Source organism: Mercenaria mercenaria, chromosome 15 (assembly GCF_021730395.1).
Source record: "Mercenaria mercenaria strain notata chromosome 15, MADL_Memer_1, whole genome shotgun sequence".
In the NCBI taxonomy this organism is placed as follows: domain Eukaryota; kingdom Metazoa; phylum Mollusca; class Bivalvia; order Venerida; family Veneridae; genus Mercenaria; species Mercenaria mercenaria.
In genome coordinates, this window is record NC_069375.1 from 22,827,957 (window position 1) to 22,888,904 (window position 60,948).

At 33.8% G+C, this 60,948-nt stretch overlaps 1 protein-coding gene across 4 annotated transcripts; it reads right to left on the reverse strand.

The window, feature by feature from the left end:
* Positions 1–21,286: 21,286 nt before the first annotated feature.
* Positions 21,287–60,295, reverse strand: LOC123548345 (neurogenic locus notch homolog protein 1-like). Of its 4 annotated transcripts, none has more exons than XM_045335541.2 (10): positions 59,804–60,202; positions 50,774–50,890; positions 50,351–50,430; positions 28,087–28,185; positions 27,283–27,405; positions 26,759–26,932; positions 26,447–26,560; positions 24,626–24,871; positions 24,244–24,441; positions 21,287–23,849 (listed from the first exon to the last, which is right to left on the reverse strand). In XM_045335541.2, the coding sequence occupies exons 1-10, from the start codon at positions 59,845–59,847 to the stop codon at positions 23,644–23,646; spliced, it is 1,401 nt and encodes a 466-aa protein (XP_045191476.2). In that variant the 5' UTR covers positions 59,848–60,202; the 3' UTR covers positions 21,287–23,643. The 4 variants fall into 4 exon arrangements, with proteins under 4 accessions (XP_045191476.2, XP_053380747.1, XP_045191485.2 ...); XM_053524772.1 differs by lacking the exon at positions 28,087–28,185 and adding an exon at positions 49,409–49,507 and having other exon boundaries at positions 59,804–60,201; XM_045335550.2 differs by lacking the exons at positions 50,351–50,430; positions 50,774–50,890; positions 59,804–60,202 and adding exons at positions 29,027–29,106; positions 29,406–29,522; positions 39,219–39,374.
* Positions 60,296–60,948: the final 653 nt, after the last annotated feature.

The following is a 60,948-nucleotide window of genomic DNA, read 5'->3' on the forward strand; positions in this document are numbered from 1 at the left end:
TAATAATGTAGCTTCAATAATTGATCAGTTAGTGGTTAAACAAAATGGAAAAATTGTATATGATTGTAATAATTTATACAAGGTAGTAAATGTAAAGCATTTGGTTGAATTATCTAAGGATTATGCAGAAACAACTGGAACAAATGAATTTATCTTTTTAGATACTACTGGTGTTGCTAAAGATAGGAAAGATAATGCCGATTATAATCTGGGGTTCACTATTAGAAAGAAATTAATCGAAGATGGTAATGAGATAAATGCGTTAAAAAAAGATAAGATTCCGTTAAATAATTATTCATTTTTTCAAGGTTTAGAAACTAATATTTTACCTCCAAGTCAAATTCAAATAACACTACAGCTGACGGATGATGATGAATTAATTTTTAGAACTGCTGGTGTTGATCCAGGTAGAGTAATTGTAACAAAATTAATTCTATGGGTTCCACGTTTAATTTTCAATGAATTTGGGTTTAATCTAGTTGTTGAAAGATTTACAAAAGCAAGATGGTCATACCTTCGGGAAATGGTGACACAATCAACCGATACACGACAAAATAATATAACCTTTAGAATAACAGCTGGTATAACAAAACCACAACATGTATTTGTTTATTAACAACGACCTAACAAAAGTAATTCACAACAACATAACCCGCATTTATTAGATACATTTAAGGTAAATGCTAATAATGATGATTGCACTTTAAGCTCCTGTCGTCTTGAAGTTGGTAATGGTGTTTTTTATCCAGAAACAGAATACACAAGTATATCAAGAATATATGATGATGTAATTAATTATTATTATAAACAAAATAATAAGACTACTGGAAGTCTGTTAAATAGATCAAACTTTTATAGTTTATTTGGATTTGTTCATTTTAATTTGGAATATAAAAAGGAAGTAATAACAGAAGATCCTAAGCATATTACATTAACAGCTAAGTTAAATGTTGCACCAGCAGCTAATATTCGTGTTTACGCAATTGTATTGTATGAGGAAACAGTTGAAATAAATACTATTGGAAATGAACTTGTTATTGTTTAAATAAAATAAAATTGAAATAAAATTAAATTAAAATAAATATAAAGTATATAATGTCATCAAATTATATTGAATATAAAGTAAATTTAACAGACGGTCAAAAGAAAAACTTAGCAAAAGCTTATAATAATAAAACTCCATATAATTTTAGATTAAAACATGAACAATTACGTGGAAACTTCCCTTTACTTTTAACAAAAACACAAATTAATCAAATTAAAAAAGCTGTTGCAAATAAGAAGGGGTTAGAAATTACAATTTCAAAAAAACAAATGTCCAGTCAAGGTCAAAATGGTGGATTTTTAGGAGCTTTAGCTGGTTTGTTAGGAAAAACAATTCTTCCAATGGCAGCAAAAATAGCTCCAAAAATATTAGCCCCTCTAGGCATCGGAGCCCTCTCTGGGTTGGCCAGTACCGGTGTTAGTAAGTTACTTGGGAATGGTATGATTTCGGTAGCTAATGATAAGAGAAATATGATATCACCATATCTTACACCTAATCAAAGAAAGCAACTAGTAGGGTCTGGAGTGATTAAATTAACACAAAAACAGAGACAAAATGGCGGTTTTTTGGGTATGCTGGCTGCTAGTCTAGGGATACCTTTGATCACATCTTTGTTAAGTGGGAAAGGATTACAAATTGATTCCCAACGGAGGTCGTACAGATGAATTCCTATAGTAAAAAACAATAAAATTTATAAACAAACCAATTTCTAACTTTGAAATTGAACAATGGGTTAAAAAATTAAAAATTAAAAATTTTAGGGGTGTATTTAGTAGAAATAATTTACCAAAATCAAAGTTGAATAATGAATGTGGAATTATAAATTTGGACGACTCTGTTGGGCCTGGAACACATTGGGTTTGTTACTTAAATAATTTGTACTTTGATCCATTTGGACTTCCTCCGCCGAAGGAAGTAACTGAATATATACCCGGAGTCAAGTATAACAACATACAATATCAAGACAAAACAAGTACACTCTGTGGTTATTATTGTTTATTTTTCATAAAGATGCTACAGAACGGAATAACAATGTATAATTTATTGTACAAAATACTAAAAGTTAACAATATAAAACAAAATGAACAAACAATGATAAATTATTTCAATAAAAAAGGATAAAATCTAATTTTTAATTAAATTAATGTCAAATTGTGTTAAAAACGTTGTATTCTATACTACTGCCAAAATGTGGCAAACACATTATATTCTATACTACTCCAAAGGCTGTCTTATAAATTTGTTTCTTTTACCTTTTTGTGGGGGGAATGTGTGTTGATTTTTACACCTGTATCACTTGTGTTGTTTCCATGTAGAAGTGTATCAGTTTCGTTTGCGTCTAGAGTAAAATTATTCGTCCATTTTTCACAAAAGTTAAGTTCTGCATCAATATTTCTTTTAATTGTTTCTTCTTTGATTGTTTCTATTTCTTCAGTATTGACTTCTGAGTTGTTGATTAAGCCGTCGGTTATCGAATAGTTAATTGTTGTCGGTAGATTTGCTGTTGGTATAGTTTTGTATTTCAAAACATTTTCCATCAGCTTGTATGCATATAGGTGTTGATAGACGATCTCCTAAATCAATATTTTCTTTCAATAAATACTCTGCTAACATGTTTTTATATTTGTATATCTGTGAAAAATTTAGTCCACAAACAATGAGGCAAGGAAATCTCAAGACGGTTGTTGTAAAACTTATGTAGCGCATGGCTGTTGAATATGGTATTTTCATTTGTTTCAAAATGCGATTAAAGTTTTCTCCACTGCCATGTTTTGAGTGTATTTTTAAATATATATCTCCGCGTATAAAACACAGTATTAAGTTATATATTTCTACATTGCTTTCAAGGTTGATAATAATATCATGAGCTTTTTTCAACTTTTCGAGATCCGAGCCAACTTTATCTATATCAACTATCAATCCATTTAGTTCTATTTTTTTTTCCTTGTGTCCATCTCTTTCGTATTTGTCAATATTTTGTTTTATTCTATTAATAATATGATTGTCAAATATTTCTTTATCCGTAGGTAATAAATTTTTCTTTTTTGTAGTTCATCACTTGAGTATTTCTTTAAATCATTTAAATCCATCTAAAAAGAGACTCGGTCGGTTGTTCATTTATATGTGTGTCGATGTTCCACGTTGGCAAAAATGAATGTCAAGTTCCACGTTGGCAGAAATGAATGTTAAGTTCCACGTTGGCAAAAATGACGCGGGCGGTTATTGATTTCTCACTAGAGAGAAACCAATATCATTATTACCAACGTAAGTCCATTGGTCAAAGGGACAAAACTCTACATGGTTTAGCCTATATAGTCAATACAGGCTTATTTGTTTATTTACGTCCAGACATTTGTAAAGAATAATCTAGCATATCGATTGTCACTTCGCGCGGTAAACTATCTCTTTGTCTGGGCCAATATTTACTACGCTTTATAAATGAATAAGTGTAGTAAAAATCTAATGCGTTGTGTTTACCAATAAGGGCACTTCTATTGAAAATTGTTTCTTAGTGTTTTAAATGAAATATATTTTATATAACATATATGTTTTTTCAATGGGTACAAATACGCCGAGTTAGTATTTTAAGATTGAAACTCTGTTTCTCTTAAAGACTGGCTGGTTTTGGAATTTTTAAATTTGAATTGGCTGGCTTTGAATTTTTTAAAAGAGCGGCAAGGGGTCAGGTGGGGCCAAATTGGCCTAGAAGCCTTATTTTATTGACGACTCCTAGGAATACCAATTCCTTACTAATTTTACTAAAACTGATTATGACTTCTTAAAAGATAAATTCACGAAAAAAAAAACTGAAGGAATTACTTAGTTAAGTCTGTTATTTTAAAATCGTACTATTGCTTAAGTTATTGTTATGTAATGTCTTTTTTCTATAACAATGCATTTGTAGCTAAAGATACTACGTAGCCATATAATATGGTTAGTAACCTTTGTCTGCAGTACTTATTTCAGTCACGCAAATATGATATATCTATTTAAGCACGACATAACGAACTTAAGTATTTGCTTAGGTATATTTATTATTTCTTTAATTCGTTTTCTGTAAAATTCAGAACTGATGTGCTTTGATTTACGTACTAGTCATATACGGTTCTGATATGGATAAAAAAAGTCAACATTGAAGATGCAAAAAGGGCAAAAACAAGCATTTGAAATGACAAACTTAGCTAAGCAATTACTTACGTTTCTTCGTGAACTGGTGTCTTAATAAAATGTTTACAATAGAAGGTAATAATTTATACGTTCTTAGGTTTGAAGGACAGGGAGAAACACTTATAACTGGCTTTCTGGATTGGAATGGAAACTTTCTTTCTTACAATAACTTCGTAAAAATGCCTTATATCCAAACCAACTTTCCACATATCAAAGTATTATTCAGGCTTTAAGACACAATTATGCAATAAAGGAAAAACATCCTGTGCATCCACTAAAAATAAAAGTTCAAAATAGTTAAAAGAAATGCTGAAGGTGTAGTTATGTTTTATGTTAAAAAAAATCGTTCAATTGTTCTTATAGGAAATGACGGGGCATATTAAGAAATGATACTTGGTGTTTCTGTCACACCTATTCGGAAACTATGAAAATTCAAAAGAAAAATTGTTCGAATGCTGATACAAATTGGCCAAGGACTGGTATTTTGCAAGGTAATAAATATTGAACGCAGCCGAAATGAATGTAATCTTGGCTGCTAAATATATTATACAGTTATGAAAAACATGGTGAATATTTCTCTTAAATTGTACACTTTTTCAATTTTGTCACTTTTTTTGGGAAATAAATTATGATAACGTAGTGCTGTATATTATTATAGATATTCAAGAGTTTTGTTTAATGTATTTATTAAAACATATTCCATGTCCGTAAATTGTTCCTTACCGTTCTATCATTATTTTTCCACTCCTATGACAAGATTCTTTTATGTTTTTATTTAGAATGTAAATACTTTACTGCGGTCCTACTTAATCTTAATCCTTGGAAGTAAATACACTTTTGTAAAGCGAAATGTTTCTTTCATATAACAGTTTTCTAAATACACTGCAAAGAATATAGTATAGCAGCTTTTCCTTAAAGGGCGCTCATGATAACAATTTATTTACTTCAACATCTCATGAATCCAGTGATAAACGTACTAGTTTTATATGTGCATGCACAGATCTATTTTTAGAATGAACTTCCGACGTTGGGTCAACTGTTTTAGGTTCATGTACTTATGTTCAGCTCCCGGTCATATGGTGGCTGATTTCTGCCATTTCGTGTTGGCGTTTTGGTGGGGCGAAAGCTCGACAACACGAACACTCGACAAAAACCTAATTTGTCGAATTTTCGTGTTGCCGTGTGGGCGGGTTGAAAACACGACACATTTTACGCGAAAACTCGACGTTTAGAAGGCGCCGACACGACAAATTTATCTTTCGAGTTTTCGTGTTGGCCGGTATAAATATGTCATGTTCATATTGGCTGTGCTATTTAAGAAATACTGATAATGAAACGTATGTAATGCAAATTCATGAAATATTGTGTTTCATTATTCAACTAAATAATATTGAACACAATTTTAGATAAATTGTGTATATCACACGAAACATACCAAACTCAAAATGTCAAAACGAGAAAGCAGGACATATTCAAGATTCGAGAATTTTGATTTGTTAAATTGAGGGGAGCAATACGGAGTTGCATAATAAAATGATCATTAATCATGTGATTTCACATTGGGCTTACAGTCTGTCTTTTGATCGTTCAGCATTAACTAACACGACCACCCTTGGACAAATAACAAGGCCAACATGAAATCATTGATAAATTACATTAAGATATAAAATAAGATACTTCACATTCGTTCAAAGTTGATTTATACAGATTTTATTACTCAAATTTATACACACTCGAAATTTAAATAGGCTATTTATAGAGACTGCCTCATTATTCCCGTCTTTCGGTCTAAGTCAATGAAAATTCAAGTATGTTTTACATGAAATCAACGTATATTAATCTTACTTTAATTCATAGAAAAAGACAACAAATACCCAACAAACAATCCGAGGCGCACTTTCCATGGAGAGTCATATTTAAATCTCCGCATTTGATATTTCAACAATCTCGGTTACATTCGGGATTTCAGCAGCAAAAAAGAACAACAACAACACATTACCTATTTTTATGCCCCCTACCCTAAAATGGAGATGCATATAGCAGTCGGAACGTTCGTCTGTCCGTCCGTCCGTCTGTCCGTTTCCGGACATACTTCATAGGATGATTACCCGTGGTAATGAAAGGAAACCTATTGCTTCCGGGGTCAGTATTCAGACGGCAATTACTTTATTTCACCACAACCCCCTCTCCCGCCCCCGATCCGACCCTGATAAACTTAAGTAAATTTCATGAAAATTATTCTGAGAATACAGATATGATACAGCTATACTTCAAGATGACAGCTGGACAATGTAGACCCTTCCAAATTTAATGTGTTTTCACACCTTCATATTCAAATCTCTTTTCAGCATAGATAAATAACTTTCTCACACTGTAGAAGCAAAGTGTGGTCTAAACTTAATCAAATACACAATTTGATTTACCATATTTTATTTCTGAGATCCTATTCGTCTCAGGCCACTATCCACTGTCCCGTGCCTCGACCTCTTATCAATACTTAGGCCTCATAAATGATCAAGATTCTAAACAAAAGGGAATACAGTATCCTCATGATACCACAGCACCATGATGAGGAGAAAAACGTTATCGAATAATTTACATTAATTCTATTTATCATGGCTGTTTAAAACATAGTGTTTGGACAATTATACGTAAACCATTATCACAGAAACCAATCACTAATACTAAATGTTTCATATTTATAAGTTTGTCGTGTGAAATAGTTAAAGCTCCACCACAACCTAGTGACCTACTTTTCCTCCCACATTAACTTCATGAAAATCATTCTGACAAAATACTGCCATAATACAGCTGTACTGGAAGGTGACATGCGGACAATTTAGGCCCTGTCTGAATTAATGTAAACTTATTCATACAATCTCTTTTCAAAACAGTTTTAAAAACATAGGTAAAAATACACCTTACGCTGTGGTCTAAACTTAGTTCAAAACATTCAGTGATGTGCATACTGTTACACTGATTTAATTAAATGTTTAGACGTTCAGCCCATTGTCTTGGTCTTATATATAACACTGTCAATTTGTTAGTAGATATTTGTTTTTATCAAACGTTTCAGGTAAAGCATGTAAAATTACCATCATGGAAATACAAAAGAATACAGTTGTTCTGTGGCGCAACAGAATCTCAGAAGGCCTGTAATAATCTTTTTGGTTAAATATTTGGAAATGATGACTTAATGTAAATATATGATGACAGCGCGCTCAACTATTCAAAGAATTGTTGTAAGTATGGGGTCAAAAAATTACCAGAGATTATCAGACAAAAGAAGGAAAATAGATAAGACAAACAATGTACCATTATTTGTGGAAGTTGATAAATCTTGCACTATATTGCAATGTGTAATGATATTATGTAAATGTAAAGCATATATCAAACAGTTTAGACAACATACCGGTATGGAATGGTACGCGAAACTTAACTAATTTCTATGTCAAAAAGGGCTATCTGAGACAAAATTCTTGTTCTAGTTATGTAGTCTTGCCTACTTATGGACACTATGATGGTAAACAAGTGGCTAAAGTTTCAAAACCATATGTCAAACGGTTTAGGCAAAATATGGACTGGTACGAACAACTTCACCGATTTCCAAGTCCAAGAAAGGTCAACATACTCTTGCATACAGATAGAGACTGTTATAATAAACAAGTGATAAAAATTTCAAAGCCATATGTCAAACAGTTTACACAAAATATGAACTAGAACGAAAAACGTAACTAAGATTTTGAATCCCCAGCTGGCAAATAAAAGCCAAAAAATGGCGTCAGGGGAGGTTTTTATATAAATTATGCATGCTTCACATCAGAGAGCCCTTTTTCAAACTTTTAATAAACTACTGAATAAAATGTGCATAAATACACATTGAAACATTCTTTATCAATAAGTGCAATTATTTTTTAAAATAAAAAATTATTAAGTAGAGTTAAAAAAAATAATTCAAACTAACTGCCAAAAATTTGAATTTTACGGGAGGAGCTAACGAGGTCATGAACCCTGCAGAAATAGAGAATGTAAACAATTCCCACGTTAATTTTATCAACAACCTGATACACAGAAGGCTTCATGTATCAATGGAATTAACACATAGGGCGTATTGTAAAGCTTTGCCAGAAAAGTAATTTTGAATTTTTAAACTGAACAGAATATCCTAGTCATTGCTGCAGTTATATTTTTATGTAATTTGAAAAATCAAGTTTTAAATCAAGTTGTAGAGAGCTAAATTACAGATGTGTGTAGTGATAAATTATTTCAAATAGCTTATCATTTTCAAGACCTTACCACAGCAACACTTGCGAATTTGTGTGTATTGTTCTACATCCCAGACTTGAATAGTGTATTATTTCTACATTTAATGCTTGATTATCTAAATTAATGGGCCAGTGTCAGCAATGAAGAAAAGCTAAATGAATATTAAAAGTTTGATTTTGAAGTTTCACTGGTCAATTTACATTAAGAAGTTTAAATATCAGGAATGATAGTCTCAACCTTGAATTTTTCATTAGATTGATTCTAATATGGATGCACAAAAAATGGGTAATATTAATCTTTAACCATCAAAACATGTTAGTTCATAATTTTTATTTTTCCTTCAACTGCCCATTGTTTACATTTGCTTGTGAATCATTGAAAGGGAGCTATTTTTAGCTGACAGACAGCCTAGGGTAGCGTTATTGTTTGATAGGCTCCTCCTACAACATTTACTGCCAGGGCAGTAAAAGTTGAGGCTTTAACTAAAAAGAGTTAAAAATTCAGACACAATCCTTGATGGAGTTATGTACTCTTGCCTAAAACTGGACATGGTAATGTTTCAAATAATGATGGCATTGTGTGCTTATAAGTTTGTGGAAAATATTTAAAATGAAAGTACCAAAGTAAATATTAAGCGCGTGTAGAATAAAAAGGTCAATAAAAGACTGGTTGTGCCTTCTAGCCATAATGGAATACTAGTTTCATAATAGCACTCAGGCTAAAGCTTTCGGGGCAATTATAACACTGTGTGTGCCATGATGGCACGAAGGAACAACCAAGCAGTATACGTACCTCTTCATTCAGGAAGTCTTCCTTGTTTGAGTCATTTCATGTTAGGCGATTAAAAATCTTGATCAGATTAAAACATCCTGATCATAGAAAAAAACTAACTGTCATAATTTCACACGAAGCTACCCTTTGTCGCGTTTATTATAAACTGACATGATAAAGGATTTAATTTACATTACATACCAAAGAAAATTACTGTACAACTATAGAAATTGGCTAAACTTATACTAGTTTGTTTAAATATCTATATGACAAAAAAATAAATTATAGGTATCGCACATACTAACAAAAATGTAAACAATCGAAAAAAAAATAACGTAAGATCGAGTGCGTCAATCCTCTCTGGCCTAGTGGATGTGCGATCCTTTTCAGACGTGATATAATTTTTCGTCGAGTTCGATTCCCACAGGCCTGCAGATTTTAACCCTTAGCTTGTTGGCGGCAAGTGATTCTGCCTTTGCGACCAGTGCAGACCAAGATCAGCCTGCACATCCGTGCAGTCTGATCATGGTCTGCACTGTTCACTATTCAGTCAGTAAATTTTTAGTAAACACCCCTTCAAATGATAAATGGTACTGCCCAAATTGGAAGATGGACCAGTCCATTTTAGAAATATAGCAGGCTAAGGGTTAAATATGAAAATATTCCAAGCGGACACTAAAGTAAGCTATTTGACATTTAACCTCCGAGTGCGGCCTTGGCATTCAACCCAGTTAATTCTGTTGTTCACTATGCACCTCAATAATTGATGTTAGCTTTATGAAAATCTCCCCATCGGTTAAAAAGATATGCAGTGGACAGAAGTTACAGACAAGCGGACGAATAGACATACGTGACTCTAATTTAGCTCCCACATGCTTTGAATTCAGGGGTATAATAGCGGAAAATCAAAGTCGTGCAAAATATGCATGTCCATTTTATGCCGATAATGTATACCAAGTTTCATATGAATTTGATGAAAACCGTTAAGAGGAGGTGAGAATACAAGGTACTGGATGTAGCTGTAATAGGATCAATATGCAAGATATGATCATATTTGCATAATCAATGTAGAGTGAAAATATTATAATACAATAATGATGAAAATCACGAACAAATGTTTTACAACTGGTAACTAGAGGGGAAGCGAGTAACAAGTAACACCCTATACAGTTAATAAAACACGGCCAGTGATTCATGGGAAGAAGTTGTTCAAATGTCTTTATTTTTAGTCTGGCCTCTACAGGGGCAGTGTCCCCATTTGAATATATGTAAGTATATAGAGATAACCTTACAATGATGTTACAGACCAAGTTTAATGAAGCAGCTAATGAGAAAAAGGCGTGTTAATTCATTTCTATTTTTAGCTCTTGCGGCCCCTTAAAGCGGCCAACATAAAGCTTCTTAAACATTTGATAGAGGTACATGCCAGAATGCTTCTGGCCAAATTTGGTGTAATTTATTATTTATTCTGAACAGTAGTTTCAGAAGAGAAAATATTTATGTAGGAATTGTTGACGTTGGACGACAGACGACGGACCATCTACTGATAGCTTATCCTGAACAAAGTTCAGGTGAGCTAAAAAGACACATAATTTACACTAATTCTACAAAGAATTTAATCTAACTTGATTATTCAAGTAGGTTTGACGTCTGGCAAGGTTTGTGAGGTTTGTGCGTGCGTACGTGCGTACGTGCGTGCGCGCTGTAGGGGTTTGGGTAAGAATATGTGGAAATGAGGGATACTATAAAATCATAACAGATATATGATGATATGTATGTTATATATGTCATTTGGTTTTCAAAACATCTAGCACCAGGTTTTTAGGATTTGGCACTAATTTTGGCTATCAGTATGGTCCACCGGGTTTCAAAAGATATCTGTATATGAAAATTATCACCACTTTGGTAGAATCATCCTTAAATTCATACAACAGAGGTCTTTAATCTCATTATGGTACTGCTTAACCTTGAAGAATTTGAAAGTAGAATTATCAATTCTAAAACACTCGATTTCGCAAACGAGTAGCATTAAATCTTAAATAATAAAGAAAAAAATCTAACATTGTACTTTTTATTTAATATGCACTAAATATTCAAAGTTGAGAGTTAACTTCATTTTCCATGTGTATTGAAAAATAAAAACGAATTAAGAACCTATATCGCATGTAGTCCGTTGCACTAATATATCAATTGTTGTTAAACTGATGTATCAAACATTTTAGATTGCTGTAAAACATTATTGTTCAATCAAAAATCAGCCATAAATGTATTTCAATTGTCTAAAAAATATTTTCTGCTTAAAAGTAGGCACCGTTGTCCTCCGTTATTTATTTATCTGTGTAGGGGGGTTGTTGCTGATTTATCATTGACCTGACATTGCGTCATAAGTACCCAAAATGAAGCAGTGTTACACATGACACCGAAGTCAAGCAGTAAGGTGAGTATTGGATTTCTTCGAAAGTCGTCTTTTAAAAGTTGAAAGTTTACCTAGACGAAATTTTCTAAACATTTTCAAAAAGGGAAAATGACGTCTTTCTCTTGCATAATTGACAATAATGCAGAATTATTAGAAACATTACATGGTTAAACGATAAATCAGTTGAAAGTGCTCTTAAATGTACCAGGAACGTACATACCATTAATATTTATGACAACCTTGTGGTTGGAGGGTATCATAGTGGCCTTGTGACTGCAGTTGTGAGGCATAATTTATATTAATCCAATTTTATTGCTTGTGGTGCATTGCGTTATTTTTTTCGTTTTAGATGAAGCCAAGATGTAAGTACCAGTTTCTGACCATTTTACAACTACCAACATTATATTTAAGTCATGATAGTTGACATAGTAAAACATCTCTTTCGTTACCAAACGACATCTAATTTCACATCATATCTCGAGCGCATGGCATTTTATCTCCAGTTCTAGAAATCAGATCCCGATGGCACGATTGTAGACACCTCGACCGCTCGAGATCCTATCTCGAAGGCATGACATGTTATCTCGAGCGCACGACATTTCATCTCGAGTGCACGACATTTTTATTTCGAACGTGTCCTAAACATACCACCGAAGAAAAGATATTGATTTCAGTTGATAAATTCATAAGCTTTTTAAATAACGCTATTTTCTAAGATTTTAGGCTACTCAGCTGTTACATATACACTTATTAATCAACGGAGATTAGAATGTAACTAGTACGGTATCTTTGTTATTTTCCCCTTAATTATAATAACATGTAGCCGATGTATGTTCTGTTCCATCGTCCTTAGATACATAGGATCACTTTTCCCTTCGCTTACTCATTCCGGACTCCCAAAATTTTCAACATATTAAAAAGACATAAATATAGAATATTTTCATCAAATTAAATACTGAAGTTCTTATGTGTGAAAATTTAGTAATAAATGGAGAAAGAAAGAAAAAGAATAATATGAATATGCAAATAAATAAAAAAATAATAACTAAAATATGAATAGATAAAAGTATTAATTAATTTATACCGTGTAAGTAGTCCAAAAAGAGCTATCCACATAACACTCATATTTGAAACTCCCCAGACAATGATTAAAATTTCTTAAACATTTTGACTACATCATACATCCGTAATTCTAAGCCGCCATATGACCTTTCATGTGTCGGTGCGACGTTAAATAAAAAAAACAACAAAATAAACAAAAAACATCCGTAATTCTAACTGTAAAAGGAGTTCTGGATCGCTGGAAATGTCTTTGTTCGCAAATTTTGCATTTTAAGTGTTTGTAATAGTATCCTAAGTAAAATATTTATTTCTTTGTTAAGAATAGTTGATGAATATCATTTTTTTATATAGTATTATGTGCAATGACAACACGATTACAATTAATGTTTTATTGTAATTGTTCAGTTTCATAAAGATGTTAATACAGTGGAAACTCTGAATACTGGACCTTCCAAAAACCGGAAAATTCTGAAAATCGGACGATTTTCTCGGTCCCGATTTTCCCCTTTCTATTTTCTACATAAATCGTAAATATCGGAACAAAAATGACTTTTTTAAATACAATTTTACTTCCAAAACCCATCCGACACGAACAGGTAAACATTTGTTCGAAAGCAAATCTGTGCCTTCGAGAAAATTTCACCTGTGATTCCATTTTTTCTTCTTCAATTAGCGGCGGCAGATTATTTTGACACGCATTAGAATCACAACCTGTCTATCAAAGGATCAAACATCACCGAAGATCTTGATAATTAGATATTGGTTTTTCGTTAAAGAAATGTTTAGCGGCTTAAATTTAATTATATACATGCTGAAGTTTTAAAACATGATTGTGCAATATTATTTCTGCAAACTCTTTTTAACATTTGTTTTGAAAATGATACTGTCCGCTCTATATGGGGCAAGTGTGCAATTAATCCAATATCAAAGTTGTCTGGGTTAGACCCAAGGGATCCTCTTTCGTACAGGGGTATATCATTAGCTTCAGTTGTTTACAAACGCTATTGCAGTATTTTAAATGATAGGTTAAGTTCTTTGGTAGAAAGTAATGGTAATTTGAAGATGAACAGGGTGGATTCCGTATGAATCGCAGTACCATTGACCAATATGTCATCACTTACAAGCATAATAGATACTAGAAAGAAAACCAAACTGTCAACCTTCACAGCTTTTATTGATTTTAGTAAAGCGTATGATTTTATTAACAGATACAAATTATGGAATAGATTGTATGATTCTGCTATATGTGGTAAAATTGTAAAAGCTGTTAAATATCTTTATTCATCTGTTACTTCTTGTGTAAGAGTAAATACTTTTTGTGCTGATTGGTTTGAAGTAAATATGGGCCTTATACAGGGCTGTATCTCCTCAACTTTGCCTATACATCAATGACCTCATTTTATACCTTAAAAGTTTTGATATAGGAATTGCTTTTGGTTACAGAAAGTCTGCATTCTTTTATATGCAGATGATATTGTTTTGCTAGCAGAGAATGCCGATGACTTACAGACATTACTAAATATATTGTCTGATTAATGTGTAATACAAATCATATGAGCATTTACTCATGCAAATGCAATATCATGCACTTTCGTCCTCCGTCGGTACAATGTACTGATAAGTTATTTTTATGTGGGAATAATCAGTTGAATATCGTTAAAAAGTATAAGTTATCTTGGAATAGTTCTTTGATGAGCATCTTGATTATAATGTATCTGCAAAAGCAGTAGCCCAGAGTACTAGTCGTGCACTAGGATTGATAGCCAAATCCAAATTGATAGGTAGCGTGCCCTACGATGTATTTACAAAGTTGTATGATACTCTTGTATGGCCTGTGATAAGTTATGGGGCCTCTTTTGGGGTTGTAGTTCATTTTCCTGTATCAATGCGGTACAAAACCGTGCGATGAGATTTTTTCTAGGGTGTTGGAAAATACATACCAAATGCCGTATTGATGGAGGAAATGGCCTGGAAACCACTTCCAGTTGTGCAGTGGAAAAGTATCTGTAATTTCTGGGCTCGTCTATGTAATACTTCTTCTTCTCGATTAAACAAAACAATAGCAGTGTGGGCTTATGAAAAGTCAAATAGATCTTGTAAAAATTGGTATTACATTGTTAATAAACAATTACGTAATTTAAATTTAGAAAATTTTGCTGATATAAAAGATCCTGTATCAAAACATACAATTATAAACAGTGTTGTTAGTAAATTGATGGAAAATTGTGTAACAGAATGGAAAACGGCAATAAACAGACGAGATAGTCCTAACGGTAAAGGTCTAAATAAGTTAAGAAAAATACTGTACATTTAAAACAGATTTTGTTGTAGAACAATATTGTAAGCTAATTTATCACCCCCACCCATTCACAGGTCAGCTTTAAGTAAGTTCCTTAGCGGCGTAGCCCCATCACGGATAGAGACTGGGAGGTATGAGTACCTTGCAGTTGAACAGCGTAAATGTCCGTTTTGTAATAACATAGAAACAGAATGCCATGTACTATTAAAATGTAGTTTGTATGATGATATACGTTTGCAGTAAACGCAAAAAGTAACAGAAGTCGAACCAGATTTTTTAACATTTTCAGATAAGGATAAGTTGAAACTATTTCTCAGTGATTCCAGGTTAATTAGATTAAGTGTCAAAACCTTTTATAACATTTTAAATAGAAGAATGTTTTATCTAGGTAAATTATGTCCATACAGCTTTGTATTTTAACATGTATGATACTTTGTATATTACAAGAGGTTGCTGCTAATCCGGTTTCTTATGATCTTACTAAGGTGACATTTGGTCTTAGATCTTTCTATATTGTGATTTTATTTTGTAACTGAGCTTTAAGCTTCTTATTTTTCGGCGCATTTTAGATTAGGGATCCGCATCTCATTTTTCTTTTTAGCTCGACCTTTCGAAGAAAAAGTATAGCTATTGCACTCGCCGTGGCGTCACCGTCGCCGTTGGTTCAAGTTCTTGATAAAGTCAAATGTCTCTGTTACTATCTAAGCTATTGATTTGAAACTTAAAATAGTTATTTACTATCAAAGTTTACACCAGGAGAAACAATCCCCATTACTCTGATTTGAACTTTGACAGAGTTATGTCTCTTTTAATTTTTTTTTTGTAAATGTCTATCTTTTGTAAATGAATATTAAAGTAGTTATTTACTATCAAAGTCTACACAAGGTAAAACAATCCCCATAACTCTGATTTGAATTATGGCAGGGTTATGCTCGTTTATAACTTAGATTGTTTGGTTAATGTTTTTGATAAAGGCAAATATCTCTGTTACTGTCAAAGCTTTTGAATTGGAACTTACTATCATAGTCTACGTCAGGAGAAACATTTACTATCATAGTCTACATCAGGAGAAACAATCATCTCCATAACTCTGATTGAATTTTGAGTTATGCCCCTTTTTAACTTTTAATGTTTTGGTTATTTTTTTTGATAAAGTCTAATATCTCTGTTACTATCCATAGCTGTTGGCTTGAGACTTAAAATAGTTATTTACTATCAAAGTCTACACCAAGAGAGACAATCCCATAGCTCTGATCATATGTTTGAGTGAGTTAAGCCCCTTTTAATGGCAATGCTTTATTTCAGAGCCAAGCACGGAGAAAAGTCGAGTGTGCTGTCATATGGACAGTTACTTTTATTGAGCTTCAATGTAATTTTAGGTCGTAGTTTTATTAGATTTTTAATTAACGATTAACAACAACATCTTGGTTTTATCACTGTAATTATATGTATATGTGAGTGATAGACATAGTGTAGTATACACTATCAAAGGTTTCTTATAATTCTAATGTATTGAATGACTGTGTACTGATGTTTTATATAGGTTAATTATTTTATGTACCTGTATTGTATGTACACTATAATAAAGACTAAATATAAGATATAATATAAATTTTGACGTTTACATGGACTTTTGATCCTAATTGTGGTATAATTTAAAGCCAGCATTTAGTTAAGATATTAATTTGCCAGCATGAAGATTTAACTTCGGACAATGTATTGATCAGTTGATTAATTGGTCAAACAGTTTCTTAAACTGTCGCATTTTTCAAAGCTGGACGAAGGTATGTAAAACAAGAGCTCGTAGAACACGAAATGGTCCCCTTGATGCATTCAGTAACTGCACAAGAAACAGAAATTATTTGGTCACTGTGTACTGGACATTTGACGTACTGACCTCAAATCAATAATTATGGGTCATTTACCAGTCATAAGTGACCTCCGTATCAAATGTGATCGTAAACCAACTCATTCTCTAGTTATCTGGCAAAAGAAAAGAAAAATTCTACTCTTCTGGGTCAATATGACCGTGACATTTAGCCTACTGACCTCAAAATGAATAGGGGTCATCTGCTGGTCATGATCAACCTGCCTTTTAAGATTTATGATCATAGGCCCAAGCGTTCTCAAGTTATCGTCCGGAAACGGTTTTACTTTTTCGGGTCACTACGACCTTGACCTTTGACCTATTAATCTCAATAGGGGTCATTTGCTGTTCATGAACAACCTCCCTATTAAGTTTCGTGATCCTAGGCCTAAGCGTTCTCAAGTTATCGTCCGGAAACCGTTTAACTGTTCCTGATCACTGTGACCTTGACCTTTGACAACTGTCCTCAGATTCAATAGAAGTCATCTGCTGGGAATGATTAACCATCTTATCAACTTTTATGATCCTAGGCCCAAGCGTTCCTGAGTTATAATCCGAAAACTGTTTAACTGTTCCGGGTCACTGTGACCCTGACCTTTGACCTACTAATCTCAAAATCAATAGGGTTCATCTGCTGGTCATGACCAACCTCTCTATTAACTTTCACGATCCTAGGTACAATCGTTCTTGAGTTATCATCCGGAAACCGATTGGTATACGGACGGACTGATCGAACGACAGACATCTGCAAAACAATATACCCCTTCTTCGTCGAAGGGGACATAAAATGAGTGAACCTTTTAAAATCACGGCATTTTTACGAAATCTTCATCAATTCCATGACTAAAATGACTAAAGTAGAAACATCGTACAACTGAACTGTTCCTACAGGACAAAATTAAAATAATTTGTGAGTCTGAACTTGCTGTAAATCGCAGAGAACGACTTATGGTTTGCAGTTGTATTTGTCCAAAACACTCCGTAATTCAAATACCGGAAACTTCAAAACAACAGATTTTTTTCTTCTTGTCCCGAGGGTGTTCGGTTTTCTGAAGTTACACTATATATAATATCAAATATTGTATATAAATATGCGTTGACATGTCTTTTAAATAAAGAAAAATATATGACATTTGATCATATCAGTGGGGTTCCAGTTGGGTTTTTGTCGTGAGAGTGATAGACAAATGCGTCCTATATTTCGGTTCGAATAATACTGTTGCCATAGTAAAGAACTTTTCCTGTCACCATCGTTATATCTTCTTTGTAGCTTTTTCATTTAAACACATCTCGAACTACATTTAGTTTGATTTTCCTTTGAAAAATTCATGCGGCCAATATCTTCTCTCACTCTGACTGAATCACAGCCTCCTCACTAGTACGTTCATTAACTGGCCATACCTCCCAACAATGGCCGTTCTAAGACGTTGCCCAGCTACGTTTGTTCTGTCTTTGTTGTTTAGATGTTGTTTTTTCTTTGTCTTGATTCTCATGATGTATGCATTCACGAATACAGCACTACAGGATTACAGTATGAGAAGTTGGCGCTTTCTTTGAACGTGACAATTCCATTATTGTTTTGACGACAATGTAATTGCTTGTTTCGTAACATTTTACTTGCTGTCCATCTACATATGTTAGAGTAAACAAACTGCACAAATATTTTGTCTTGTTTTGAGTACGACAGTGGAACCACATATTTGTACCAAATGTCGAATATAAGTGCCTTTGAATGTCAGGTATATAATGGTTCGTTAAGTTTTAAGATCGCCTGGATATACCAATATGCAGGGCACAAGGCTATAAATTGAGAAATTGCCAGTTCGAATCCCGTGTGAGGCGTATGCGCTCATTTAATGATTTGACAGAAGACATTGCGCCTGAAATCCTTATAATCTGATTCTGGTACATACTCAAAAGATACTTAATGCCACTACAAAACTGAAATACAGTTAAATAAACGGCATAAGACCAAAAATTAAACTAACTATCTAACTATCTGTATAGTCTGTGTAACGCTCTACGTTAGCTGTTTCATGGTAAAGAAAAAGCAGAAAATCATGGACTACAGACAGTAGTACTCTGAATATGATCAGTTGTCACGTGTTTTCCATCATGAAATAATGTTGTATCCTTATGGCTCTTTTTTGTCTTGTCTTTTTCTTCTTTTTATATCTCTTGGCAATGAGCCAGGACATCTGTTTTTCAAGATTCGAGTGTTCCTTATTTTATCTCGTTCTCATGAGATAAAGGTTAAAATATCCACACAATGTCCCCTCTGTACCTCAGTACAATTTTAAAATAATTAAGCTTCTTGAAAATTTCTCAATAGACCAAAAGAAAGCTATACCGGAAAGCTAATGGGTGTTGTTTATGAGAAGAAGAAAAATGTCAACTTTACATTTAATGTTTTCCTATAGCTACACACAAAAACATAAACGGACAAATAGTTGCCGCTTTGTCCCTCCGTTAGTCCCGAAATCTTTGTCGGAAAAACTCCTTCTTCAGTTTTCAAGGGATCAGATCATAATTTACAGAAGATGAACTTGCGCATATTATCAGGATATGAAGGTAACATGCCCTGTTTATGTTTGACACTGAAATTTTATAGAGAGAGTGTGCGTGTGTATGCGTGTGTGTGTGTATTTTCGGGTTTAACGTCTTTTTCAACCATTTTTCAGGCATATAAACGACGGTGTCTACTTGTAGCAGTGAGCACAATGCCCAACTTTATAGTGTTGCCTCACTGGAATATCACGCCGTATACACGTGACATGATACTCCACCGAGTCATATTATACTGACATCGGGCTGACCAGTCCTCTTAATGTTGAGTGCCAAGCGAGGAAGCTACTAGTACCATTTTTACGTCTTTGGTATGACGCGGCCAGGGATCGAACCCACGACCTCCCGCACTCGAAGCGGGCGCTCTTCCCCTGGGCTACCTAGGCGGTTGAAATTTCTTGATGGCCATATCGTCACTTGCGCATATCGTCAGGACGTGAACGTAATGTGACCGGTTTAGGTGTTATGCCCCTTTGAAATTTTACAGAATGCTGTATATTGCCCAGTACTGATCAACGGATCAGGCTCAAACTTACGTGAGAGAATAGGCGTCGTGTTTGTTACCATTTGGTACAATTTGTTTATGTCGTTTGAGTGAAACGTTTCAGTGAATTGAATAATTTGATTTTAAGAAACCAGCGAACAAAGAAATTATATTTTATGATTTTGCTTTGTGAGGCTCTGATTGTTTATGATAACTGTTTTCCCACAAAAAAAATAGAAAAAAAAACAATAGTGTTTTCGTCCGCACTGCCCACATGTCTAGGACATTCACTCAGAAGAACCTATACGTTCAATTACAGCATTAATATTGGCTTTATGTGATATGAACTAGACAATAAAATGTTACAACGAGTAGATCTAGTAACGAACGGCATTAAACAGTAAATTGAAAATCTCATAAACAGAAGCACGTAGTAAATCAACCATTTGAATTTCATGCGATAAAAAGCATATTGAACACGGATTTGCATTGCCTGTAATTATGTATATATATTAGGTATAGTTCAATGACTTTACCTAATTTTCCAAGAAAAATAAATAAAAATTCTATTCAATAATGATGAAAATATTATTCAGCGCTGAAAAGAACAACGTCTCAGTAATATAGCTTATAAAAGCATACATCCGTTTAACCGCCATCACTCTCCTCCCACCCTCTCCAAAACAGATTCCGCCACCACCAAAAAATTCATTTTCTGTATTTCCAGGGTAAAGATTCAGCTTAACAAAAATTAAAAGTGAGCAGCATATTAAAACTTACAAAAAAAAAAAATGACTTTATGTATTAAAATTAAAATTAGCGTTATTAAAAGAATAAAAATAGTAAGCAGACCATTTGGTGGTAAGATGCGTCTCAAATTTATTTCATCCAAGTTTTTACTCTGTTATGATGTATTGTGTCATGGAGTTCACTTAATGGGTCTGTATAACAGAGTTCGGCCTGCTTCATATTTCATTGCCTCTTATGAAAGAACCTAAAAGACCGAGTCTGTTGTAATTTTACTTGGTTGTGTTATGGTCGTCATATGGATATGGTGTAACGACCGGAAAAGATAAGCTGATTTTTGTCAGTTAGAACTAAATCTAAATGTAGCTTAATATAGATACAGTGGTGAGATAATATTAAAGTTCCTAATGAAAGATATTTGAATAATTCCTGAATTTAAATAGAGTATATATTAAAGTCCTGTCATCAAACATTATTGAATCACCCAGTCCGACTCAGCAAAACTTAGGTAAGAGTAATTCAAGGCTGCTGACAGGTGTTATATATCAAGGGTGATGAGGAGAGGGTGGAATTTTCAGTAAATACAGATAAGGGGGTCGTATTTTGTTATTATATTACATAAAACTTTCAAATTCAATATATATGTATTACTGTTATATTGAAAACTGAGAATATTTTTTTTTATATCTGACTATATATTTACAAAAACTACAAACAAGCAAGAACAAATAAGCAAGAAAAAAAAAACAGCACAGTGGGGCACCGCCCAGGTACAGCTGGAGGTCAAAAATATGATAAGATACATAACTTTTCTTTACATCTTATTATGTTGCTTTCATTAGCTGTGTACATCTTCCTTTTCTATACAGTTAGAGTAACACTAAGTTTTGGATATCTTTTTGCGCTACTCATTTTATTAACGTGTTATATTTGTTTGTTTTGGGTTTAACACCATTTTTAACAGTACTTCAGTTGTGCAACGACAGGCAATTACTCTAACCAGTGTTCCTGAATTCTGTACCAGTACAAACCTGTTCTCCGCAAGTAACTGCCACCTTCTCCAAATGAATCATAGGTGAGGACGAATTATTTAAAACTCTATGTCTTTTATCAAATCGTCACGGAAAACATATGCCCGGGGATCGAACTCACGACCCCGTGATTTGTAGTTATACGCTCTCCCTAATGAGCTAAGCGGCTGGGCTAGCCTTAAATATGCCCTCCAATATCATAAATTAAAGTACATTAGAAATGAAATAGACACAGTCCTCGAATCATGGCAAACAGGTAACTCTGGTAATTTCGGAGCGAGGTCAGCTTAACCAGATTTATATTAGTGTATGTATGTATTTATAGCGGATTAGTAATGAAATAAAACAATGTTGCTACATCAAGGACACGTCCTTTGTGAAATAAGGATCTGTTTACCGTTGTAAACGCCTGTTAAAGACATGCATTTTAAATTACAAGTGCAAAAGTCGAGACCATTCAGATTTCAAAAATAAGTTTTTAAAATACAGGCAAAAGTTACAGCTATAAAACTTCAATATCTGACATCTACAGCGGTAGATATTTTTAGGAAGGTTTGAGTATTGTCACCATCTTTAGCGTATTTTAGCGGAATTTGTTTCAGAGAGACACCACAACTAAATATTGAAATTTTTACGAAGGAGGCATCACGTAATTACAAAAACATTTTAAGCTGGTAATAATTACATGATCGTAATGTGTTTCCATGACAAAGGGATTTTTATGATCTCTTGCAATAATTACAATTGCTAAACTGTAAACATATTCCTACCTATGTCATTAATCTAGTCTGTTTTGTAGTAACTGTGGTCTATTTAAGAGAATAAAGATTTAGTAAGTCTGCTTTCGTTCACTAAAATAATGCACCATTTTTCAAAACCTTTAACATTTCAACAGCTGTACCTTGTAGACATATTTTCTGCTGTAAATATTTTGATTTTTATAGCTGTAACTTGCTTTGCACAGCTGTTATTTTTTTCGAACTGTTTTTGAAGTCGTTTTATAACTGTAAAGTTAAATGTACAACTGTAAAGTCAATGCTTTTATATAACTTCTACAGATGTAATTTTGAAATATATCAAGACTATAATGTTGAATATATATAAAGATTTTTTAAAGCTGGGGATTATCTTACAATAACTGTATCAATTATGGAAATTCACATTCTGTGTGAATTAAACTATGATTGATGAAGAAATGATAGCGTTATAGCGTTAATTTTAGAGAAATACAAAACTTTTCAATGGCATAGGATCAAACTTGCTTGAGATATTTCGGGTACAAATTTTCAAAGTTCATTTAGGTTGATTACGAACTGGTGTTATAGTGTAAACATAACAAAATGTGGCATGATAAGTCAAGGGCTTATGATTCTAACATGACACATAATCAAACTATAACTTGATATTTTTACAATGTAGTATACACATATGAAAATATGATTACAATTTGATACACAATGAAGGTGCTAGCGTGTACATTTAAACCGACTGATTCGATTACCTATAACCATACTTGACCATACTTTAAAATCACATACACAGTCTGTCAAAATATGATTGGTGAAGAAATAAAAGCATTAGCAGAACAGTCGTTTTAGGAAAAGTCCAATTCTAAGTTCCAACATACCTTTACATACATAGTCCCCATTTTCATGTATAGATGCATGTAATAATGATAAATCAGCAGCATTAGCTGAGGCATTTTAATTATTATTAAATCCAGATTGTTTTAAACTTTAACTTCAAACTGTGTAATTAATCAACCCACTGGTGTCCCATCCTAAAACGTTAAGCTTTCCATAAATGTATGAGAAAAATAACATATAAATTAAATTACGTTTAATGTGCAGTCTGAAAATGAATTCTGCTGGATGCAAACCATTTCTTTTCTTAACATATTCGTAGATGGATTGCGTATCGATTCAACACTTGACATCAACATTTTCTTTCATACATTCACTTTCATAGGTTGAGCAAAAGGACGAAAATCCGTCTGTTCCTTTCAGATAATCTATGTACAGTGTCTGTAATGTGTTTCTGGTGGCATCGTCCTCACATGAAGACGAATATACATAGCCAGCATATTCCGGGTGATAATATTCATCTTCGTACTCATACGTCACCGGAACTATAAATAGATAAACAGCAATAAATAGTTATGATTTAAGAGATTGTTTATACAATTCTCCCTTTTCCCGAAGTTATAACTGCATAACAAATATTAGAGACAATTGTTCATTTCAATTTTATAACCATATTGTATAGGTTTTAACGGGAGATAATATCCTTTCTCTCAATTGATATGAAGACATATATTTAAATTCTGTGACAAGTTTCCCCCAAGCAATGAATACTTTTTAAGTAAGAACATTTCTTTCTGCTTGATTACAATATTTGTACCACGGTTTCCATTCATAAAAATGTTTTATCTGAGTTTTTCAAATAACTGAATGAAAATGTACAAGTTGAGCACTTATACAGCCTCTTTGGCCTCCTTGTTATATTCATGAAGATTCAGTTACCTTCACAGTCAGGGACTGGACTTGCGGCGATCCAATTACCAGAGGCGCCACACACGTGCCATGTGTAATAACTCTGGGAGGGACCAATTGTGTAGTTTTGCTGACACATAATCATACAGAATCTGCCATAATCCGTCTTCCAGCCGTTACATAACCGTGCTCCATTAACAGGGACATTGAGTTCCTCACATGGTGTTGCTATTGACAAAACAAAAATATATGCACATGAGGATTGTTTGTTATAAACATAGTACATCGGAATATACAGTAATCCGTGCGTATACTGTAAAACACATATTAAGAAAGAATCATTCAGATGTACACGTATTTTAGTTGTTACAAATTTTCGTTTTAAGCTTTTTCTACCAATAACCAAACTTACGCCTCACTTTGATCTGGAATGAACATTCAGTTTGTAATCCATTAGACGTCTTTGTTGCTACATATTGTACAGTGTAATCTCCCCAAGGAAAGGTAAATTCTGAACTTGGGTAGTTAGAGACAATATTTAAGTCAGAGCCCCTAGGGTCTGTAAATGTTGGTTCGGTCCAACTGTATTGTACAGTATGGTCTGTAGCATTTATATGGACATCTTCACTGCATCCAGTCAGCACTGGTGGCTGAATATCTGCAAAAGAAAATTTTGATTTGACCAACTAGCAACATGCAAAGTTATATAATGAAATCTTTAATCAATAACGCATAGCGTTTATCTTGAATGGATAAGCTAGCTCTTGATTCTGTTATACTTAAACTCCACTCATGGTGTCTCTGAAAGTGAACATCAAAGAATACGTCTTTCAGTACATCAGAATATTTCAAATAAAATTATTGGTGGGCATATTTCATGCAATACTTGTAAACAATTACTGACCTTTTGTAAATTGATGTGGGTGAAGATGTACAACTAGTTTAGTATAAGTTAAATGCTTTTAGTAACATCTGAAAAAAGGGTGAAAGTGCATCAAAAGTTAACATCATCCATGAATTATTCGTGCCCGAGTTATAGACAATGTGTCATATAATGTGATGATGATATGATGCATCAACAGTTATCCTGAAAACTACTGGTACAAGAGTTATGGACCTTGTCTTCTGTGTCCTATGATGTGGGTGATGATTAAATCAATCTATTTAAAGTTTGGGTGTGTGGAATAGATATTCATATTCTTCGTATAATCGAGCTTAATATGGCGTATATTTGGTTATTTTTGGAATTTCGAAGTAATGCAAAATTTATTCATGTGATTTTATACTTCTGATATAACGCATTTTGGAGAGGAAAACTCATTTGGCGATGTGGCCTACTTTTGTACTTTGGTCGTTTTCTCCGAAAAGCTCATGTTTTAGGTAGATCTGCAGTGACTTAGGGATTTTAAAATGACAACGAAGTTAAGAGGGTCACAATCAAAGGGGGTTAGACGAAACTAGTGATAGCTGTTATATGATTGTTGTTACTGCTGATATCTGAATTATGTATTTTGTTACTGTTGTTATATGATAATTGGTTGTCGTTACATTTGATATCTGATATATGGATGTTGTTGCTGTTGATATCTGATATATGTTTGCTGTTACTGTTGATATATGACATATGGTCGTTGCCACTGTTGATATGTAATACATTGTTATTGTGTTACAGTTGATATATAACACATGATTGTTGTTACTGTTGATATCTGTTATATCATAGTGTTACTGTTGATATGTGACATATGGTTGTTGTTACTTTTGACATCTAATATATGGTTGTTGTTACTGTTGATATCTGTTATACTATAGTATTACTGTTGATATATGATATATGTTGTTGTTACTCTTGATGTATGACATATGGTTGTTGTTACTGTTGATATCTGATATATGTTTGCTGTTACTGTTGATATATGACATATGGCCGTTGCCACTGTTGATATGTAATACATTGTTATTGTGTTACAGTTGATATATAACACATGATTGTTGTTACTGTTGATATCTGTTATATCATAGTGTTACTGTTGATATGTGACATATGGTTGTTGTTACTGTTGATATCTGTTATACTATAGTTTTACTGTTGTTATATGACACATGTTGTTGTTACTCTTGATGTATGACATATGGTTGTTGTTACTGTTGGTATATGACTTATTGCTGTTGTCGCTATTTATATCTGGTATATGACTAATGTTACTGATACATCTCTTATAAAATAAATTACCAGTCTCACAAATCTGTCCGCTCCACCACTGACTACAGGTACACCGGAAGCCACCGACGAAATTAACACATGTTGCTCCGTTTCTACATGGTGAACTGTTGCAGTGGTTGGAAACTGAATGAAAAAATAAAGGTGAATAACCATCTTAAAAAGGTATTAAATGGAAGTACGCTTCTTTCTATTTGGCCATAAAAAAATGGATGAAAGTCAGCAGCCTATTTAATTTAGTTATACATTTAATATGCCAGAAGTTGGTACAGTTCAACACGTCTAAATTTAATTTCAAAAGGATTTCTCTTGAATTAAACTTACAGATGCAGGTTGGTTCTGTGCCGCTCCACGTGAAGTCGTTCTGGCAATATCTCACCCTGTCTCCACTCGTCATGCTGTAGTCAGTGTTACATGTATAAGTAGCCGGACCACCGGATAATGTTGACGAAACGGACACTCTACCGTTATTGATATCGCCAGGATGACCACAGTCCACTGGTTAGAAACATTTTTCTTTATTTTGATATTAAAACCTACTAATAAATTAATGATATGAATTCCAAAGATTATTATTTAGTAATAGTAATCTCCTATTATTTTATAAACTACTGTTTCATGTACATAGACACTTTTTAGTATCATTTTAAGTTGAAAGGTTATTTAATGTCAAACAGTTTTAATTGTTGAAAGTGATTCCTTCCCTTTTCTCTTAAAGAATAAAATACAGCTGAGAAAATGATGTTTAACTATTGAAAGTTCACTTTTCACGTTGTTACAGCTAACATCAGAAGCAATGTTTCCAATATGATACATGTATTTCTAGAAAAAGTATGCAGTGTACGTACCAATACATGTCTTGAGGTCATAGCTTCGTACATATCCAGCCCGACATGTACAATCGTAAGATCCAGCTGTGTTTCTACAGTCATGCTGACATCCGTGTGAAGTGCCTGAACACTCGTCTATGTCTAGAAAGTATGTAAGCAAGACTATTTCTTTTGACCTTTATTTGCTATTTTGTAGGTACATGCTGTGGTAAACGCAATATAATTTGAAATTATCGGTCCAAAACTAAATCGAACCATAATAAATTGCAATTGGACCAATTACTTTTTTAGTAAAAGTGTGTTGTATAACGAGGGGTAAAATAAAAGAAAAATCTTCTTTAAGTATTTGCAATAAAATCTCAGTCGCGAGAATTGTTCGAAGAGAATGATCACAAATGATTCTGAAATATAATAGGAACACATTTTTACTCATTGTCTTAAATCTAGGTTAGTACAAACGTAGCTTATTCTATCTTCAGTTAAAAATTATTCTAATATTCTAAGATGTACCCTTGAGACAGACTAATATTGTGACAGCGGTCAGAAAGAGCAATTTATTAACCTTTAGCCTGCTGAATTTCTAAAATGGACTGGTCCATCGTTCAATCTGGGCAATACCATTTATCATTTGAAGAGGTGTTTACTGAAAATTAACTGACTGAATGATCTGAATCTGCACTGGTCGCAAAGACAGGATCACTTCCGCCGGCAGGCTAATGGTTAAGGAAACAACAATACAATAAAGCAAAGCGAGATGATCGCTTTGTAATTTAAATGGGATGTATAACCCTCTTTAATGTTTTGACATGCATGTATGCTTACCACTGCAAAGGGGGGCGGAAAATCCAGTTGGACATACACAGTAATCAGGAGATCGGCATGTACCGCCGTTTGGACAGGACATCGAGCCATCACAGAGAGCTATATTAAGAGAAAACATCTCAAAAATTCTAAACATTTTGGAACACTACAGGGAAGATACATGATATTCTATATAACATTTGTCATGTTGCTGAGCATAAGAATAGAAATACACTACACACAATGCATATAATTCATTTATATTCAACTTTCCAAGAAATTTACTTTTGCCGTTGAAAGGTAAGTTTTCTTTTGTATATCTGGTGGAAAGGCTTTCGTGATACGGATGCTTCACTTACACGCAATGTGAGTGATGGGTTGTCTGTATGTATACATGAATTAACAACCAACAAGATCGTGTATTCAGACTTTCGGTATGGGGAGGGGGTCTTTCAAGCAGAGCAGTGCACAAACTTTATTATTTTATTCTTTTCTCTTTTTATCATGAAATTAAAAGTTAATAAAGGTTTTATTCTACACGTGAAAATAATTGATCATATGGACCTTAACATCCAAAAAAAAAAAAAGCACCACGGGCCGCCACATGGCCTGATAAAAAGCCCACATATTCATGCATTCAGGCTTTCGGAAAGAACTTGGAGTATTTCTATATTCTGTTATATCGCATGACGTGTCGGTGTTTCAAAACAAAATATAAAATAAATCGTACGATTAACCATACGGTGTGTTGCATGAAAATATGGAACACACATTCCCCACTTAAGATTAATCGCCGACCTTAAATCGCTACAATCTAGGTCGTTGGACGATACGATTTCTCTCATGGAAATTCTAAAGTGTACGGCTAGACTGTTTGGAGATTGGACTGTCCTAAATTATTACACCTTAGACATTAAAATACAGAACAAACCATATATTCTATAAACCATGAAATACCTACGTGTGTTACAACTACTTCCAGTATAGCCTGTACAACACGCTTGCTGGTAACATGTCTCATAGCAGCTATAAGATCGATACCTGTAACATATTGCTACCAGTGAAATACAATTAGGAATTAACTATTCCTTGAAGGTCCCGAGCATTTATTACTGTGATTATCGACATTTAATATTTATACAACAGGACTAAGCAATTATTATATTATTGGTATAGAGACATTCAATGACCCTAATAAATTCCAATTTGGTAACTATGCATACAGTATTGCATGATTATGGAAAGCACAACTTAAAATATTTAAAATTGTATTAATACAGTGAATTGTAAGCTTCAAGCAAATATTCCGTACTTTATTTACTGGAATAAGAGTATGGTACCTATATTTTGTGCATCTTGACAACCAAAGAAATCCACAAGATGTATAGTATCTGCTAGATGTGTAACATGTCGTCGAACATGTGGTTCTCTGTGGGCAGTAGCCTGAATACACATCTCTAAAATAATGGAAAGCATATATTCTTTTCAAACAGTAAAAAAGATAAAACCACCAGCATTACAAATGATTAGTATCTGAACATCTCTGCAGAGACAACATATGTACTTTACAAAACTTTTAACGCCCACTCGATATTTTGAAAATATCTTTCATATGAATTATAACACAATTATGACAATGTTTAGACATTTAGTAAACATGTGTTGTTATAATTTAAACGGAATCGAGTGATGCATTGCTACTTTTTCGCAGCCCAGTTTTTAAAAGTTGTAAAATTTTCAAAAAATGTCTTCCAATGTACAATGACAACAACAAGAACAACAACGGCAACAACAACAGCATAAATTCAGCAGTTGAACATATATAATGCTTCCAGCCTAAACAGAGTATACAATTATTGACTAGTGTGTTATAGAATATGAACTAACAATTATTTTATTATATTTCTCTTTTATCTTCTTTATATTCAAATTCAGCAATAATATAATAATCTGTCACTGGTTGTAGATACAGATGGGAATATTCGGTTCGAGGGCAACTGTTTTGGCCGTAACGAGGCTCTGCCGAGTTACCGCTAAAAGAGTTACCCGAGAGCCGGATATTCCAATCTGCATATAAAACCAGTGTCAGATTATTTTTCTTACATACTGTATTTTACAAATTATAGACTAAAACAGTGAAATGAAATACTCTCTTTGTAGCACTCTTTCATATTGTAGCGTACTTAAACAAAGCACGAGAACTTAACGTCCGTAAACAGAAGTGACGTCATGTCATTTGAATGACGCAAACAACTAAGTTCCGGTTTAGTTTTGTCATTTGTAGCGTTCGGTTACTTATTCATTTCGAATCGAGAAAGATACTATATATAATGAAGAGCAAGTATTAAGGTATTTGATTTTAATCGCATTTTACATACAAATTTAAGCAATGCGTGAATCTTTAGTAGACATTAAGAGCACGAGGGTCAATTGGCATGGTGGATGCCAGCTGGAGTTTTCCGGCTTGGGTAAAATCACCGGAAAGGTCAGTACAGTGTGCAAGAATTAGAGTTTAATATCCACATTGAGGATAATAACATAATTCCACAGGACAATCAAGGATTCGCGTCTTTAATACCATCAGCAGGCAATCCAAACTAATTGCAACATGGTTTGTAAACAGGTGACGTCATATAACTACGTCATCAACATAGTAGACATCTTGAGCGAGTTCGTCTCACGGACAAGGGTTAACTGTAAAAACATTTAATAATGCATTCGTCGTAGAAGAACTTACTGTATTAAGTGACTGTAACCACAGTTTTGCAATGCACTCCATTTTGCATAACAAACTTAGTTAAATACAATAAAACAGTTTCCTAAAAGTATAATTCATTTGATTCTGAATATTAAGGATGTCCGTGTATTCGTGTTCAAATCGCAAGCTGCCACGCAGTTTAGTCCTCCATGTCAATTCTTCCTTTCAAAGGATATTTTTAATCTTCTTGCCAGAACGTCTGTATAACGTCTAAATGGTTTTTAAAATACATGAAGAAAACTAAACAGAACAACATGTTGCTCTATCCACAGTGGCACCACAACCCTTGAGTGCAGCTGAAAAAAAACTTTTGGAAGAATACCAACGACGACGAAAAATAACAAAGACAACCAACGACGAAGAATGTCAACGAAAAATGAAAAGGATGAAAAGGCAGTGTACCGGTAAATATAGGCTCTATATTTAATCCCCTCCTTCCCCTACCCCCACCCCCAGCCCCCCTCCCTCCTCAAAAAAATAATAATAAGGCAGGAATGAAATACACTCAAGCTAATTCGACCCCGCCGAATTGGTTTGTGGTGAGGAATGGCAAAGAAATATATCCGGCAAAACGTTAAGAATGTTACTAAGAAGCAAATAATTTCATTAGTCAGGATCAATTAAACAGAAAACAAATGTTTTAAGTGTACATAATAAATGTATGTTACGTTTTGATACTGACTAATGAAATTATTTGGAATGGAATATGTTTACTGTAATACGGTTAGCTTTTAGAATTATATGGAGTTATTTGAAATGAGAGCTTGAAGTGTAACTAGAACGAAATATTGTATTCGAGTAGTTTGACACAAAGTGTCGCTGTTTAACATGTACATTTGAACTTAATAAAGAACAGAATGTCATTTAAAGAGAGCACAATCAAGTAAAAAATCTGGAATGTGGGTAGTGGCGGGGCTGAGGAGTGGGTGACTTGGTGTCACCAGGTTACAACTTGACATGCTGATAAATATTCTTGTAATATTTAAAACAGGAATGAAAAAAAAAGTTTTTTTGAGGGGTGGGGGGGGGGGGGGTGAGGGGGATGGGGTGACAGGGTGAGGGTACAAAACTTCTACATATGTTGGTAATAAATATTGATGGAAAATAAAAAATGAAGGAAAAAACTGTTTGTGTGTGTGTGGGGGGGGGGGGGGGGGATGCATGATCGGGGTGGTGGGAGTGACTGGGTAGAGGAGCCAGATAGGGGCAGGGTACAACATTTCAAGTTGATAAATATTCATGGAACGTTTGAAAAAAAAATAAAGGAAAAAAATATTTCGGAGGGGAGGGGAGTGACCAAGACGTTGGGAGTGACCAGGTGTGGGTACACAACTTCATATGTTCACAATAAATGTTAAGGGAAAAATATGAAAGAAGTTTAATGAAATTCTACCAATTGGTTAGTTTGTTATAATTGTTACATTGTACAAATATGTGGAATTTTAAACAAGTAAAGGGCAATAACTGTTAAGTTACTAAAGAGATCCAGACGCAATTGTGTGTGCACTACCACATTATGGTGATCTAAATTCGGTTTAAGTTGCATAGTTCTAGGTCAAATTTTTCACAAGTTATGAAGCAGAGATTGCCATATTTATAGTACCCTATATAGGTAACACTAGAAACTTCTATGGGCCATAACTCTAATCTTACTTGGGCAATCTGACTGAAACTTGACGGGCCGCATAACCCCATAGTGGTGAACATGTATATAAAGTTTTTTTTATTTAAATATTCCCAACCATTTCCTAGATATGGCTCCGGACAGACGGACGGATGGAAAGACGGAGGGAAGGACGGACGGACGGACAACGCCATAACCATTTCGGCGGGGGATAAAAGGTATTTAGGCCGTCAAATTAATGAAATGACATCATTGCATTATTTGATTTCCTTGAAATTTTAATATACCTTTAAAATATATTTTTTCTACACTTGTAAGAAAATTCATAAATATACTATTTATCATACCAAAGATATTGCCAAAACATTAAAAAGGACGTTAGAATTCGCTATGTGTATATTTCAACTAACAACAATTTTACTGTAGCGTGTAATTGTTTTGAAAATTACAGATCAAAGACTGTTGAAAGAGAAATACCTAATTAACTCTTGGTGCATAATGATTTCTAATTTCAATGGACAAATTGATTATAAAATTTATATGCTTGAAATTGTTAATCTCATAACTTGGTCACAGCTTAACAGAAGTCTCATTTTACTTACTTTACAAACTACATAAAAAAATATTGTGTAAAATGATATTGTGCACCGAGTGTTTAAGATATCATATCATGGCTGGCCTTGAACTAAATGAACACGTCTGAGAGCTTTGAAGATATAAACCAGTATTGTGTTGCAACTGTTATCATCAATCATTAAAATGCATATCAAATTTAACGCACAATGTTATTTATTCATTTTTTATCTGTTACACGGATTGTATTTATGTCAATTTATGGTGACACAGTATTTTGAATATTGTTATTGAAATAACTGAATTTATTAGTCATTTAAATACTTTTGCATAATTTGTAATTAAAATACCACGTCAAATCCATTCATTTTCAGTAGTGTACTTTATCAAAATCGATGAAATGGATTCATCTATACTTTTACTTAGATACTAACAGTGATCTTTTTACTAAGTTCAGACACTAAACACCACAACAACACAATAAATTATACAAATGAGTTTAATTAAATGTCGTGACCCGGAAACGAAACCGATTCCGAAAATATGTGCCGACATTTGATCAGAACAGAATTTTGGGTAAAATTGTGTAACATGATAACGTATCATAAAGAAATATGTGTGAAGTGATAATAATGATTGCTACTGTTTGAATATTTTAATCATTGATACAAAGGCGTAAAACGGTATACATGTACGGAGAGACGTATTTTGAAGGACACTATAAACTTGTTTAGGAATTTCATGATCCTTGACTATTTTTCTTTACCTAATATCGCAGTCGATAAGCTAGTGCCAAAACATGTGACCTTTTTTCATACTTGACCGAATACGTGTATGTTTTCATTTAACTTTGTTTCGGTTTCGGGGTACTTGTAAAATAGTGCATTCTTTTGTGCCAAAACATGTGACATATTTTTCATACGTTACCGAATACGAGTATTATATGTTTTGTTTCTAGTTTGGTCTCGGTTTGGGTGTACTTGTAAAATAGTGCAATTCTTTTTTTTTCGATTCAGTTTCCTTCCGGTTTCATTGTATGAAGAAAGTTAAACTTGCATTCGGTATTGTACAATGGTATTATGTAACGTCCAGTTAATTATCATATTTGTACACCTGAAATTAATTTTAGATATGATACTTCTGAATAATAAATTCAGAACAGAAGAATAATTATGGCATATCAAACGTTGCTAAATTATATATGTATGTTATTATTATTGTATGTTTGTTATCGTTATTCAATGTCGTGTCATTCATATTCTAAGATTTGCTATTGTTATTGTATATGTCGTTATTTTTATGGTAGGTTCGATATTCTTATGGTAAAAGTCATTATTGTTATTCTATGTTTCATTATTGTTATTGTATCTTTGATATTGTTATTCAATGTCGTGTCATTCATATTCTAAGTCTTACCATTGTTATTGTAAATGTCGTTATTCTTATTGTATGTTCGATATTCTTATGGTAAAAGTCATTATTGTTATTCTATATTTCGTTATTCTTATTGTATCTTTGATATTGTTATTCAATGTCGTGTCATTCATATTCTAAGTGTTACCATAAATAATGCCATTTATCAAAAGTATATTTGTTCATTCAGTTTTCTAAAAATTTCAGGATTTAAATATCTATATGCATGATGCTTTTTGTCTTGTTCAATATGCCTCCGTTGTTCCGTGGTTTAGACTTCGAATCACTCACCACCCCCCCCCCCCCCCCTCTCCCACCGGTCGTTGTAGGTTCGAAACCTCGTTCTGGGTGTAGAATTCTTTCATGTGATGAAGCCATCCCGTGAGCGGGCTTAAGGAAGATCGATGGTTTTTACTCAGAAGCCCACCCGTGCTGAAATAATTCCCGGAAGTGCACACGGGGTCTTCCACAACCATATGGAAATGATGGAAAGTAAAAAAACAAGAGCTGTCACAGGAGACAGCGCGCTCGACTATTTCGATGCCGGATTGCGAAATTGGGTACATCTGAGGAAGCTGGTGTTTAATGATTCAAATCTGAATGAAGATATCAGTATAAAAGGAACATTACTCATGGAAAACTTTTGCAAAAGTAATGCACCATGTGTCATATCATGCGGCTAATAATTCTGAACAACTATTTTAAAAGTTTTAATCAAATCTGTTTAGTAATGCTGGAGATACAGCAAAAGTGCATCGCAACTGAACTGGAAATTCTATTATTAAAAGGAGGGCATAACTCAGAACGTACTGGTGCTGGCATTATCGAAGTTGTGTTGTATGATGTGAGTGATGATGTGGAACAACCATTTTAAGTTTGATTAAATCCATTTAGTAACAGCAGAGATATAAAAAGCATCAAAATTAAAAAACTAATTCTAAGTTAAAAGGGGATATAACTCATAAAACATTTGTGCCAGAGTGACTGACCTTGTGCCATATGATGAGGATGAGGATCTGGAAAAACTTATTTAAGTTTTAATCAAATACATTAAGTAATGACAAAGATATAGTGAAAGTGCACCACACTTAACCTGAAATTCTAAGTAAATAGGGGGCATAATTCATGAAATATTGGTGGAAGAGTTATGGCCCTTGTATTATATGATGTGGATGATGATGTAGTACAAGTATTCTAAGTTTGAATCAAATCCATTTGGTAATAACAGAGATAAAGTGAGAGTGTTTTAAAATTTTAACCTAAAATTTTAAGTACAAAAGGGGGATAACTCATAAAATACAGGTGTCACAGTTATGGCCCTTGTGTCAAATGATGTAGGTGGTGATGATGAACAATTAGTTTAAGTTTGAATCAAACCCCTTGTGAAATATCAGAGATATAGTGAAAATGCATCAAAATTAGCATAAATTTCTAAGCAAAAAGGGAACATAATTCATGAAAAATTGGTGTCAGAGTTATGGACCTTGTGTCATATGATGTGGGTGATGATGTGGAACAACTCTTTTAATTTTGAATCAAATCCATTTAGTAGTAACTGAGATTAAGTGAAAGTGCACCAAAACTTTAACCTGAAATTCTAAGTAAAAAGGGAGATAATTCATGAAATATTGTTGCTAGAGTTAAGACCCATGTGCCATATGATGTGGGTGATGATGAGGAACAACTATTTTAAGTTTGAAGCAGATCCATCAAGTAATAACAGAGATAAAGAGAAAGTGCATCAAAACTTTAACCAAAGTTCGGACGCGGAAGGACGCCGACGCCGGGCCGAGTAGGATAGCTCTACATACTTCGTATAGTCGAGCTAAAATGCTGAAAAGTCTGCATATGACCCATTATATATTTTGTGTCGGTGTGACAAAATCTTGTATATATTACTGCTAATGTGCCTTGATAACAAATACAATAATTATCAGTAAATCAGATATGAAGTGGATATCAAATATTTTATTAATTTGTAATCTACGACAGAGGATTAGTGTCATGTGTATCTTATTTATTAACTCGAAATCTCGAAAGAATTATCTCGAAACTTTGAGTAACTAAGTCGAAAGTTCGACTTACTTATCTCAAAATATCGTGTAACGTATCTCGAATTTTCGACTTAAAAACTCGAAAGTTTGAGGTACTAACTGCCACAGTATAGAGTTCTACCTTGTGTATCATTCTGGTAACCTTACATGGTCGTATAAAATGCCCGGACAGCGTTTACTCTTAAAAATACCACTATTTTAACCATTATTAAGTCTGGAAGGCTTTCGAACCAGTCTGAGCCCATATGATAGATCCTTGACTATTTATAAGTATATATAGGCATACCCTTCTTAAATACTGTAATGAATCCAACAAAAATCAGGTACTTGGGTAGCGTTAGATTTTGAGGAGAGGTCATAGAAGGTGACCGGGTAGTGATCGATCATAGAACTTTTCAATATTTTGATCATATCTGGAAGATTTTTGACTTAGTTCGAGCGCCTATAACAGGAACATATTTTATCTGTATATGTATATATCCTGGATACAGTTTGAAATCTGGAGCAGCTCTAGAGACTAGGTCATACATACATTGATGCATGGTAGTATATGCTTTAGTCCCTACATTTCTGGTACAATACATGGACGTCAATTTGGATCATGTGATTGTATTGAATGCAGATGGATCCAATCGAAGAGTCAGTAAAAAAAGATCATTAACATTTTTGGCGTTAGACAGACAGACGTCCAAATTTGCTGATAACGGGCAAGATGCTAAGTTTCGAGGTAAGTAAGTCTAAAGTTTGCCTTAACTACTCGATATTTTATGTGAGTAACTGGAAATTTCGTGTTACTAAGTTTCGACTTAGTATTTAAAAAGACTTAATGAATAACGTGCTCTTCCGTACACATGTGTTTTTGTTATTATCATAAGCCTTTAATTCCAACTATGTAACTCAGAAAAGACAGATTACACAGCTTGTACTCTTAGACAATAAAAATGAGTTTCATATTTACCCAGTGATTTCAGTTATAAAATACTTTCTAACAGTTTATCAACAGACATCAAGCTCATAAAACTTGCGCTGTTCCATAGTGTTCCGTTAAGGCAATTGTTCTTTTGTTCGCCATCTCTATCTGTATATTTTTAAGATTACGATGGGAAGATGCGATAAACACGATGCTAGGGCGTAATACATGCGCGTAGCGTGGCATACTCGGTTACTCGCGATTGGCTGAGTAACATATAAAATCCAAAAATAAAAAATGAAAAAGGCTAAAAACTCCATAGAAGCAATAAAAAACTGATCAGGAGTGGAAATGGAAGTAGGGACAATGTCATATCATATAAGTATGCTGTTGTCTTCGTCCTTGACATTGTTATAATTTAAGAACAATCTTCTTGATGGCAATTGTCCAACACTAGTAAAATCGTTACTTTTGTACAAATATGTGGATTTTTAAACAATTAAAAGGCAATAACTGTGAAGTTTTTAAAGAGATCCTGACGAAATTGTGTGTGCACTACCACATTATGGTGATCTAAATTCAGTTTACGCTTCATAGTTCTAGGTCAAATTTATCACAAGTTATTAAGCAGAAATTGCCATATTTATAGTACCCTATATAGTTAACACTAGAAACTTCTAAGGGCCATAACTCTAATCTTACTTGGCCAATCTGACTGAAACTTGACGTGCCGCATAACCCCATAGTGGTGAACATGTATATGAAGTGTGTTTTATTTAAATATTCCCAACCGCTTCCTAGATGTGGCTCCGGACAGACGGACGGACGCACGGACGGAGGGAAGGACGGACGGACAGACAACGCCATAACTATACACAAAAGTAGCATTCAATTCTTATATTTACATTTAACGACTGCTACAAAAATAACTGATTTGCTTTCCAGGAGTATCAGAAAATCAAAATAAACGTCAAGATATCGATCTTTTTGTAATCTTGTAACAGAACAGTAAAAAAGACCAGTCCACGTTCAACTATAATTCGCCTTCGGATAAAAATACAGTTCCTGGTTTTTATTGAAAATATTTTTAACTCAAGTGAAAATTTATACAGTCGTGTCGATTCAATTGTGATCTTTGACGTCAGAAAAATAGGTAAAAGCTATAGTTAAGTGTTCTTTTTGAAAAGTTTGGCGTCCAATTTTGAAAGAATTTTTGGAACGAGGTCATGTTCATGTTTTAGTGAAGGACGTCAGATTACGCGTGCAATCTCGCGGAAATGGCTGTCATTGATATTATTACTGCAATGTTGTTTATACGACAATTAATGCTTTTGTCTTTCCATATAAAATGTATAGTGAGTGCAAATTTTGTATACAACAAATAAGTTTGGAAAAAGAGCTCATGCTGCTTAATTTGTGAATAACAAATTTCGTCCTGAATAAATAAACAGCCTAGTCCAAGTCCTTCCAAAATGCCAACCCCCACCCCTCTCCCCGATCCCGATTTGTAACGTTCATCAACTTATATAAACCTTTCTTTACATTCCGATCCGTTTGTGAATAGTTTGTTCAAAATAGTTTTGGTTAGAAAAGTCACCAGAAGCCACCCTTCCCTCCCCCACACTCTCCGCTTGAGAAACTGATCACGCTACGCCCTTGTAATATATCGCACTTTTGCTACATGTATCACCTCATCGCATCGAGTAATCGTGTCATCGCCCCTTCGATGTGAAGACGATAATTTTTTATTACGATATTCGAAACGCCATGGTTTCACACACATGAATAAACTTGGAACAATTATTTATAGTGTTTTATTACCTGAATGATAATCCCAAAATCATAATCCACATCAACGGTTTCATTATGTTATATGTATAATTTCCAATTGTTTTATGTTCTCCTTTTACGATTTGGTTTAAATGAAAGAAAAGCTCGTTTTATTGACAGAACACTTGGGCAAGTTTTTTTCTTTATTATGAGCTTATTTATAAATAAGAACAAGTCATATGCGCAGTTTGAAAAGAAATTTACTTCCTTAAACTGAATAAAGATCTCACATAAGTTTAACCTGAATAAATTATTTATCTATTCAATTCAAGGGAAGCATAAAATATAATACATTACCTATTTAGAAACAAAGTAGCTAAATGTTACATTTTAGGAAAGGTTAATTATACTGCAAATTCAGAAGCATCGCATTTCAAGGTTTACAAAACTCGGTTTGTCCACTCTGAATAGACTTTAATTAAACACTGAATTTTAATTAACGACAGCTGGTCTGTTTTCTTATGTTTATTTTAATTCTTTGTTAAGTGGTGATACGACTACATTAATAATTAGACAAGATGTCTGTTGATGTCAGACACGCTCTGTAAGACTGATTTAAGCGGAACCGTGAATGGATTTCATGAACCCAAATGGCGAATCAGATTTGCGTGTATTAAAGCTAATTCATAGTGGCCTCCGGTAGCACATATAGGCGACTCCTCTGGAAGAATGTTGGGGATAGTCCAAGATATAAAAGATGCGTTTTGACAAAAGATGACAGGTAAGGGTAGATTTCTCGGAAGCACAGAGCACGTCAAACAAAGCCTCACAGCCACACATTTACAAAGTAGGCCCACAACAAAAAGAAGCTGTAACGGAAAAATATTATAGACGGGTTGTTTCAAAAATCCAACAAGTACATTTCTATTTTATGCAACATATAGAAAAAGGGGGAGGAAGGGGTAGGGGTTAGTAAAGGAGGAAGGGGGACAAGTTCTCTTGTTTTCTAGCGTTCCACCTACAAACGGACTCTTATCCAATCATTAGAAATTATTGATAAAGTTGGGGGTTGGGGGGGGGGGAGGGGCTCGAACTCACGATCTCTGGTTTTGTATTCGTACGTATTACCATTGAACATATGCGTTCGCTCTTTAATGCGCATTTGAAGGCTTTATCCTATCTATCGAAGGTTATTGGACTGCAGAAAACACAACAAACCACCGAAATATCAGATAAGGTGTCATTTAGTATTTTCATGTGAGGTAATGCAATATGTACATCGATCACGCCCATAGTATTGGTTCACAGCGAAGTCTATTGTATGTCTTATCCGTTATCCCAGAGGATCAGAAATAATGATTGAAACTTTAAATATTTTCTTTAATAGAATTGTCTCTGCCTTTCATATACCTCAAATGAGGTAAAAAGCAGACGACAAGTATTTACAAAAAACATAGTGCACATAGTATTATAAGATATATGTATGATTTGAATACAGTGGAAGTAGTCTCGTTATATACTGATTCTTAAAGCAAAAGGTATGCAGTCATATTTCAATGATTGTTATCCGCCTGAAAATGGTTACGAGTTTGCGGAAAAGTTATTACTTCAGCAGTGGCTGAAAATATATATCTACCAGTTTTCCATTTATTACGTTAAGTAAGACGCTGTCAAACACTGGCCACATATAAATGTCTGAAAAAAATGTCTGCAGATTCCATATCAGTAATATTATACAAACATGATTCGGTTAGGTAATAAATTAAAGTTCCTTTGATATAGAATGTGGCTTGCCTTATGAACTACGCCAAACGGGCAAAGGGAAGAAAGAGAAAAACGGACCGACTGAAATATGGGAAATTTCAACATGACCCCTCCAGCGGTTGCTGATGTATTGGAAAATAATATGGAAAAGGCGAATTAAATGAAATTAACATTTCCTAAAAATAAATTGTTTACATTTCGTTTATTGTTAGACAATGTTTCAGGAATCTACCGCAGCTGAAACGTTTCCAGCATATCTTTAAAATGAATGTTATGAAAGTAACAGCAATTGGTTGATTTTCTGTGTTTATTTATTTATTTATTATTTTTTGGTTGACTCTTTCAAAGTGATGAATAATACAAACGAGAATGCATTTTGATGTATCAAAATACTTCTGCAGTATGTTCACACAAGGTTAGTCTTTTTGTAAAAGCTAGTGATCTGCCCCTTAAGTGTGCTAATGTGCAACATAACAGAAAGATTGATCTACGGATGTACCACTGAACAGTTATACACGAAGGAAACAGCTTTTATTTAGAGTTTTGTTTTGGTTTTTATTTTGCAAAAGCCGTTTCTCAGCTTTCCAGTACATTTGAATAGAAATCAATGTAAAAAGTCTTTAAGGGATCCGACGGCTTCGGCCATTTTCGTTGTTTTTAAACAAAAATCCTTTCATAATACCGACCCGTCGATACGAGTGCCGGAATCGTACAACCTAACGGAAGTAAGAGATGGAACTCTACGAGGAGAGTAAGTAACCATAATTACTGCCAATTGTTATTATTAAATACACTTGCAGTGATATATACGTTCGTGATATCGTTTAATATATCTGTTAGAAAGAGGAAAAATCATGCTCAATACTGTTAAAATCGAAGAGTTAGTGCCTACATCAGAAGTTTATTAAAGTCGCAGTAATTGAACTCAAGAACTGTTTGTAATGTTTAGGTTATAGACTGGAGTGTTATTATTGGTAAATGGAGTGGAAACGCACATGTGATGTATTCATTAACAAATATTCATGTCGGCTCCGTTATAGAGAGACCATATATAACTAACATTCGACCATATTTAAAATTCGCTGATGAAAAATCTTTTAAAGTGGGATACAATTCCTCCATTCCTACGGTAAACTTACACTTTAGAAAGAAATTTCCACACGGAATAATAACATTACATGTATTTAAGATAATCAAGTTTAAGCCAAAGATTATGCAATCCTAACCCACCCATGTTATGCTATATTTTAGACACTTTTTGAGGACTACAACTACGAGAAAGAAAACTTTTTCTATAGCTTTAAGATACATATATTGCATTACCTCACATGACAATTTCTCTACTGATATATCTGCTAATTTGACGTCATTATGATCATACAATCAACAGATAACAGTCCGGTTATGCGTAGCAATGGTGATTAAAACATTCTACGCGTTTCCAATATCAACAAAAATGTTACACAAAATATTTGACCGATATATTTCACATTGCACTATACACAAAAGATGGCGTTTGAAAGCAAAAGTCTACGTAATTTTTAACAGTCCTCATATGTATGTATATTGTGTATTTAAGTGCAAGTAGCTTTGCGTTTGGCTTCTCAGCTTTTAAACACTGTAATGAAATAATGTCTTTTTTATTTCTTTTATCAGGATGTATATTTTGTATATAAAATACACATGACTCGGTAATACCGCTTGTCGAGTCAGGTTCTTTTTTTCTAAAAACAACTAACTGCACAATTTGAGATTTCTATACAATAATGATGAAAGTATTATTCAGCTCTGAAAAGAACGGCTCAGTAATATAGCTTACGATATAAAATCTAAATTGATGATTCATATGATAAAATTATCTTGAAAGCATATATCCGTTAAACCACCACCCCTCTCCCGAACAAATTCCGCCATCACCAAAAAATAATTTTCTATATTTCCAGGGTAAGGATTAAGCTTTATGAATAATAATGGTAAGATTGAGCAGCATTTTAAAACTTGAAAATTATAAACTAACGTCTTAATTTATTAAAATTAAATTTAACGTAATTAAAGGAATAAAAAACTAAGCAAACCTTTTGATGGTAAGATACGTCTCATATTTAACACTCTAGTCACTTTTATTGTCTTTGGACTCATTCAAGTTTTTACTCTGTTATGATATATAGGGTCAGGGAGTCCACTTAATGGGTCTGTATAACAGTTCGGCCTGCTTCATATTTCATTGCCTCTTATGAACTAACCTAAAAGACCGAGTATGTTGTAACTTTATTTGGTTGTGTTATACGATGCCATAGGATTGGATGTTCTAAAACTTTCTACAGATAAGGAATTATTGTACGTTATTTTCTTATATAAATCTCACATTTACTCTCGTCATATGCATATGGTGTAACGACCGGAAAAGATAAGCTGATTTTTGTCAGTTAGAACTAAATCTAAATGTAGCTTAATATAGATACAGTGGTGACATAATATTAAAGTTCCTAATGAAAGATATTTGAATAATTCCTGAAATTGTCAATTTAAATACAGAATATATTAAAGTCCTGTCAACAAACATTATTGAATCACCAAGTCCGACTCAGCAAAACTTAGGCAAGATTAGTCCAAGGCTGCTGGCAGGTGTTATATATCAAAGGTGATGGGGAGAGAGTGGAATTTTCAGTAAATACAGATAAGGGGGTCATATTTTGTTATTATTTTACATACAACTTTCAATTTCAATATATATGTATTACTGTTATATTGAAAACTGAGAATATTTTTTATATCTGACTACATATTTACAAAAACTACAAACAAGCAAGAACAAATAAGCAGAAAAATAAAACAACACAGTGTACAGTTGACGGTCAAAAATATGATAAGATACATAACTTTACTTCACAGTTTGTGTTCTTATTATGTTGCTTTCATTTGCTGTGTACATCTTCCTTTTCTATACAGTTAAAGTAACACTAACTTTTGGATATCTTTTTTGTGCTACTCATTTATTAACGTGTTATATTTGTTTGTTTTGGGTTTAACACCATTTTTAACAATACTTCAGTTGTGCAACGTCAGGCAATTACTCTAGCCAGTGTTCCTGAATTATGTACCAGTACAAACCTGTTCTCCGCAAGTAACTGCCACCTTCTCCAAATGAATCATAGGTGAGAATGAATTATTTAAAACACTATGTCTTTTATCAAATCGTCACGGAAAACATATGCCCGGGGATCGAACTCACGACCCCGTGATTCGTAGTTCTACGCTCTACTTACTCAGCTAAGCGGCTGGGCTAGCCTTAAATATGCCCTCCAATATCATAAATTAAAGGACATTAGTAATGAAATAGACACAATACTCGAACCATTGCAAACAGGTATCTCTGGTAATTTCGGTGCGAGGTTAGCTAAATCAGATCCATATTAGTGTATGTATGTATTTATAGCGGACGAGTAATGAAATAAAACAAGTTTGCTATATCAATGACACGTCCTGTGTGAAATAAGGACCTGTTTACCGTAGTAAACGCCTGTTAAAGACATGCATTTTAAATGACAAGCGCAAAAGTCGAGACCATTCAGATCTCAAAAATACAGTTTTTAAAATACAGGCAAAAATTACAGCTATAAAACTTTAATACCTGACAACTAAAGCGGTAGATATTTTTGAGTATTGTCACCATCTTTTACGTATTTTAGCGGAATTTGTTTCAGAGAGACATCACAACTAAATATTGAAATTTTAACGAAGGAGTCATTACGTAATTACAAAAACATTTTAAGCTGGTAATAATTACAGGATCTCTTGCCTAGTTTCCATTTTATTGCGCTTGAATATTACAATTGCTAAACTGTAAACATATTCCTACCTATATCATTAATCTAGTCTGTTTTGTAGTAACTGTGGTCTATTCAAGAGAATAAAGATTTTTTAACTCTGCTTTCGTTCACTAAAATAATAAACTATTTTTAAAACCTGTAACATTTCAACAGCTGTACCATGTATATTATCTGCTGTAAATATTTTGATTATAATAGCTGTAACTCTTTGCTTTGCACAGCTGTAACTTTTTTCGAACTGTTTTTGAAGTCGTTTTATAACTGTAAAGTGAAATGTGCAACTGTAAAGTCAATGATTTTATCTAACATCTACAGATGTAATTTTGAAATACATCAAGACTATAATGTTGAATATATATACAGATTTTTTAAAGCTTGGGATTATCTTGCAATAACTGTATCAAGTTTTATAGAAATTCACATTCTGTGTGAATTAAACTATGATTGATGAAGAAATGCAAGCGTTATAGCGTTAATTTTAGCGAAATACAAAACTTTTCAATGGCATATGATCAAACTTACTTAAGATATTTCGGGTAAAAATTTTTAAAATTCATATTTAGGTTGATTACGAACTGGTGTTAAAGTGTAAACATAACGAAAGGTGACATGATAAGTCAAGGGCAAATGACTCTAACATGGCACATAATCAAACCTGATATATTTACAATGTAGTATACACATATGCACATATTAATACAATTTGATACACAATGAAGGTGCTAGCGTGTTCGATTACCTATAACCATACTTTAAAATCACATACACAGTCTGTCATAATATGATTGGTGAAGAAATAAAGGCAATGGCAGGACAGTCGTTTTAGGAAAAGTCCAGTTCTAAGTTCCAACATGCCTTTACATACATAGTCCCCATTTTCATGTATAGATGCATGTAATAATGATAAATCAGCAGCATTAGCTGGGGCATTTGGCATTTTAATTATTTTTAAAGTCAGATTCTTTTAAGCTTTAACTTCAATCTATGTAATTTATCAACCCGCTGGTGTCCCATCCTAAAACGTTAAGCTTTCCATAAATGTATGGGAAGAACAACATATAAATTGAATTACGTTTAATGTGCAGTCTGAAAATGAATTCTGCTGGAAGCAACATTTCTTTTTTTAACATATTCGTAGATGGATTACGTATTAATTCAACACTTTACATCAACATTTTCTTTTATACATTCGCTTTCATAGGTTGAGCAAAATGACGAAAATCCCTCCGTTCCTTTCAGATAATCTATGTACAGTGTCTGTAATGTGTTTCTGGTGGCATCGTCCTCACATGAAGACGAATATACATAGCCTGCATATTCCGGGTGATAATATTCATCTTCGTACTCATACGCCACCGGAACTATAAATAGATAAACAACAATAATTAGTTATGATTTAAGAAATTGTTTATACAATTCTCCCTTTTCCCGAAGTTATAACTGCATAACAAATATCAGAGACAATTGTTCATTTCAATTTTATCACCATATTGTATAGGTATTAACGGGAGACAATATCCCTTTTCTCCACTGCACATATAAAGGCATACAATTGGTTTGAAGACATATTTCTAAATTCTGCGACACGTTTCCCTCAAGCAAAGAATACTTTTTAAGTAAGAACATTGTTCTGGATACAGTGCATCAACCCTAGATGTTCGCCCTTGGTAAAACAATTAATGATGAATTAGACGTTTGTTCCCTTGAGTGAACAATACCTTTCTGTAAATATAAGGACTATGATTTATCAGTTTTGTTACATTGGTGTTAACAAGCCCTCTCAGAAATGTACAGATTGTTATATCTTATAAATAGAAAAAGATAAAAACTTTCGAAATGTTTAGAAAATTACATTTCATAAAGTGTTAAACTTAACCTTAATGAGAAGTATATTATACACCTACTTATTACAGACACATAATCTATTTTTAAAATTCAACAAAGAGAAAAAAAGTTAAGCAAATTCATGTGTTACATTCGAGAAGTTTGACATCCGATAGTAAATATAATAAGCGGAAAATTTGTTGCTAGATTACGATATTTATACAAGGTTTCCATTAAATAACTTACAGAAAATGAGCCAGTTTGAGCACTTATACAGCCTCTTTGATCTCCTTGTTATATTAATGAAGTATTCAATTACCTGAACAGTCAGGTACTGGACTTGCGGCGATCCAATTGCCAGAGGCGCCACACACGTGCCATGTGTAATAACTCTGGGACGGACCAATTGTGTAGTTTTGCTGACACATAATCATACAGAACCTGCCATAATCCGTCTTCCAGCCGTTACATAACCGTGCTCCATTAACAGGGACATTGAGTTCCTCACATGGTGTTGCTATTGACAAAACAAAAATATATGCACATGAGGATTGTTTGTTATAAACATAGTACATCGGAATATACAGTAATCCGTGCGTATACTGTAAAACACATATTAAGAAAGAATCATTCAGATGTACACGTATTTTAGTTGTTACAAATTTTCGTTTTAAGCTTTTTCTACAAATAGCCAAACTTACGCCTCACTTTGATCTGGAATGAACATTCAGTTTGTAATCCATTAGACGTCTTTGTTGCTACATATTGTACAGTGTAATCTCCCCAAGGAAAAGTAAATTCTGGACTCGGGTAGTTAGAGACAATTTTTAAGTCAGAGCCCATAGGATCTGTAAATGTTGGTTCTGTCCAATTGTATTGTACAGTATGGTCTGTAGCATTTATGTGAACATCTTCACTGCATCCAGTCAGCACTGGTGGCTGAATATCTGCAAAAAAACTTTTGATTTGACCAACTAGCAACATGCAAAGTTATGTAATGAAATTTTAAATCAATAACGCATAGAGATCGGCTAGCTCGTGATTCTGTTATACTTAAACTCCACTCATGGTGTATCTGAAAGTGAACATCAAAGAAAACGTCTTTCAGTATATCAGAATATTTAAAATAAAAGAAGATACGTTACTTGCAAACAATTACTGAGCTTATGTAAATTGATGTGGGTGAAGATAAACAACTAGTTTTTGTTGTGTTTTTTTTTGTTGGATTCAACGTCGCACCGACACATGATAGGTCATATGGCGAATTTCCAGCTTTAATGGTGGAGGAAGACCCCAGGTGCCCCTCCGTGTATTATTTCATCACGAGCGGGCACCTGGGTAGAACCACCGACCTTCCGTAAGCCAGCTGGATGGCTTCCTCACATTAAGAATTCAACGTCCCGAGTGAGGCTCGAACCCACATCGATGAGGGGTAAGTGATTTGAAGTCAGCGACCTTAACCACTCGGCCACGGAGGCCCCTACAACTATTTTGAATTTGAAAAATGGTGAATGTGCATCAAAAGTTAACATCATCCATGAATTAATCGTGCCCGAGTTAAGGACAATCTGTCATATAATGTGATGATGATGTGATGCATTAACACTTATCTTGGAATCAAAAGTAGAGTACTACTGGTACAAGAGTTGTAGTTGTGGACCTTGTCTCCTGTGTCCTATGGTGTTTTGTGATGAATAAATTAAACTTTTTTAAGTTTGGTTGGGTTGTGTAGAATTGTTATTCATATTCTTCTTATAATCGAGCTTACGTTTATGACGTATATTTGGTTATTTTTGGAATAATGCAAAATTTATGCGTGTGATTTCATACTTCTGTCATTATTACCCACATATAACCCACCCTGGCGAGGAAAATTAATTGGGAGATGTCGCCTACTGTTTTACTTTGTATACAGTATACACTGTACGTACCAAGACATGTCTTGAGGTCATAGCTTCGTTCATATCCAGCCCAACATGTACAATAGTAAGATCCAGCTGTATTTCTACAGTCATGCTGACATCCATGTGAAGTGCTTAAACACTCGTCTATATCTTGTACATATGTGAACAAAATTAATCGTTTTGACCTTTGAGTGCTATTTTATATGTATGTAAATGAAATGTAGTTTGAAATTATCGTTCCATAACGAAAATGACCCCTATGAAATTGTTTTTGGAACCATTACGTTTTAGCAAAAGTATATGCTACACAACGAGGGGTGAAAAAAAAAAGTATTTGCAAGTAGATGTCAGTCACGAGTGTTGTTCGAATAGAGTAATCACGAATGATTCTGAAATATCATTAAACCTAGATCAATACAAATGTAGCTAATTCTTCACTCATTTAAAAGTAGTTTGTGAGTGAACTGGATTTTATGGCGAATCGACACGAAAAGGTCATACATCGCCGAGAAGAAGTTATATTGAAAACGTAAACTGCAAAGCATACCTAAAATTATTTAATGTAAAACGTATATACATATATAGTGATAAAAATATCAGTTGGAAACATAACAGATCTCACATTGCAAAGATGTGAATAGAAGTATATGATGTTCAGATTTTTTTGTAAATATCTGTCTGCTTTAAAAAAGATAAAATATTGCCGACTGAAACTTTTTCAAACAACTCTTTCAAAGAAATCATTTGCTTTATGAGACACAAAAGCTTTAAGGAAACAATAATACAATAAATGAAAGCAAGATGATTTTAATAGTTATGAATTCAAAGCTTGAATGTCAAATGGCACATATATAAGCGATTACAATGGACTGCATGTAAATGTTTATTTTGACAAATCAAATATTTAATGTAAACTTACCATTGCAAAGGGGAGGAGAAAATCCAGTTGGACATACACAGTAATCAGGAGATCGACAAGTGCCGCCGTTCGGACAGGACGTCGAACCATCACAGAGAGCTATATTAAGAAAACACTCAATCTTTTTATTATTCTAAACATTTTAGGACACTACAGGGAATGTACAGCGTTTGTCACATTACTGAGCACAAGAAAAAGGATGTTACACTCAATTCATAAAAATCATTTATAATTAATTTTACAAAAAATATATTTATGCCACTGAAAGTTACTTTTTTTGCGAAATGATTCAGAGATATGGATGCTTCGATTATACGTAATGTGGGATTTGAAAGAGCCTTCAATTCCCAAATAAAAGGACCAGAAAATATTACAATACTGAGTACAAATACGGGCCGCCGCACTACTGGGGGTTGGGTGTATACATGAGAAAAAGCCAACAAGCTCATGCATTCAGGCTTTCGGAAGGAGGTTGGAGTATTTCTTGACTCACATAAAATATTAAGAACGATTGTACGATTAACAATACAGTATGCTGCATGAAATATGGAACACGCATTCCGAGCTGAAGATAAATCGCTGACCTTAACTTTAAGCTTGCTGGCGGCAAGTGATTCTGCTTTTGCGACATGTGCAGAACATAATCAGCCTGCACAATCGTGCAGTCTGATCATAGTCTGCACTTTTTGCAATTCAGTCAGTAAATTTTCAGTGAATACTCCTTCGAATTATAAATGGTATTGCCCAAATTGAATAATGGACCAGTCCATTTAAGAAATTTAGCAGGCTAAAAATTAAATCGCTACGATCAAGGTCGTTGGACGATACGATTTCTCTCATGCCAAGTTTAACGTGCATGGCTAGATTGTTTGGAATTATTACGCCTTAGATGTTTGAAATACAGAATCCAATCATATATGTTTTAAACAATGTAATACCTACGTGTGTTACAACTACTTCCAGTATAGCCTGTACAACACGCTTGTTGGTAACATGTCACATAGCAGGTAAAAGATCGACGTCTGTAACATATTGCTACCAGTTAAATACAATAAGAAATTAACTGTTTACAAATCTTAATTCTTGAAGGTCATGGACACTGATCGTGATTACCGATATTCAACATTTTACAGTTGTATCATATTGTTGGTATGTAAATACATTGAATGACCCTATTAAGTTCAGATTTGGTAATTATGAATTCAATATTGCATGATTATGGCAAGCAAAACCTTGTGAGGTGTACGTAATTCCATTTGTAAAGATCTTTACAAAAAATTTTAAAGATTTATTTTAAATATTAAAATGTAATCTCCAAGCAAGTATTTCTTATTTTGTTTATATGGTGAAAAAAGTGTATGGTACCTGTATTTTGTACATCTACGCCACCCAAACAATCCACAATCTCTATGGTATTTGCTAGATCTGTAGCATGTCGACGAACATGTGGTTCTCTGTGGGCAGTAGTCTGAATACACATCTCTAAAATAATGGAATATAATTATACAGATTAGTTTTCTTGTAACCATCATTAAATAAACGCCGCTGAAAAAGGCCGAAAGGTCGAAAGCTCCGGCTACTGCATTTAAGCGTTTTTAATTACATCTTATATGCATTCATTTAAGCATATAGCTACGTATTCTTTAAAGAAACTGTAAAGAATAAAAAACAGTAGACAACAACCTCATCAACAGTTTTTTTTTCTAAATTAGATCGCTAGAATTTTATTTTTGTTAAACATCATATACTGTGTTGACATGTAATTAGGATTGTATTTGAACCTTTCGGTAGAGTCAAAAATATGTATACACTTAACAAAAGTCTCAACCCCCTCGATATTCTGTCAATCCCTGTCATGATATTTAAAATGCAGTAACCTTTAGAAAAAATATGTTGTAATTTCCATAAATTCGAGTAATGTTACGATATCAATTCTCAACCAAATTTTAAAAAGTTGCAAATATACAAATAAATCTCTTTCAATATAAAACAAAAAAACAAAAACAAACAGCAACAACGTTTAGTTAGCAATTAAGCGTATACAACGCCTCTAGACTAAATATGGTTGACATATGGTGGCTGATTTCTGCCACTTCGTGCTGTCGTGTCGGCGGGGCGAAAACACGAAAATACGAAAACTCGACAAATACCTAATTTGTCGAGTTTTCGTGTTGTCGTGTCGGCGGGGCGAAAACACGAAAACACGACAAATTTTACGCGAAAATTCGACGTTTAAAGGGCGCCGACACGACAGATTTATCTGTCGAGTTTTCGTGTTGGCGGGTATAAATTTGTCGTGTCAGCGCCCTTTATTTGTCGAGTTTTCGTGTTTTCATGTCGGCGGGGCGATAACACGAAAACTCGACAAAGTAGGTATTTGTCGTGTTTCCGTGTTGTCGTGTTTACACCCCGCCGACACGACAACACGAACACAACGTCAAATGCATTATTTGTCGAGTTTTCGTGTTTTCGCCCCGCCGACACGACAACACGAAAACACGACAAATTCTTTTTAGACATCTCTTATAAAGTGTGGAATTATTCTGAAGCCAGTGGTAAAGGGTTTTAGAAGCATTTCTCTTTCTATTCGAACGAACCACCAGTTCGAAATTTATTTAAATTCCTTAAAGCTGCATTAGGAGATTTGAGATTATAAAACAGTACAATAATATGTCAGATGTCAGTTATCGTTTTAAGCATACGAAGTGTATGTATTACTGAATCGGTTCCAGAAATATTTCATTGAGGTGCGGGGAGCGGCAACAGTTAAAGAATGAAGGCGGCATCGGCGAGCCGAGTTGTGTAGGTTGGTCAGGGCGTGTCTACCTTTAAATGTTTGAAATACATATATAAAATGTTGGCTTCTGCTGCAAATTTTGAGGTACGGTTAACCCCCTCCTGACAGTGGAGTCACAGGGTCTTTCCCTTGTCATTTTTGAAATATAGGTATAAAATGGTGGTCACTGCTGCATTTTTTTCCAGATTTTGAGATACGTTAGGGGGTCATGCCCTCCGATTTAGAGGGTCAGAGGGTATCCCCACGGACATTTTTGAATATAGGAATGAAATGATGGCCTCTGTTGCATTTTTGGGTCTAAATTGTGAAAAAGTTTTGGTTGGGGGATGGCACGGCCATCGGCCCCTGCCCAAGATCCGAGCCTGTACAAACAGAAAAATAATTACGTATATGCGTGAGCCTCAATGAAGATTAACTTATTCACACGAAATACCCAACCCCGTACCTCAAAATTTGGGTTCAAAAATGCAGCAGAGGCCACCGTTTTATACACATATTTCAAACATTTAAAGGCAGATACGCCCTGACCCACCTAACATGAAGGCTTAACCCTTTCGGTACCTAACCCCACTCGGCTCGCCGATGCCGCCTTCATTCTTTAACTGTTGCCGCTCCCCGCACCAAGTGAAATATTTCTGGAACCAGGTCAATTATACATACACTTTATATTACTCTACATTTTATAAGAGATGTCTGAAAAGAATTTGTCGTGTTTTCGTGTTTTCGTTTCGGCGTGACAAAAAAATTAGGTATTTGTCGAGTTTTCGTGTTGTCGTGTTTTCGCCCCGCCGACACGAAAACACGAAATGACAGAAATCAGCCACCATAGTATGTAGATCTACGTCACGCAGAACCGATTAGTAAGCAGGTGACGTCATAATTACGTCATAAGTATAATAGACATGCTGAGCGAGTGGTTCTGCTCACGGGTTGTTAAGGAGGTAGGTTACCTTGTTACAAGGGTAAATTCAAGTAAGTTGAGCCGCAGCATTTTTTTGTATTTAAGTTATAACTGCTACAATCTCAATTTCGTTTGTCTCTGTCCCTTTAAGTTAATTTTTTATCCAGGTTTGAAGAACATGACCCTCCAAAGGTATTTCATATTGAAAGAAGAAGTAAAATACGGATATTTAACATTTTTCAGTGTATTTTAGTTTCATTGATATCCGTAGAGGTCTGCGTAATTGATAATTTTACTAGTATGCACGTTAGCTTACTAATATAAGCTTTAAATGTATATGTCGCGGGGCTCGTGTTTCCATGGTAACGCGTTTTCTCTCATTTTTAAACAACTACGTATAAAAATAGGGGTTTGCGACGGCTTCAGTGCCATTCCGTTATTGACTAACATGGAATATTTGGGAAATATTATTAGCAAAATACCAAGCACTTTATATGGTACCCTATTTTTATTAAGTGTACAATAACCATGGCAACAGAGATGTTTAAAATAGCTTATATCTTGCTTTTTGTCGTAATTTCTTATAAAAAATATTGAATAAGATTATCTTTCTAGTTAATGTAGCTTTAAAACATATTATTTCTAACGTAAGTTATATTTTCGTGTTTTTTTGCATTTATTCAAACAAATTTTACAGTTTAAAATAGTTACAGCAGTACCCTTCGTCTGGCATTTTTCATGGAAAAATCGTTCAGCATGCTGCTATTATTCTCATGGATATTGTTGAAATGAAAATAAAAAGCCGAAGCTGTGTTTCTTAAATAGATCAGTGTCAACGCTTTTGAATTTTACATCTTTTAGATACATAGGTCTCGGGCTTCGTTTCCATGGTAACATCAATTAAATTCAAGAAACCACAATTTTCTACTAAAATTTGAACAACTTTAGGTCTTAGTTTTAGTATACAAGTAACAAATTATCAACGGAACCTGAAAAATAGGTATTACAAATCAAAATGCTAGATTTTGTATTTGAAAATGGCCGTTACACGTAACCATTCACCCAACTGTATTCCAGATAACATCGGTTACCATCATCCATTTTCTTACATTCCGCATAACGTTTCGATTTAACTACATAAAAGAAACAAATATTGATGATTATTCAGAGCAAAAGACCCATAACAAATATTTCAGCAAATAGTGGTTATTTGAAAATAGTTAAAATAAAGAAAATGCACAGAATTAAGTACTTTCAAGACAAAAGCTACTAATTTTGCGCGGTAACTGACACGTAACGTCATGACGTCAATGACGTCATTTTAAGGCAACATTGTTTTGAAGCGTTTCTGCGGCAAATTTTTCATTATTTCTGCATTATTAAACCATAAAGCGTCAGATGGGAGACAGGTTCATGATTTGTTTTCAGAAGAATGAATATACAAACGCATTTAATCTGTCGTAAACGTTGTCGTAAATCGTCCTGTTAGCTTCCGGTTGGACATGCGCACATACAAATATGAAGGTAACCTACCTCCTTAACTGCAGAAAACGGAACTTCCGATTGTTATTTAAAATTTACTTAGGTATCAAAGGCTTCATACTAAGGCCTTTGTAATGGTCGCGCAGAATGAACTGTTTTAGTTTCCCGTTGTATTAGACATTATACAGACGTTCTGGCACGAAGATTAAAGGAGGACTTAACTGCGTGGCAGTGTGCGATTTGAATACACGTAGATCTAAATCCTTATCAAAGTACTGAGAGGACTGATGAGGGCAGTGCTTTGCAGTTATAAGTCTTGATGTAACCCATTCATGTCAGGGAAGTACATACATGCATTATGTAATGCACTGGTGTGTGGCAAGAAATGGAGTGGTCACAACTTTTACAGTGCACAACGAAAATAGGCGAAGAATACCGATCACGACGAATAATGACGAAGAATACCAACGATAAAGCATAATGACGAAGAATACCAACTACTACGTATAATAACGACAAATACCAGCGACCAAGAATAATGACAACTACGAGTAATGAAGAAGAATATCAGCGACGACGAAGAATGACGAAGAAGACGAGTGCCTAAATCGAAGAATTCCGAAGACAACGAAAAATGGCGAAGAATACACGTACTAGCGCCGACGAACGATAACGAAGAATACCAAGGACGACGAATAGTGACGAAGAATACCAACGATAAAGCATAATGATTAAGAACACCAACTACTACGTATAATAACGACAAATACCAGCGACGACGAATAATGATGACGATGAATAATGAAGAAGAATACCAGCGACGACGAAGAATGACGAAGACTACCAACGACAAAGAGTGACAACGAAAAAAAAAGATTCTCATTTGCAAAAGCAGTGTACCAGTAAATATTAGACTCTATATTTAACCCCCTCCTCCCTACCCCCCCCCCCCCCCCCCCCCCCACCACCAAAAAAATCAGGGTGGGTGGGGTGACGGGGAATGAAATACACAAAAGTATTTATGACTTCGTTGCATTATTTCATTTTATTCAAATTTTGATATGCCTTTAAAAGATTTTTCTACATTTCTAATATACTATTTATCATACCAAATATATTGCCAAAACATTAACGCTATGTGTATATTTCAACTCACAGCAATTTTACTGTAAAGTGTAATTGTTTTGAAAAAAAAACAGATCATTAACTATTGAAAGACAAATTTTAATATCTTATTAACTCTTGATGCATAATGATTTCTAATTTCAATGGACAAATTGATAACAAATTTTATGCTTTTTCGTAAAACTTTTTCACAGCTTAACAAATGTCTCATTTTACTGACTAATACAAAATACATCTCTATAATGAATGCTATTGTTTACCATGATCAGTATATAGAGTGTTTAAGATATCATATCAAGGCTTCGTTGGTTTGAAATAAATGCTTTGAAGATATAAACAAGCATTGTGTCGCAACTGTTATCTATTATTGACATACACCATAGTAAATTTACGTGCCACACCCAGACAATGTTTTTTATTTATTTTATTATCTGTTACACTGGTTATATTTGTGTAAGTTTATGCTGACGCGGCAATTTGAATATTGTAATTGAAATTACTGAACTTATCAGTTATTTTGTTACTTTTGCACCATTTGTAATTGAATTATCATGTTAAATCCATTTTTCCTATTTCTAGTAGTGTAAAATAAAATCTGGAAAGTAGATCCCTCGGAAGCACCGAGAACAAGGCAAACAGTGAAAATTGCAGACATGGTTTGATTGTAGTTTATCAAAATTTCATCAAAATGTATTCTTCTGTATTTTTACATAGTAAACTAACAGTGAACTTTACTAAGTGTATAGTGGATTTAGTCATGGCACTAAACATCATAACAATAAAATAAATCATACATATGAGTTTAATTAAATGTCGTGACCAGGAAACGATACTACTTGAAATATCGAGTAACTTATCTCGAAATTTGCATTTACTAAGTCGAAATTTCGAGATACGTATCTCAAAGATACTAAGAGGTACTATCTCAAAAAATCGAGTAATGTATCTCGAAATTTCGAATTAATAAAACTCGAAATTTCGAGATACTTATTGCCACAGTATACGAAGATGTATGGCTTCTACCTTGTGTATCCTTCGGGTACCCCTAGAGGTTTTTATAAACTGCTCGGGCAGCATTCGTTCTTCAAATATCGCTTTTAAATCATTTTCAAGTCTGGAAGGTTTTTTATGCAGCTTTAGACCACATGAACACGTAGTTTCGAGTCCAACGTGTAGCTCTTGATTTAGAGGATAGGTCATTAAAGGTAACCGGGTAGTGATCGATTATCACTACTGGATGCGCATACCATTAAACATGGTTTAAAACCCTGTAAAATATCCATTAAGATAGGAAAAACAGTTAATCAACCCCATTAATTCTTGCATTACTTTATTTAACAGGTTTCACATAATTAATGGGTTACATGTTAAAATACCATTAAAACACTCATTTTTGACCATGAATCATGCCATTAAAAATTTAGTTTGGGAGCTAAAATAGTTAATGGCTTTGAAAAAATAGTGAAATTCTGTATATTTTTAATTTAACAGGATTATTCATGGCCCTTAAATTTGATTTAATGCCCATTAAATGTTCAGGTTGTGTACGATTTCATTTAGGAGTAAACTTAATGGCCCTTAACAGCAATGTAATGCCCATTAAATCCTACATTCTGTAAAATGTGATTCGTATATATTCTCTTTTTGGTTTTTGGCTTGCTCTCCTATTGAATGCTTATAATTCCAGTCTCATATTGTTCTAAAATGGACTTTAATCACAATAAATACATACTACGCACACATAGTCTATAATATATCATGATGTTATATTTAGTTGCATTAAAGTTATTTCCCCTTGATGCAGTTACGCCATTTTTTTTTCAAAAATTTGCATTGTGTTCCTACAAAAAGTCGGATTTATTTCAATGAAAGTCGGATGAAAACGTATTAATTTATTTGATAACATCAATCTACAATATTTTGGTAAGAGTAAATACGTATTGATGCATGCCACTTTTTCTGTTCTTTGTTTTTCTTGTCTAAATGATCAGCATTTGTATAAGAAAATGGGTGGGGTAAGGAATATTCATTATAAAATGTGTTCAGACTAGTTTAGATTTTTAAATTTTCCAATCCTTGAGTAGAAACTAAGGTTTATAGAGAAGTGACCAGTACACATAATTGTGAAGATTTACAGTCTGATTTAAATTTATTTGGGGCATTGGCAGATCAATCGCTTCTTCGTTTCAATGAATCAAAGAGAGTGGTACGCTTGATTGAAGATGGGAGAAGCTACTTGTGATGCAATCCCTCAAACATTTGCTCTTAGCTGTTTAAGTGCATGCACGTGAGCACAAAGTACTGAAGTAGAGCTAAATTGTGATTGCCCATTGTGCGCTGACATTGTCATCAACAGTTGCTTTTTGAATACATCTGATGCCTAATGTCTGTAGCAATAAAAACTTTGTCAGAATGTTTGTCAATATTATAATGTTGAATAGTTAAAACTACCCACATGGTCATTTGATCTATTAAACCGGTACCTGTAAACCCTTCTCAGTACAACTCAATACATCACAATATCCATTTATTTTCTCATTTCATATGAACATATGACAAAATAAGGATACAATATAACAAATGTTTGAACGAGGCTGTTACATGTGTTTACATTGCAAAATAATAAGAGAAAACAGAAGAAACAAATATTCTTCTAGCATTTTACAAAACAGTACATATGTATAGATACTATTACATGTGTAGTAATACGTAGTTTAAATCAATACGGCAAATATTAATATGAAGTTGATTATCTTAAGATGTCTAATTCTGATGGCAAATTTTCATGGCCCTTAATTTGATATACAAATAAACTATTATGAACCCATTAAAACTGAATCTGACATATTAAATGAGACCATTAATCAATTTTTAATAATTAATGGCCATTAACAGAGTATTAAAAAAATTAATGGCCATATTAGTTCTTACTAATTAATGTGGAATCAAGGGGTATTTTTAATGGCACATTAATTTCATGCCAATTAAAATTGTTCATGGAGTTTTAAGGAGCCTGTTAACTTATTTTAATGGTTTATTTAAAGCAGCTTTTCATGGCCATCAAAATCATTTTTAATGTATGGCATTAAAACTATGGTCATGAAAATTCCATTAAATAGTAAGAAGTAATGGGTGAATTTTAATGGTGACCTGTTAAAACTCTGTTATAAACGTTTGAAAAAAAAGGCCAATTTCATGACCCTTTTAATGGCATGTGCATCCAGTAGTGTATAGACCTTTTCAATAGTTTGACCATATCTGGAAGTTTTTTTTTTACTTAGCTCGAGCGCCTATTGCAGGAACATATTTTATTTGTAGATGTATATGTCCTGGATACAGTTTAAAATCTAGAGTAGCTCTAGAGGCTGCGTTAGGTCATATATTGATGCATGGTAGTATATGCTTTAGTCCCTATATGCCTGGTACAATACATGGACGTCAGTTTGGATCATGTGATTTTATTGTATGCAAATGTATCCAATTTACATTTTACTATTGAAGAGTCAATAAAAGTAGACCATTAACATTTTCTGCGTTAGACAGACAGACCTCAAATTTTGCTGATAACGGGCAGGATGCTATATTTCGAGATAAGTAAGTCGAAAAATGGCCTTATCCACTTGAAATTTCATATCAGAAACTGGAATTTTCGCGTAACTAAGTTTCAACTTAGTATTTAAAAAGAGTTTATAAGTAAAATGTATCTTGCATTAATACTCTTCCGTACACATGTGTTTTTGCTATTATCATAAGCCTTTAATTCCAACTATGTAACTCAGAAAAGACAGATTACACAACTTGTACTCTTAGACAACAAAACAATGAGTTTCATATTTATCCAGTGATGAACCAAGCTCATAAAATATACGCTGTTTCATAGTGTTACGTTAAGGCAATTGATTACGATGGGAAGATGAGATAAACACGATGCAAGGGTGTAATATATCGCTATTTTGTAAATTTTTGTTATTACATCTTCGCATCGAGTAACCGTGTCATCACCTTGACGATATTACGATATTGCGAAACGCCATGGTTTCAGATACACACATTAATGAACTTGGTACAATTATTTATAGTGTTTTATTACCTGAACGATAATCCCAAAATCATAATCCACATCAATGGTTTCATTATGTTATATGTATAATTCCCAATTGTTTCCAAGTTCTTCTTTTACGATTTGGGTTTTAAAATGAAAGAAAAGCTCGTACTTGGGCAATTCTTTTCTTTATTATGAGCTTATTTATAAATAAGAACAAGTCACATGCGCTGTAGAAATAGAAATTAAGTATTTTCATGAGCAGGTAGCGCGAGTTATTGTATCAGTTCTCGATGTGATATTCCATATCCATTCACAACAATAAATTCTGTTTATTTTTTTGCTGAATGCTAATAAAAGAAATAGCAAACCTATATCACTCACAGTGTGACTGATAAAAAATATGTTCCTGTATTTTGTTGGATAAAATGATGCGAATACTTAAATCACTCGTGCTACGCACTCCTGATTTAATTACTAACCATCCGAAGTTCTGATTATATTTATTCACCGATAAAATGTAGTAAATCATTATTTATTAAAAGATGCACATTTCAATAATTATTCAACTGGAAAATACGCACTTCAAGATATGCATTTTGTACTATATGAAACAGATTTTACAACACAGTCTGGACTTCTTTTATCAAAATTTATACTTTCAAACTTAAATAAACTTGAAACAGTTTTTTGTTTTCAATATGCATTAGATTCACGGATTATTGAGAGGCACCGAGGTGTATGGGTAGAATTAAATCAGGTTTTTTTTCCCTTCATAATCAAAGGGATCCGACACGTGTGGGTCACCTTAATATGGCATAATAAATAGTCCTAAGCCACTGGGGGCAAAAACATTGGTCAATAGATATATAACTGTGACCAGGGAAATTGCTCTCTATGGGCACTTTAACTACCTCACTCTACAAAACCCCCAATATTTTTAACACGCTTCGTTGCATCCATTGTTTCTCTCTGTGAATTACAGGGCTATGCATTGCCACTCTTGAAAACACACAACTTTAATCCATGCCTTAAATCATGTTCATTTTGTCGAGCTTGTATGTCACAATAACGAAAAATTCCGATCCATTTACACGGGTTCGTACACACGGAATTCATCAGTAAAATGAATCTTAAATTCAAATTATCGGCGAGTAATTGCTACAGATCGATAAACAAACATATTTTACTAA

Excerpts from the sequence above, each read along its gene's own strand:
- LOC123548345 (XM_045335541.2), bottom strand. The coding sequence starts at position 59,847 with ATGAAACCATTGATGTGGATTATGATTTTGGGATTATCGTTCAG. Across the intron at positions 50,891-59,803 it reads ATTTTGGGATTATCGTTCAG|AGATGTGTATTCAGACTACT; the intron begins GTAATAAAACAC and ends CCATTATTTTAG. Across the intron at positions 24,442-24,625 it reads ATTCCAGATCAAAGTGAGGC|CAACACCATGTGAGGAACTC; the intron begins GTAAGTTTGGTT and ends TTTTGTCAATAG.